Source organism: Onychomys torridus, chromosome 6 (assembly GCF_903995425.1).
Source record: "Onychomys torridus chromosome 6, mOncTor1.1, whole genome shotgun sequence".
Lineage (NCBI taxonomy): Eukaryota > Metazoa > Chordata > Mammalia > Rodentia > Cricetidae > Onychomys > Onychomys torridus.
Window position 1 is genome coordinate 131,926,184 of NC_050448.1, and position 72,089 is coordinate 131,998,272.

Sequence of the window (72,089 nt, forward strand, 5' to 3'; positions counted from 1 at the left end):
GTGTTGGTAGTTAATGGAAAATAAATGAGGAGCATTGAATACAGTCCTAATGCACAGAGAAAGTCAGTGGTACTATTTCTATTATTGTTTAAATTAATTTTTTTATAATTTCACATGTATACACATTGTACTCACATCCTGATGTCACTGCCATCACTCACCTCCTCATCTCACTGAGTCCCTCACATCTCCCTCACTGCAGTCCCTCACATCCTCACCTCACTGCAGTCCCTCACATCTCACCTCACTGCAGTCCCTCACATCTCCCTCACTGCAGTCCCTCACATCTCACCTCACTGCAGTCCCTCACATCTCACCTCACTGCAGTCCCTCACATCTCCCTCACTGCAGTCCCTCATATCTCACCTCACTGCAGTCCCTCACATCTCCCTCACTGAAGTCCCTCACATCCTATCTCACTGAAGTCCCTCACATCTTACCTCACTGCAGTCCCTCACATCCTTGCCTCACTGCACTCCCTCACATCTCACCTCACTGCAGCCTCTCACATCTCATCTCACTGCTGTCTCTTATATCCTCACCTCACTGCAGTCCCTCACATCTCACCTCACTGCAGTCCCTCAATCCTATCTCACTGCAGTCCCTCACTTCTCCCTCACTGCAGTCCCTCACATCTCACCTCACTGCAGTCCCTCACATCCTATCTCACTGTAGCCCCTCACATCTTACCTCATTGCAGTCCCTCACATCTCACCTCAGTGCAGTCCCTCACATTTCACCTCACTGCAGTCCCTCACATCTTATCTCACTGCAGTCCCTCACATCCTATCTCACTGCACTCCCTCACATCTCACCTCATTGCACTCCCTCACATCTCACCTCACTGCAGCCTCTCACATCTCATCTCACTGCTGTCTCTCATATCCTCACTGAACTGCAGTCCTTCACATCTCCCTCACTGCAGTCCCTCACATCTTCACCTCACTGCAGTCCCTCACATCCTATCTCACTGCAGTCCCTCACATCCTATCTCACTGCAGTCCCTCACATCTCCCTCACTGCAGTCCCTCACATCTCACCTCACTGCAGTCCCTCACATCCTTGCCTCACTGCAGTCCCTCACATCTCACCTCACTGCAGCCTCTCACATCTCATCTCACTGCTGTCTCTCTTATCCTCACTGAACTGCAGTCCCTTACAGTACCAGCACACTGCAATTCATCACAGCCTCATCTCAAAGCTGAGACAGACAACACTTGACAGATCTTTACAATGGAGGCAATTATTCCCATCTCAGAGCTGTGACCATCACATATATAGATGGTTTGTCTTCAGGTCATCTGGTGCTACTGTATATGTCAATCAAGCAATGACTGGAGACACTGCACCATGCTGCCTCCTACATAGAGTGTGCAGCTGTCAAACAGCCTTGAGACATTTACTAATGTGGAGATAGATTCCTGACCTCTCAGAAAAGAATTCCAGGTTGAATCTAGTTTAATACCATTGAAACTTATGGAAAAAAGCTCTCCACAGACATTAACAGGCAGTTAACTGCCTGTTAAATACTTAGAGGAAAGATTGGCCTTCTACCTGTGGACAAGATCTTCTCAGGAGTTGTTCATATTTCTCTATAAGAACTATATAAGTGATTTTTTTTCACTTTTCTTTTATTATTAGTATTTTCTTTTATTGAAAATAGTTTGTTTTCTCACATACTATTTCCTTATTACAGTTTCCCTCCTTCTATTCCTCCCATTCCCTACTCACTTCCCCCCATCCAAATTCTTCCCTTTTCTGTCTCTCATTACAAAGCAAACAACCTTCTAAGGGGTAACAATAGAATAAAATAAAATAAAATAAATGGAAACCCATTAGATAATGACAAAATAAACAAATCAAAGGAAAAGAACCCAATAAATTGTAAAAGAAATAAAGACACAGAGACGTAGTTGTTTGCCCACTCAGGAATCCCATTAAAACACAGAACCAGAAGCCATAATATATGCAAAGGACCTGGAGTGTAAAGAGAGAGAGAGAGAGAGAGAGAGAAGGAAAAATTAAAAATTAAAAACATAACATTAAAAAGACAGAACTTTGGTACTGCTTTATGAGATAGGAGGGTACCCTGCACGCTATCAAGAGGGAAACATAACATTAAAAAAGACAGAACCTTGGTACTACTTTATGAGATAGGAGGGTACCCTGCATGCTATCAAGAGAGAAGCATAAACACCAACCCAGCTATAAGCCCTGCAATCTATAATGGTGACCTTTCTGAAAGATATGCTAGAGCAATGGTGCACAAAGTTTGTGGGAGTAACCAACCAATACCTGATTTGACTTCAGGTCCACTCCAAGAGATGGAACTCATACCAAACACTCCTTGGGTGACCAACAGCCTGAGACTAGATAGCCCACAAACCTAGCTCAAACTAAATACTACTGGTCTACTAAGGGACCATATGTTATACTCAGGTCAGTGTTTTGCTCATTGATTATCAGAGAAACTTCTTCCTGTGACAGGTGGGAACAAATACAGAGACCACATCCACACAAAACTCAGAGAGTGATAGACCTTGAAATACTCATCCCTAAGCAGGATGTCTCCACAAACCCCTCCCCTCATGAATCAGGGAACCCTGCAGAAGAAGTGGCAGAAAGACTATAAGAGCCAGAGAAGAAGTAGAACACCAAAGAACAAAGCAGAGTTTGTGTGTATGTGAAAACACAGCAGGACTGATACACACACAAACTCACAGAGACTGAGCCAGAATGCACAGGGCTTGCAAGTGTATGCAACAAATATGGTCCCAGAGCTGAAAGAGAAGCAGATATCTGCCCTATCCCTAACACAGAAGCAATCTCCAATTGACAACCACTTGCAAACGAAAATGAAAATCTAATTTTCATCAAGGGAGTCTCACTGAGGAAACAAGTTACTCTTAAGGGAGGCCACATGCCGAGAAGTAGATGGCCAACAGAACAAACAGTGCCATCTTTGGAGGTTTCTTCTCTCATTTATGTGATTTTATCAACTTGTAATGTTATATTTCAAAAGTATCTTTCCTTCTGGATGAATGAAATCACAAAGTTGTTTTAGATATGCCTTGCTAGCACCAAAGCTGATAAAACAGTCTTAGGTCACCAAGTCTTTAGGTTTACTGAAGTTGATTTTACCGAAAAAAAAATTTTTGCTGTCTTATTTGTAAATAGCCAAAATATTGGAAGTAACCATTAGGGAAGGAATGAGGCCATATAGTGTCAAACCCTAACCATAGCTCGTTGAGTTTTAACAATTTTGTTTGAAATCATCACATATAAAAAGAAATACTGTCTCAGAGTTGGTGATCTTCACAGAACATTTTGTTAACTGTACTGGAATTCCTGACTCTTGGCTGAAGAGATACTTCAACTTGAATCCTGAGTGAAGGTCTCTCTTTCTGTCCCATGTCCACTTGATATTTTTGTGTTTCCATCTTGCTTCATATTTGGATATTAGGATTTCATAGTGGTCATTCAAAAATAAATTAAAAAAAATACACAACATGGGGATTTAACATACTGTTGTTTTTAAGAGGCCAGCTTTTCCTTCATAAATACACTGAAAGGTGGGAAGGATGCCTGAAGCCCTCATACTTTTCCAAGCCTCGAGCACCATAAAGTCACAGAGAACATGGATAGCCTAAGTCTTTAAAGATTTATTTTATTTTTAATTGTGTTTTTTGTGTGTTTGTGGAAGGGTAGATACATGTATATGAAGGCAGAGCCAAACAGAATCAAAAAGAGACATGTGATCTCCTGGAGCTAGAGTTTCAAGTGATTGTTTGCTGCCAAACATGGTTGCTGGGAACTACACTGGGTTCTGCTGGGAAAGCAGTTTGGGCCCTTAACTGATGAGCTTTCTCTACAGCCCTCCTAGTTTTATCATCATTATCATCAACATAATTACTAATATTATTATTGTTGTTGTTGTTATTATTATTAGCTCATGATACTGAATAATTCACTCCATAGCCCATTTGATTTGCAGTTTAATTCACTCTTTTTAAAATGCCCACTGGTTCTGTAATGTGTAAAGATATTATTTGCTGTTTCCTTTTGATAGGTCTAAGGGCTTTATTAAACATTGCCTAAAAATCAACATCTGCTGTTTTCAATACTGAGGTAGTGAAATAAGGGCAAACACCATATCGGGAACAGTGGCAATGGCTTCCTAGGATGGCAGCTCCACATGGCCCCCATTACTCATAAGAGAGCACATTCCAACACATGATTCCCCAGGAACACTGGGCAAAGTAGCAATAAGGAAAGCATCATCAGACATCTTTCATTTTGTTAAGAATGGAGTGATAATGAGGAGGACAAGGAGAAAACAGGGTATGCAAAGAGATGGAATTAGAGTAGCTGGCATCATCTCCACAATAAGGAAGATTACAGGTTAGTCACATGGATAAAGATTTGCTGTCTTTGGATCTTTGTGGGTAAGAATAAGAAAATGTGCCCCAAGACTGCCTGCCATTTAAATTTAGCCCTGCATCACTTTGGGACAGGGAATCTTCTAGTCTGAGATTCCACCTTCCCGAGCATATCTATCCAAGAAAATCAACTTAAGACGACTATTTTATTCCACCACTGAGAGAAGATTGCCAAAGCAGATCTGGTGGCTCACTTTTGTTATACCAGCACTTGAGATGCTGAATCAGAAGGATCATTACAAGTTTGAGGCCAGTCAGGACTACAAAGAGAATTGTAGGCCAGTCTCTGTCTTAGTTTCAGCTGTAGAGTGAGCAATTCACTAAATAAACTAAAAGCAAATCCAACAAACAAATATGATTGTTCCAAAGCTTCCTAAAAATATATGTTGTTGGGCATAAATTTCAGATAAATAGTTATTTCTCACTATATAGTTATCTCCAAAAATTAGCAGATATTACAAGAGAACACCTGAATCATCTTAACATAGCTATAGTAGTTTGAATTTAATTGTCCCCCATAATTTCATAGGGAGTATCACTATTAGGAGGTGTGGCTTTTTTTGGTGTGGGTATGGCCTATTGGAGGAATTGTGTCCTTGTGGGGGTGACCTTTGGGATTTCCCATGCTCAGGATACCACCCAGTGAGTCAATCAATTTCATGTTGCCTACAAGATGTAGCATTCTGAGCTCTTTCCAGTGCCACATCTGCCTGCATGCTACCATGGGCCCTGTCATGATGGTAATGGACTGAAGCTCTGAAACTGTAAGGGAGGCTCCCAATTAAATATTTTCTTTATAGGGATTACCACGGTCATGGAGTCTTTAACATTAATGAAAACCCTAACTAAGACAATGGCACTATTTAAAATGTGTCTATTGCCCATTAGAAACTGAAAGTCTTGCACTCTAGTTGATGAGTGGCAGATAGCATCTCAGGTTCTCAGTTTTAACGTGTATGAAAGAGCAAGTGATGCTTGCTCTGTGCTTGCTGTTTATCTTTGTTCATTGGTGAAGCTCTAATAAAATGCCTTATACTAGGCAATTATAAACAAGCACAGTTCCCATTCCATCCTTACATCTCTGGAGCTTGTAAGGTTAAAAGTCAGGTTTCCAGTAGATTAGATCTCTTGTGATGGCTTGTATTTTGTTTTGTAATGACAATGTGTTATTTAAAAAATATATACAGTGAATAGGTGGTGGTGGCACACACCTTTAATACCAGCACTCGGGAGGCAGAGCCAGGCCGGATCTCTGTGAGTTCAAGGCCGGCCTGGACTACCAAGTGAGTTCCAGGAAAGGCACAAAGCTACACAGAGAAACCCTGTCTCAAAAAACCAAAAAAAAAAAAAGAAAATATTTTGAATGTTTTTATTACAAAGAAGTCAGAAAAGTTTGTGGGTATTTGTCTACTCTGATTGAAACATTACACGGTGTATTTAAACAGTGCCCATTACTTGTCTTAGCTTCATTCCTATTACTGGAATGGAATACCTTCACAAGCCAATTAAAAGAGAAAGGGTTTATTTTAACTCATCATTCCTGGTCAAGGGCCATCATTGCTATGAAGGAAAGAACCTTAAGCAGCTGATTGCATCCATATTTAAGAGTAGAGAAAGAATGAGTGTATACTTGTTTCCTTGTGCTCACCCTCTCTGTTCTTTACCGTCAATGATCTACCCAGAGAACGGTGCTACCCACAAATGGCTGGGTCTTCCCACATGAATTAGTGTAATCAAGACAATGCCCCAAGCTCATAAGACATGGCAACCCGTAACTAAAGTTATCTTCCCAAGTAATTCTAGCATTGATTTTTTTTTTTTTTTTAATAAAAGAGCACCATGAACACTGTATTCACAGACAGGAAACACATGAGAGCAAAAGAGACCCAACATAGGATGTCATCCACATCTCTTTTATAAAACCATTAGTCTCCTTTAAAAAGGTACAATGTTAATAGCTTCATCATTTTCCAAGGCCCCTCTTAAAAGACCATGCCTGGTGATTAGGATCAGAGCAAGGTAGAAATGCACAGAGTGAAGGCAGGGTGTCCGGAGCCTATGATGTCTTTGGGCTTCTGTACAACAGGACTAGGAACATCACATTCCCATCCCTCAATGACTGCTTCTCTCAACTGTCAGCCTCCCGGGCTTCCACAGAAAAATAATTATTTTCAGTCACTCTAATTGAAGGTAATAAATAGCCACATGCTGGATGTTTTAAATAATTTACCATTTTATGTATTTGTTCCAAAACTATATGAAATAGGATCATTAATCCTCGTTTACAGACGTAGAAATGGTGACCACAAAATCCTTTCACTTTTTCCAAAGAAATTCATCTGATGAAGAGAAGCTATTGCTGATGAGGTGAAGGACTGTGTGTTCATTCAGTAACAGCACGTGAGGCCTGGGGTGAACTGTCTTATGTGACTTACTCACTTATTGAAAACAGTGGTCATGGGAGTTGAGTTTCAAAACACTGAGTCAAAGGATTAGGAAACAAGATTTAAGTAGTGAAATATTTTATAACCTCATAATCATGCAACTAGTATATTTTGAAATCAGTATTGACTTTCAAATCTGCCTTAATCTGAGTCTCAACCAGAATTGTGCAATCTTGAATGATTCCTAGTTACAGGAATGCTTAACACTGTGAATTCCTTGTGAATAAGACTCCTTGAGAGTCAAATTTAAATGTGTCCATAGGAATCATACATGGAAAGCCTCAAGTGATTTTCACAATGTAATCTGGTGGACATGCAAAGTACCAAGCCCCTGCCTCTTCAATGTCTCTATTTCTAGTTCTGCTAGGTAATTTGCATAAATCTCTAGATTTGGGGCAATGTGATAGAATTTTTTTCCTCCATTTTTATCTACTGGGGAATCTTACTATTCTGGTATCACATACTGTCAGAAGAGCTCTTTAATTTGTATTCCATATTTTTTCTTTATACCATATTTTATAGTAATCCAATGTCCTACATTTAATTAATTTTTAAAATTTTTCAATGTACTCTTTCCCAAATATAATCAAATAATGTTTAAAAACCCATAAATTATCTTGAAAAATCACTGCTTACATGATACACTACTTGAGACAAAGGCATGTCATATGAAATTAGCTACAAAGATGTTTAACTGAAAATTAAACCTAAGAAGGCAAAACATTCATGAATTTAAGTGTCTGTAGACAGAGGAGATAATAAATATGCACTTCAGTACCTCTAAATAAATGTAGAAAATATAATGAGGTATTTTAACCCATGAATGTCTAAAGACCACTATACTATGTCCTGTGGAATTCTACAACTTGTAGAAAGCATTGCAGACCCCAAGATGATTCTTGGAGATAAATAACCCCAGTATTGCAAATGAATTTCTAAAACAGAAAACATAAACATTATTGTGGTATTATGAAAACTATGGAGGAATTTCGAATTCTGCATAATTGAAAATAAGAAAATGAGAAAGGCTTTGACTGTGCCTTTTATTCTCTTGAAAGGGGTGAATTTTATGAAATTTGATAGAAAGCTTTCAGGTGGCTGCAGATATTGCCCAATGGTAGGATTCTTGCTTAGCGTGTACAAGGCCCTGGCTTCAGTCTCCAGCACAGTTAAAAAAAAAAAAAAAAGTGTCAAGACAATAGCTGTGTAATTAGGAGAAAATACTTCAACTGTCCCCTGCCAAAGTAGTCTTAATGTCATTGAAAGCAGTTAATTTTGTATTTCAAAATTACTGATGAAGAATGTTTGAATGTTGAAAACAAATGCAGAAGATTCAAAAATCAACCCATGAAGAATGGATATCCAGTTGTTCCAGGGTAATCATTTTAAACATTTACTGACTGCCATTTTGACTGAAAATATGAGCAATAACTATGTGTTAAAAACAAAAGTATTTAAAAACACACAATCATGAGCAAATAACCTATCTAGTAAGGTTTCTACAAAGCAGAGTAGAGAAGGAATTTTCCTGTCAGCTGTACCCATTTTAAAACGTGTTACATTCTATTTTGGCCAGTACATTCTCAAGTAAGAAATCAACAAATTCTTCCTTTGAAAGTGGAATAAGAAGGATCTGGAAAGGGTGTCACTCTGAATCATGTGGCTCTGGGTAGAGTTGATGGTTGTGAATAGTCTGGCTGTATACAGACATGACAATTGTTAGTGGTAGATTGACCAGAATCTGCTGGTTGTGCAGGTGATTTATTTCCTCCCGAAACTTATCTTAGATTGTATTCACCGGAATGCTTGTTTTCTTGTTTGTTTTGATTTTGAAACTGCAATTTAATTACAATGCTTCTTCCTCCCCAAACTTCCATATAACCTTTCCTACTTTCCTTAAAATCATGGACTCTTTACTCCTTAATTGTTACTATTGCAGGTATATATCCTAAATATGACCTGTTAAACCCATATATGTTACTTGCATGTATGTTTCATGGCTGATCATTTTGTACTATACAACCATTGCTGAAACCTCCCCTGGGAAGACCACCTGCGGTGGCTATTCTCCTTTGTCAATTTGGCTACATCTGGAATTAATTAAACTGATACAGCTGGGTATGCTTGTGAGGATTATTTTTTCCTTAATTAAATCTTTTGGAATGGGAATATATACCTGTAATCTGGGCCACTGTCTTGTGGCAGCCTATATAAAGGATAGGAGAAAAGAAAGTTTCCATTATCTGCCTGCTTGTTCTCCCTCGTGCTAGCAAGTCCATTCCTTCATTGGCATTAGAGCTTACTTCTTTGAGATTTTGACAAATACTGAAGATCAGCTAAGAAACTGAGCCTCATGGATAACTATCATATTTGTGGACATGCCCTTGGTAGATAGCCATTGTTGAAGTAGTTAAGCTATAAGCTTGGTATAGATACACACATACATGTTCATTTTATAAGTTCTGTACCTCTAGGGAACCCTGACTAACACACCATGTCTCCTGCTCTCAGCTTTACTCAGTTGCCTGTAATTCTTTGTATAGTGTTGAGATCTCAGGGGCTTTTCTCCATCTAGTAGGGTATATTTGTTGGTGTCACCCATCTTTAACTCAGGTTTGGGCAGTCATGTTGGTGAGACTTCATGAATGTAGCTCCTGACATTACTAAGAAACACAGTCTCACAGCAACTCCCTGGTCTTCCGGCTTTTATCATCTTCCCTCTTCGGCAATGTTCCCTGAGCCTCAGGTGCGGGAATGTTTTGTAGATGCGCCCAACTGGGACTGGGCCCCACAACTCTGCATTTTGAGTGGGTGTAGTTTTCTCCATATGTTGAAAAATTTGAAATTAAAAAAAAAAAAAAAAAAAACAACTGTAATCCAAAAACAAACTACTACTACCTCCTGCTTGGCTTCACTCTCATCATACCCTCCAAAAATGAACAGATAGGGAACTAAAATTTTCTTTCAGAGAGGGTGTGTTCACTGTGAACCACTGGTTCCCATCTGAGTTCTCTCTTGTTAAACTGAATCAAGTGAAGCTCCAAGGGCCCAGTCTAAGTCACATAAACAAATGCAGTTGGGAACTTCTCTGGTTTTCTTGAGATTTTCCTCTGTAGAGTCTTGTCATGTCGTCTGCACCTTTATCACATCCTACATAGAATATTACTATTAATCTTACACTTTCCTCGGTTCACCATTGTTGTCCTTTTTCTGGAATTTGCCTATTTTCAGGATAAATTAGAAATATATAATTAAATAACATTTGGGAAATATCAAGCATTCACTAGCTTTCTCTGCTTCCTTGTAGATCATGCAATACAATATCAAGACTAATATGAAACTTCTTTCCTTGCCAACTTGTGTTGCTTGCCAACTAAGGAAATGGCATTTATTGAAACATACAAGAGACAGCTCTGACTTACAAACATTTATTTGTTAATACTATAATGAGTGATACCCACTGGCTTCATTGCTCACTCATGCAGTAAACAGTGGAATGGTGTTTGCTCTCAGAAATGTAAAAACAAATCTAGAGCTAGAAATAAATTATGAATTCCCTGTATCTGCATAAAGGATTTGATCAATAGGTGAGATTAGGAGCTGATGCTTATGTTTCTAGTAGCAGAGAACTATCATTGCATATACAGTTGTTCAGGCATGAACAGTAGAGCAGAAGGTTGAAGATGACCCCATAGGCCTACCCCTTCTGCCCATCAGCTATAGAACCCTCTAGAGCTCCTGTGAAAAATGAAGATGATAACAGCAGTCAATGTACAGGTTTAATTTGAATATTAAATAGGATAAATTCGATAACTTTTGCTATACTTATTATATTAATGTGACCTAAATGCAAGTTGAAATTCTAATGACACATGAAGTGGAGGCTAGAACATAGTTCACAAGGAGGAGATTGTTCTTAACTAAAATCATCAGGACTGTTATCATGAGACTAAAGTGAATGGACAGAAACCAAGAGCATGAGAGATTGTCCAGTGGAACTATTTATGTTTGACACTTACTTAGATATCAAGATATAAATAGTATGGTTACCATATGTGGAATTTATCTCTATATTATCTTCATGAAAATTAGAAATGAGCCCATTCCTGAGAAGTTCACCAAGTCATTCAGACACTTTTGTGGTGTAGGTAGTTCAAGATCAGGCAGAGAGAACACAGCACTGAAATGCCCCCCTATGCTTCCACTTCCAGAATTAAGAGAATGCACGATGTGGTCACATATGTCTGTAGCAAACTGTGGAAGCAAAAGAAGAAGGGGACTATGAAAGAGCACTAATGAGATTGCTGCAGTTCCTACCAGAAATATCTCCAAACCACCCAGAAGACTGAGTTTTAGTTCTCTACATTCTTCCCTAAGTTATGTCTACCAAGCTACCCTCAGTCATGTCCATCCTGTTATTCAAAGTAACAATGGAATAAATGAATAGCAAATTCAGGTTGCATACAAAAAACATAAAATGCACTTTTTAGTGGGGACTACTACTGTCAAGATATATGGTTGTCATCTTGATTTTTGCACAAAAATTCATGAAAATAAAGTTTTCATTCTACAAGAAAATTAAAATTTAAATATGTCCTCAAATCTATCATTTAAAAAGGTAACTATGGTATTTTGCCCTCTGCTGATGTGAAAATACACTGACCAAAAGCTACCTGAGCAGGATGGCATTTGTTTTAGCTTGCACTTGCAGTCCATCACTGAAGGAAGTCAATGCAGGAACTGAAGCAGAGCCCAGCTCAAGAATGCTGCTTAGTCTCTACACGGCCTGCTCAGCCATTTTTTTTTCACTATTCAGGACTACCTTCTACGGATGACATCACTCACGGTGGACTAAGTCCTCCCACATCAATCATTAGTCAAGAAAATGACCCACAGCCTTGCCTACAGGCCAATCTGATGGAGATATTTCATGAACTGAGGTTCCCTTTTCCCTGATTACCTAGTTTTGTCAAGTTGATAAATACCTAACTAGCACAGTAACCCATAGAGGAGTGTTTTAAAAATAAGACTATTGTATATGTACTTATATTTAAACAAGAATAAGATTCTACTTTTTAATTTTATCTTGCATGTATTCATTTGTGTAAATATATGTGTATATTTGTGTGGGAAAGTGAATATGGACATCAGAAGAAAACTGGGCAGAATCAGTTCTCTCCCTCTACCATGAGTCCCTGAGATTGAATTTGCTTTGTAAGGCTCATAGGAAAACTCATTTACATCGTGAACCATCTTGCTAGCCCTCTTACATATTTTTGAATAACTACCAAATTAGAGAAAGCAAACATCAAATTCTAAACAGTTTTGTTTTTTCCCTTTGGTTTTTTGAGACAGGGTTTTTATTTGTAGCCCTGGCTATCCTAGAAATACTTCTGTAGATCAGGCTGGCCTCTACCTCATAGAGATCCACTTGCATCTGCCTCCTCAGTGCTGGAATTAAAAAGGTATGCACCACCACCACTTAGCTAAACTTAGTTTTAAAATAGAGTTTAACATTTAAAAATAAATTCTGACCTAACAAAATTGTATATCATAACTAATAATATATTAATGTTTGGTAGTTACTGTATTTAATATTAAAATAGTGAGTCAATTCAATTAATAAAGAAATAATAATATAAAAGTGGACAGGAAAGTAGTGGTACCCATTAGTAATTATTTCGGGGAGCTCAAAATATTTAACAATCATAGTAAGTTAAAGTTCCTGCTATAGCATGTAATTGTAGTGTCTGTAAACAAATGTTAAGAGGAGAACAAGGCCCTCTAAATTAACAGAGTAAAGCTTATGTGACCCCACAAAGACTGAAGGAGCAAGCACAGGGCCTACAGGGGTCTACACCAGGTCCTCTGCATGTCTATTGTGGCTCAGCGTTTTTTTTTATGGTTTTTTTTTTTTGTTTTCTTGTTGTTGTTGTTGTATAGAACCTAGCATTTTATTTAGATCTTCATTAAACTGTTGAAATTGAGAACCAGACATACATAATAAACCTCCAAAAATAGATCCTGAAAGGCACTTTCTTGCTTAGGGCAAGCAGTCGTGGAATAAGCATGTAAACAAGCTGGCTTCTCTGTACCACACCAGCCAAGTCAGCTTTCTCCATGTTCAGCTGCACCAGCTCTGCCCTCCCTTCTGTTAACACCAGCCAGACCCCCTGTAGGTCTAACCCAAGGTTTTTCTGTAGGACACCTTGGCCTACCTGGGAATGCTGGAAACATGTTAAAGGAATCATGGTGTTGAGGGAAAAAAAATCTGAGGTGATGGCTTCTCTGTGCTTGGCTCAGCATTTTTGTGGGACTCCTGGGTGTGTGAACAAGTAGGTCTCTGATTCTTGTGCCTTCTTTTGGGCTCTTTTCTTGCTGTTGGCTTCCCTTGTCCAAGTCCACTGTAATAGTTTTTGTGTTACCATGTTATATTTTATTTTTGTCATTTATTGATATTTCATAGAAGCCTGTTGTTTTCTAATAAGAGACAGAAATTGGGTGATCTGGATGGAGAGAAACTGGAAGTAGAGGGTGGGGAAGCTATAATAAAGATATGTGATAAGAGAAAATAATCTATTTTCAATAAAATGCAGGGGAGTATGCATGATTCTTGATTCTCATATAGAATCTAAAGGTATATGGAAAAGTTCCAATTGATGATCTGTATTGTGAACTTAGGTCCAATTGCCTAAGGGCCTGCTCCTTTGAGCCAGTGCCTCGCTGTAATATTGATATGCTGTCTCTTGTGCTCTCATCACTCTGGTATTGATGACTAATTAATTGGTAACCATATCCTACACAGGGACCTCATACCTGAGACCTAGGAAAAGTCAATTTACTCTCAAAACAAGTGGAGTTTCACATTACTTTCCAATAGCAGGCAGTATAATTTTGCAGATAAATTAATCTAAAAGACTTAAGCTCTGGCCTCCAGGTATTGCTTGCAAGCACAGTCTGTACAGTGACCCACAGTGAGCTGGTGCGGGGTTCAGAAAAGATCTGGGAGGGGTCATGCAGCTGTCACTGTGCAGCACACCCCATGAGTTTTATTTCTTAATTCTCCTCACTTGCAGGCTGCAGGGATAACTTTGGGGACTTGCCTTGTTTGTATTTATTGACTGTTTTAAAATGAGCTATTGTTGAGAAGACATTACTCTTGTTAGATTTTTATTGTTTGGAGACTTCCAGAACACTTTTAAACCCTGTTTAGAAGAATAAAGCAAGCTGCAATTCTGTGGCCATAAATTCAACCAGACAGGCAGTGTACAGAGAAGGAAAGAGAATCAGCTATAAGATGCAATCTACTTTTAAGCTTCAGGTAGTGTCTAGACAGAAGCTCTTGATGAAAGAGCCATCATTTCTTCCTTTATTCTTCATCTCTACTTCCATCCTTCTTTCTTTCTCGAGTTTTGGGGAGTGGGAAGGGACAAGCTTATTTAGATTTTTTTTATTACTATGAGTAATTTATCTGTAATATTTCATATCTAGGTCAATCCAGTTTTAAGATAGACCCAGCTCTATTCCCTAAATTCATCATGTTCAACCAAACAGACAGGTGTAAAATGCATGGCTTTCAATTGAAGGAGGCAGATGTGATTTCCAACCTCCCAGAGACTAAAGAGACCTTTTGTTTTTAACCCTCTTGAAAGATAAAAGACATAAGTACTTCGTCCTTAACATTTTTTACAATGAATCCTTAGTTATGTTATGCAAAATAATAATTAAAAAAAGAACTGGAAAACTGATACCACAATTTTATTGGTAAGGAACCATCAAGCTATTCAGTCAATGGAGGCTCAGAATCTTCATATTAAAAATTAGAAATTTATATGCTGTTGCATCTTTCATTGAAAGTGAATCAACAAAAATGATTATTTTTGATTACATAAAGTCTCCAGTATAGTGAAAATCAATGACAGTGTTTCCATTAAGAAAACTATAGGTTTCTGAGGGTTTATACAGTTTTCAACTTCTAAGCCATGTGTCCAAATAACTGAAAGTGTCACATCCCTAAGCAATGAGGGTTGAATAAAACACACCTGTAGTAGAAATAGTTCTCATAGTAGACTCCATTCACACCATTTCTGTCATCACTACCAGGCTGTCTGGGTTTCCATGGATGAGGCAGTAATTTTGCAAGATATGGTCATGTCCCATGTATGAAGGTTTTGCTGCTTATACCTATAGAAAGTCGCATTCAGTCACAGTCTTGCACGATATATTTACATGCTTGATATTTTATTTCCTCTTATTAGTTATGAAATATAGATTACTTATATTAAACATAAAATATATATTACCTATAAGTGATCATACTGGATCAAGAGTTGCATATATATCATGTGCATGTGTGTTTGTTAGATACACATATCTATGAAAATGGAAATTAATATTTTGATGAAAAGAGAACAAGTTTTAAATCAACCTTTAACATTCTATCCTATAGTCCAGCATGAAAACTTTTATTTTCTCTCATTTATTTTCATTCTCACCTCTTAATCTCAAAAGCCACTAAATAATCAGTTTGGGGATACCTACATTATTCATAGAAAAAATAGTGTTAGTTGGAAGACAATTCTCTAAACATTTGTTGATCTTACACTTTTTAAGCTGAGAATGGATTCCACCATCCACCCCACAACAATAATGCCCTCACTATTGGTGGAAGTATAAAGACAATAACTTGTGGGGACATTTAGGTGTATTATTTCCTGGGTATTTCCTGAGATAGTAAAGCTCCCAGTGTTTGACTTGCCTCTCAGGCATGTTCTGCAGGTAAGAACAATATCTTATGCTTCAGAGGCAATTTGCTGTAAGTCTTTACTAAGGATGGGAAGATCTCAGAGTCTTTGAGTATGACATAACCACTATGCACAGTCTCTGCCTGGGCCTGTCTATATACCAGCTCCTTCAGAGGACTGAAGGAGTGGGAAGGGTTGGAGTGTGGTTCATGATGGTTGCTGTTGTGGGTCATACACTATCCAAAGTCACTTGTGCTAACTGTCTCTGTGCTGACCAAATACATAGCATGGAACACAAATCTCACAGTTGCACTTGTCCTACTGCTCAGGAAGGGCCCAATGTGGGGCACTAAAAGCACATAGAAACCATGGGAGGTGATGGGCAAAAGTTCAGACACCCTACATAGGCTTACAACATTTTTATGCTTTTCTTTCTTTCTTTCTTTCTTTCTTTCTTTCTTTCTTTCTTTCTTTCTTTCTTTCTTTCTCTCTCTCTCTCTCTCTCTCTCTCTCTCTCTCTCTCTCTCTCTCTCTTTCTTTTGAGATTCTGGTCACAATCTCAATAGTACAAGCTTAGTGGAAGAAATCTTATTCTTCAGATGTGTTATAACAATGAACAAATAAACAGATGAATAAAGATGAATGCACAATCATGTATATCAGAAAGTAGAAGGGTTTTACAGTAAAAAGAGAAACTTGTAACTTAAATAAAAGTCATTGTATTGTTGGAAAAGAAAAATTAGTTTTTAAAATTATATATAAGAAATAAAGAAGGGAGACTGACAGAATGACAGAAATCCAAAGGAAAGCAGAAGAACAAATTTAAAAAGAGCTCAATGTACATCAAACTATTGTGAGCAAAAGTCTGTGTCCTTTGCTGTTTATTATTCAGTACTCACCGTGTTTAGAATGTGGGGCAGGCCAGAAGAACAATTCATTGCACAACACAGACTAATAATGCAGCTGTCTGAATACATGGCCATGAGTTTCATATTAATCAAGAAGAATATAGGACAGGAAGGTTCTAATGAGGGAAACATAAATCTGATTAGGTTTAGGAATCACTTAGAAATCTAATGTCCATTGGAAGGACTACAGAATAAACTATTCTTAGGGAAGTAGGTTGTAACTCTTATGGGGAAAGTGCCAAAGTACTGTCTTGGTAATAGGAAAATGGAAGCCAGGAGAGCAGTGAGGCAGGTACATGACAAATTCTGTCAAATCTGTTGCTTGACACCCAACTCCATATCTTTCTAGTCTTCCTGGGACTGACAACTGTGTTCCAGCACCATGGAAATAATGGAGCAGAAGTAGTCAGGACACAGCCTTGGGGGCCAATGGAAACACAAGAGGAGTCTGACATTCGGAGGTGGATGAGGAGAGAAAGGGTCCCAGGGAGATTTATGTTGTGAGGAGTGAGAAACCTCTACTCTGAGAGTCTAAGGTGTAAAACCTAATATCAATATAAAGGGAAATATCATGGCTCAAGAGTAGAGAAGATCCCTTTTCTGATCTATGGATGACACACAGATGTTGGTGCTGTTTTTACCTTCTTGCAGAGGGCACAGTACTTTACACCTCAAACAAGGACTCTAACAGTAGTTTTCACACAGTAAAAAAAAAAAAAAAAAAATAAGCCATCCAGATACATGGACTACCCAAGAATAATGCATGAGTTTATCTTGGAAAATTTAGCAATTATTCTAACTATTGTCTATTGCATTTTAGTGGCCTCTTTTTCATCCTGTAACTAAATTCTCCAATAGCGCTAGACACAGAGGCACTATTATTTCAATCGTATAGATAAAGGGATGGAGGTTTTGAGAGTGGAGTAACTTGCCAAGGCAAGCTAAACAGGAAGTAGCAAAGCTGGCCTTGGTGTGCATGAGGTCTTCCTGCAGAGTGGGTACATCCTCAGCAAGAAAGGATGCTACCTAAGTGGTAGAAAATAAGTTAATGTGAAAGGAAGTCAGTGGGTACAATGTTAGCATTTTTTATTATGTATAATATTCCAGTTCCTGACCATTTTATTTGTTCAGATATTGCACTGTAGCATGATCTTAGGGAAGGAAATTTCAAGTCTTCAAGAGATAGTAGGGTTGTGTTTCATTCAGGCACACCTCACAGCAGCTTATAAAATTCAGAGTATACTTCATGACCATGTCAAAAATATGTATTCACCATTCTGTGCTCAGTTGGTGAACTGCTTGAATGATATGTATAGCTCACAATAACAACCAGCACACAGTAGTATGTTGAAATAGTTTCTAACTTCACAGGGCTTTTTATAAGTACAAGAAGATAAAAATAAACACATGAAGTCTGAAAAGAATCTTGTGTTAAAGGCAGTCCATAAATCTCATTAAACTGAAAAGTAATTTCAAAGAAAGCCTAACTGAATACCATGTGAACATTATAACTGGTTTGGTCAGCTGTAAAAGGTGATCAGGACATTTGAACTTAAAAACAACAGAGACAAGGTGGGCTGTAATGATGGCTAAGTCCTTCAGGATCTGTGTCCTGTGAACTACTGCTGACGTTCCCCTCTTTTCATTTCCCAAGTACCCAGTACTGGACACTTCTCCAAGCTTTCCAATCTCAATAAACAATGCTAATAACTTTAAAGTAAAAATGTGAGACAAAAATATTCTCAATATATAAATGATTATTTTGAAAAATATTATAATGTAATGTAAATAAAGACTAAATGAATTTTATTCTAAATATGGACCCAACACTACTGGTTAAGTGGGTGTAGTGTTATGTCCTTCAAACATATGATAACTACTCCAGACTTAGCATACACAAGTAAGTAAACAAAGCATATCTCTAGGAGAAGATAGTCCTAAGGCAAACATGTTCAGCCAATTCTCAGCAAATGCATATACTTTAGATATCATAGGTACATTTTCATCTCAGAGCAAATAACGCTAGAGATGATTGTGGGGTGGTATCATTAAGCTGTCTATACCACATGTATATCTACTCCACTCCATTACCCATCAGTGGACTCCTGGATTTTTTCCATGTGTTGGCTCTTGTGACTAAGATAAACATGGACCTGTAGGTGTCTTTTGAACATACTGGTCTTTCCTCTGAAATAATAAACAGGCAGAGAGACTACTGGTGGAGGGTTGGGAACAACACACAGTCAGAAAAGAGAGAAATCTCCAGTATGTTAGTAGAATAATTAAGTTAACATGAACTAACCTTGTATTTTAAAATTAATAGATGAAATACAGCTAGTTGATGAATGTTGTGTATTATTTACAGCTAATTACCCCAATTTCATTATTAGACATTATGTATATGTAGAAAAAACATAATAACTAAGTAAATATATGTATTATTATATGTTAATTGAAAGCATTGCAAACATAAAAATAAAACAAAAAATACATATCACAAAATCAATTAGCCTTATCAAATATTGAATAGAAATAATTCACAAAGGAAAATAGACATAAAGTGACAATCCCAGGGAGGCTCTTGTAACTATAGGATGCCAAGCCAGTGACCTTTCAGCACTGTGAGGAAACTTGAACATTACTGCAAACTCAGCCATCAGAAGGGCCTCCCACTGAGATTACAGAAAGAAGAGATCAATATTTTCTTCCTTGGCCATTCCCAAATAGTACAGAAGTTTAAAGAATACACTACCCCTTGACCTCTACAAAGTTAAAAAAAAAATATCGATGCTTGCTAAAGAATCCCATTTGCTTATAACATCTTATTTATAAAACACACTTTACTCTTTATAAACAATGGATTCTCAAATTTTGTGGGACAATATTGAATCTTTGAAGATAAATCACTTGGCTCATAAAATGTACTTTTTAAAATGGAAGGCAATACACCTTCTATGCTATAAAATCACTATACTGTCACATGCACAAAAGCTTAGAGTGCTACAAGAAAGTATGCATTTCTCAAGTAACAGTCCTGAGGTTCATCTTGGGCTGTTTCTGTGATCCAGAAAACACCAACTGTGAAGTTCATCCTGATGACTACAACAAGGTCCTAGATCTCACCCAACTGAGAAGGTCATCAGTGAGAGCAACAGATTCAGTCTCACTCTCGTTTCAGCTTACTTTGGCCAAAACTATATCCAAGAATTCTGGGGTGTTTGTTTGTTTACCTTTCTTTTCAAAGATCTTGAATGTTTAGCCTTTGTCCCAGTTCCTGAAAGGATGCATGACTGTTCATGCCCTCAGTGATCACACTCACCCCATCACGTGTGTGTGTGTGTGTGTGTGTGTGTGTGTGTGTGTGTGTGTGTCACTAACAGTAGGCAAGCATCTGTGCTTAGGACATTAGATATTCTTCAGTCATTAGTCTTAAATTAATAGTCACTGTCCTGCTTGCCTGGCACACTTGGAACTGATGACAGGAAAGGCTACATAAGACTTCCACTTTCTCCACTCTGTACTCTTTGTCCTATTGGTTTGAATAGGTAAGGATGTGGGGGTCTTGGAGGAGTCAGGGAAAGGGGAAGAGTATGATCAAAATATCATGTACAAAAATGTCAAGGATAGTTTGCCTATATTATATTACTTATCATTTTTGAGAATTCACTTAAATGGACGCAGGATAGGATAGTTCAACATAAAATGACAATCTCTCTCTAGAAAAATAATGTTAAATGACTTCTTTCATTTCTTTGTCCTAGATATGCAATAAATTTTTATCAAATATCAAAAGTTATTAAGGACACTCACTAAATACTTTACTCAGGAGACTTTACAAATATGTTGCTTAAAAATAAAATATAATAAAAATAAACCAGCCATATGGTCATATGTGCATATCTGTGCATATAAAGCAGACACACAAAAACATACACACATGCGCAGACACACAAAAACATACACACATGCACAAGCACACAAACACACACATACGTGCACCTGTCACCAAGTAAGATGATGATAAAGAATAATGGGCTGAATTAACTTATTTATAAAGTCTGTTTCAATGCCAACAATTGTAAAGTCCATGAACCCGTGAAAGGAAAAAGGGATAAAGTTAATTAGGAACAGTTTCCTGGTGAGCTTAGGCTTGGGCAAGAAGAAAGGAAGCAGAAAATCCAACCAGCTGGAAAGGAAAGAGACCACATGCTGGGACACATCAAAATAAAGATTTACACATCACTCCTGACCCCAGCTTCCTCAAGGCAAGGTATGCTAAGGCAGGCCATCCCTGCCTAATGAAATATAAATATTCAATACATCTTTGCTGTTCTAGAAAGTGCCTTCACCACACTTGGGAGTTACTTACTCTTGCTTCCTTGCTTTGCCAGCATTTTATGCACTGCTCTGACTTGTTTCATGCCAGCAGTGAGCATGGCAAGTTCAATGATGACAACACATGCTGTCATTGTGCAGCTCTACACACTCCCCCCTGGGAAACACCGTCACAGCCCTGCTTTCTTCCATGCTATCATAATGAATGCGTGAAGCATCCACAGTGCATCAGCAGCTGAGGACACACACTTGGATTGCTTCTTCCAGGATGTTATTTCAAACTATTAAGAAAGTTTGTGTAGAATTGGCCAGATTTTTTTTTATGATCAGCAGTGGGATGGGGCCTGCCCTTAGCAGGGTCCTTCAGATATGCACTTCATATATATTGAATAACATTGGACAACATTGGTTTGTGATATTCTAAGTGTTTAAATAGCTTATATGACACTGGTAAAATACTGATATAATATGATAACAGTCTAAATGCTAGTTGTCAGTGGATTTAGGTTAGATGATCAAAACAAAGTAAGTTAATTTCACTGTTTAACAGATTATTTTAAATTTATTCAACTCTTACAACTTTGAATTTTTTAAAAATAATTGACCTAGACTTCAATTAATTAGAATCTACAACTAACAGAAATTAATCTGTTAGAAATTTTAAATTTGCAATAAATATAATGGTCCTTTTTTGTTACTGCACATCCCACAATGTAACCAAACTCCCTAGTCTTGCTAAATATGCTGTTGAAATGTCAATGCTAAAAACCGCAAAACTTAAACACATTTGAGTCAAAATGATCAAAAACATTTGATACAAAACTGATCAATATTAAAGATTCCTGTCTCCTATTTGGCCCTTAGAAGATAGTTACAAATTCATAAAAAGTCTTCACATTTGTATAGTCATGTTTCGTGATGACAAGACCAAGAAATTCAGCTATTTATTCAGTGCTTCCACCACAAGCTGTACCTGGGATGAGAGAAGACCTTAGTGCTCTGCTCATAAGATCTGCCTACTCACAGTTCCCTCAGCCTTGTCATTGCCCGCAGGTTTTCTTACTTATCAGTTGAAAGTCATTTGTACTGCTTATTTGCAAAATATGAAATGGTTCCTTATTGAATTTTTGTTTTTTGTGTCCTATAGTTATACACAAAATTAAATCATGGAAGAATTTAATCAAAAAAATAATTTCCTCAGTATAGATTGACAATTACTATAGCCACTATATTCCTTATGACAAAGAAAAGGATGAAAACCAAGTCAAACAGTTAAGCCTCAGCCTCAGTTGAGTTAGTCAGTGTATCAGTCAACCATTGATGAATAAAAAATACTACCAAAATTCTTAAGATTTGCAACAACACAAATTAATTATCCACAACTTCCATGCAAAAATGCTTGAATGGCCATAGCTTGCAGAATCTCACAGAGCTTCAGTCAGGAATCATCCTAACTATGGGCTTTTCAAAGACTCATCAAAGGAAGAAGACATTTGTATGCCTGTGCGATATTTAGCACTGTGGTTCATGGGCACCAGCACTATGTGGTTTCCTTTTTAACAGAAGGTAGGGTAAGTGTCCTTATACAAGGCATTGTAATTTCACAGAATTTAACAAATCACACAATGTAAACCTGTGTTTGTGTCACCCTTAGCATATAAATTGCCCAAAGGACACTGAACCACATGAAAGAGAAGCTTGCTCATTCATGTTTATGGCTAGACTATCTACAATATCAATGAATGCAATTTGCCTAGTTGTCATCAACAGATAAATGGATAATTGAAATGTGTTATTTATACATTGAAATTTATTCAACTATAAAAAATAAAATTATGAAATCTGAAGGAAAATGGGTAGATCTGAAAAAATATCACAATAAACTTGGTAAATAGGCTCAGATAAGCTGGGTAGTGGTGGTGCACGCCATTAATCCCAACACTCAGGAGGCAGAGGCAGGCGGATCTCTGTGAGTTTGAGGCCAGCCTGGTCTACAGAATGAGCTCCAGGACAGGCACCAAAACTGGACAGAGAAACTCTGTCTCAAAAAACAAAAAACAAAACAAAACAAAAGCAAAAACAATAACAACAAGCTCAGATACACAAATTTCACGTGTTCTCTCATGTGAAAACCCCTGTTTTAGATGTTCATGTGTATGTGTGCACATGAGGGGTTGAGTGTTGCTTTAGTCCTCAGAACAAGGAAGGGGACCACAAGAGGGTAAATGGGACACTTGGTATATGACAGAAGAAAGTAGGCTATGTGGTTGGAAAGTTAGGAGGGAGATGTGGTGGGATGAAAGAAAAGGGCATCAAAGAATCAAAAGAAACAGACATCGGAAACACCATAATGAAACCAAATACTCATTATGCCAGTTAAAAATGAGATAATGAATGAACTCAATCTACTCAGATGCTGTGATTCCTAGCATGATTCTGTTCAGCTTGCTCATTTAACTAGAGAAAGCACCAGGTCAGTCTTAGAGATAGGCCGCCTACAGTGCTCAACATACCAAGGCAGGGCTGCAGTGCAAGCAGCCAACCAATCTCCCACCACCTGCTGTTCAGCTGTGGAGCTGGAGAAGTCAGCTTTCCTAATCTGTATCCCTAAACTCCACGGGCACTCCTTCCCGTCATGTGAACTGAACCCCATTATGTATCCTTGCTGCTCTGTCTCAGGTTAACCAGTTTCCATTTCCTAGGTCCTGACTTAGTTTCCAGAATCTAATCACCATTCCACACCCTTAAAATAACACCCTGGGCCTCTCCCTTGTGCTGACTGGACCTGAGGAGATAGATGTAGAGTGCATTTTAGATAATCATATTAGAAATTTGGAGAAGAATCCAATTAAACTTTACAGGCATTCCTCATAACCCAAATTTCTAATTTTCTAACATATTGAGCATATTTAGCTAGCTTTTCTATAGCCAAAGATGTGTTTTGCATGTAGTTCCACTTACATATAAAACACAGGCATAATTCCTAATGAAGCTGTAGGATTAGGGACAATGGGCTCCTCATGAAGATTTTTCTCTGGTCCAATTTTTAACATGACTTAGAAAGCTATTAAATTAGAGTAGATTTCAGATGAAGACTGTTGAGAGAAGGACCAATCCAAGGCTTTGTCAGATGCCCCAGTGAACAGACAAAAGGAACCTAGTTCCATGTTGTTGCCCAGAGGCAAACTTGGCATGTCCAGTCTGGGGCTGCCTCCAGGGCCTTGAAGGAGTTAAGGTCTCAGTTCCTGAGCACTTGGCATTACTCCCAAAAGAATACTGGAGATCTCAGCCTCAAGGCTGCTATATGCTTGGTCTACAATGGTCTTGAGATACCTGTGTTACCTTTGTATAGCATTGTTTGATTAGCCTCCTACTAACTGTATCCCATAGTATGATAATTTCTGTTGACTATTTCCCATTTCTTCTCTAAAAATAGTATATATGATGCTGTACTTCTTAATGAACTTGCTTGGCAAAAAAAAAAAATACAGCTTGTGCAAACCTGATCCCAAACTTTCTCTCTTCTTATTTCTTGATCCCCTGGTCCCCTCCCTCAGGACCCTGTGACTGCCAGTCCAGGTCAGAAGAGAAATCTCTAAAAGAGGTCAGGATTCTTAAGCATGTGTCTTTGTAATTTTAGCCACACAGCCTAGAATATTCAGTGCTATCTGAAGTATCAATGTTGGGCAATGAAACTTTTTGGCATCCATCACAAGACTCTTCATCTCTGTGGCTCAAACACTTAATATTTTGGACAAGTACAGGCTTATAAAGATAACTAATGCTTTGTAAAAGAATTTTCTCATATGCTGAGAGTTCCACATCAGTGAGTACTGTTGGAACCATCAACATACAACATTGTGCATACAAGCATACAAAGCATACAAAGCATGGTATTTTGGTGTATGTGTGTATGTGTGTGTGTGTGCCTATATATTCCAAACATGTGACAAAAATGAAAATCTTTGTGTATTTGCAGAAGCATTGTATATGGATGTGGCTGAAAACATTTATAGGTGAATTCAGTATTTCAATCCATTCATTGATTAAAAGGTTTTGCCATTCCAATTAGAGATTGGAATCATCTAACTAACTGATGATCTGAGTAGAAGTTAAATGGAAAGATTATACTCTTTCAGCCTGGTTGGTTATCTTGGGCCTTTTCTGAACTCAGACTAGAAATTACTTGTTTTCCTTCACTGCTTCTTAAGCCTTTGTGCCATTCCTGCTTCTAGACTGTACATTGTGGGTGTTCCCAGACACAAACCACCATAGACACACAGGTCAATTCCTTATGATCTCACTCATAGATATGGAGAAGGAAACACTAGGAATCTCAAAGCTCCAGAGACAGTAAAAGATCTCAAAGACTGAGAGAGAAAGGTGAGAATTAGAGGAGTGGGGGTCTGTGGAGTAGTGAAATTCTTGCAAGGATTGCTAGGATGGAGGATTATGTCATTGGATATCCATGAAATCCATCCAATGGGTATTGTATTGTCAGGAATGAATTCTGGACATTGGTTGAAAAGGATGTGCTACAAAGGTCTTCTGAGTGAGACAAATCCATCATTCAAAAGCAGGAGGTACATATGGAGGGAGGTTGTGGGGCTAGGTCAGGATCTTATAGAAATATTTTGTGCTTATTTTTCCTTATCATTTCTCAGACTGTGCTGGAAATAATGCTTATTCATTTGGAAGGAAAGTTTGGGTGTGCTTCTGTAATGAGACATATTGAAAGGCCAAGAATAATTTTAGTAAATATCTTAAAATCAATTTAATAACTATGTTCTCGGTATTGGGCTTGAAATAGTTGTTCTGAACTTAGATGTGTATCTAGAGATGAAGAAAATGAATACTCTCAAGGATTTATTGGCAATTGAGATTACTAGCTGTCTTAGTCAGGATTTCTATTGCTGTGAAGAGACACTATGACCATGGCAACACTTATAAAGGGAAGCATTTAATTGTGGTAGCTTTCTTACAGTTCAGAGGCTCAGTCCATTATCATCATGGTGGGACATGCAAGTGTGTAGACAGACATGGTGCTGGAGAAGTAGCTGAGAGTCCTGTATCTTACAGGCAACAAGAAGTGGTCTGTGTCACTAGAAGTAATATGAGCATAGGAGACCTCTAAGCCCACCTCCATAGTGATACACTTCCTTCAACAAGGCCACACCTACTCCAATAAAACCACACCTCCTAATAGTGACACTACTTTGGGGGTCTTTTTCTTTCAAACCACCACGTTCCACTCCCTGGCTCTCCAGAGCCTTGAAGCCATATAATAATGCAAAAATGCTTTCAGTCCAGCTTCAAAAGTCCCCATAGTCTATAAACAGTCTAAAACATTTTTCAGTGTCCAAAGTCTCTTGTGAGAATCATGACAATCTCCTAACTGTAATCCCCCTATAAAAACAAAATAAAAAAGCAGACCACATATTTCCAAAATATAAATATATATATTACCAGACCAAAACATAAGGAAGGGATCATAGTGAGGAAATACTGGACCAAAGCAAGACTGAAAACAAGCTGGGCAACCTCCAATCTCTGCATCTCAATGTCTGATGTATAGTGATATTTTATTTGTATTGAAATGTGATTTTATTTATATGTTAATAAAGTTGCCTTGAGGTCAGAGCAAGCCAGAGCAGAAACTGGGTGGTAGTGTTGCACCCCTTTAATCCCAGCACTTGGGAGGCAGAGCTAGGTAGAACTCCGTGTGTTCAAGGACACAGCCAGCATGGCAGACACATGTCTTTAATCTCAATAGCAACCATAGAAGACCTGGATGTCTGTACAAACAGGCAGTGACGAGGACGTCTTGTGGCTGGGTTTACAACCAATAAGAAAACAGAACAGAAAATCTATAAAAAAGATAGGAGACAGAGAGGTAGCTCTTTTGCGGAGAGGAAGAACAGCAGAAGCAGTGAAGGGTAAGGTTTTCCACTCTTGCTCTGACCTTGTGGTTTTTAACTCTGCAATTCGTTCTGTGTTTCTTATTTAACAAGCCAGTTACATCTACACTGATGTCAAAACACTCTTCAGATCTCAAATTCTTTCAGGTTGGTGATTGCAACACACTTTTTTCTCTTGGGCTGGTCTCACTCCGTGTTAGCAGCTTTCCTCAGCAGGTATCCCATGGCCCTGGCATGTCTAACATCTTGGGGTCTCTAAGGAAATATAGGCTTCAACTTCACAGCTTCACAAAATGACTTCTCTAAGACTCCATTTAGGGACATCCCTGACACATACTTGGCCTCAGCAGCTTTCCTTAGGTGCAGAGATAAATTCCATAACCCACTTCTTCTATTGTTAAAGGATATTTGTACACTGTCTAAAGATAAATCACTGAGATTGGTTTAATTAAAAACTAAACTGCCAAAAGCTAGGCAGGAGGAGGATGCTGGACAGAGAGACTTCTGGACAGAGAGCTCTGAGAGGAAGAAGTATGGATCACCTGCCAGATGCAGAGCAAATAGAATAGGCAATACAGAAATAATGTAATAAAGTCACAAGCCAGACAGAAATGAATTAATTTAAGTTATAAGAGATAGTTAGAAAGAAGCCTAAGCTAAATCTGAACTTTCATAATTAATATAATTCTCTACCTTTTTTGTGAGCTGGTATCTCAAGGGAAAGTCCATCTACATTTTATCTTTATTGTCAGAGTCATGTGGCCAAAGATGCCAAGTCCTGCTGCTTTCTGGAGCTTGAACATGGCCCCCTCATTCAACTACATCTTCATCAATTTTGTGTTCTTCACTCTCTAAGCTTGGCTGTCCTGAAACTTGCTCTGTAGACCAGGCTGTCCTCAAACTCAGAGATCTGCCAGTCTCTGCCTTTTGAGTGATGGGATTAAAGATGTGCCCCACCACACCTGGCTCTAAGCTTTTCTTTAGTTGCCTTTCACAAATTGGAAACTTAGCTGGGTGGGATCTTGCACTGATGTCACCACTCCTTTTATTCAATTTCTTAATCCCTTTATCTCCTTGAACAGAGAATTTAGCTCTATTCTACTTCCTGATGCCCACTTTATCAATCTGTATATGTTGTATTTTTAATTGCTCAACTTGTTCCTTTTCATTATAAATATTCATTAGAGTTAACACTAGTAACCACACAACAGAGTCTATACTAGGATGTTTTCAGGTTTCCTCTGCCAATGAAATTAATCCAAAACATTTCACTTTCATCTCAGGCAGACTTTTTGGACAAGAGCCAAAAAAAAAAAAAAAAAAAAGAAGCCACACTGTTCACCATATATCACAAGAACAATCTCTGGGCAACATACTAGAATTCTTCTTCTCTGAAACCTCTTGATCCTCACAGTTCAAAGCATTCTGAGAACCATTGTATTCTATGTTCCTACTAGTATGACCCACAAAGCAGTTCTTAAAGCATCCCACTGCTTTCCTAACACAAAGTACCAAAGTCCACATTACTCCAAACAAAAACATAGTCAGGCCTATCACCACAATATTGCAGTCCCTTGTATCAACTTCTGTCTTAGTTAGGGTTTCTATTGCTGTGAAGAGACACCATGACCATGGTGTTTTATAAAGGAAAACATTTAAGTGTGGTGGCTTGCTTGCAGTTCAGAGGTTCAGACCATTTTCTTTAGGGTGGGACATGGCAGTGTGCAGGCAAAGATGGTGCTGGAGAAGTAGCTGTGAGTCCTACATCTTGTAGGCAGCAGGAAGTGGCCTTTCTCACTGGGAGTAGCTTGAGCATAGGGGACTTAAAAGCCCACCCCCATAGTGATATACTTCCCCCAACAAGACTGCACCTATTCTAACAAAGCCACACCTCCTAACAGTGCCATTCCCTTTGGGGGCCTTTTTCTTTCGACCTAGCATACCAGCATATGAGAAAAAAATACTTTGTTATATCATTTATAAAATTGGGGGGGGGGAAGGTTAGCTTTAAGTGAGAAACATCAGTTTAAATCTAAAACAGCTCATTCTGTAAAATAAAAGTGTTTTATATATCTGTCTGCTATAAAGTCCTCTACACAATGGCCAACACCAAACTGACCATCATTGTTAGTATCAAGACACCATTCTATGTGAACTGTTCCCCAAGCAGGTGCTTGGCATGACTGTTAGTTTCAACTTTGCCAGATTTCAGTGTCCAGATGCTCTGAGGCACTATTCCCTGGGCTGTGCTAACACTTATGTGTCCTATCATGTCAAACTTAAGAGGACCACTCTCTCAGTCATCTGAGTGGGCCTCAGCACAGCAGCTCCAGGGCCTTAGTGTGGGGAAGACTCAGAAAAGGTTCTGCTGACAAGCCCCTTCCTAACAGCTGCTGGCTTTAAACCACCCAAGGGGCTTGGACTTACCCTGGTCAACTCCTTTCATTGGGCCTCCTATGCATATATAGATATCAAATTAAATGGGGTCTGTTACAATTAATTTGACATTTTAGAAACATATGTCACTGTAATCAGTAACCAACATGTACATATGTATGGTTTTCATTAGAAGCTCAAATTTTAAATCTTTTTGGAGAAGTTTGTTATTAGGATCTAATAACTCTTATTTTATTTTTGGATGGTGAAATTAAGTTGTTTTTCCTGTTTTGTTGACTAGAAAGACTCATATATTCTGAGCTTCACTGACTGTAAGACCAAGTGTCAGTATGATATGCCCCCAAATTAATCACAGTCCATGGGTAGGGCTGATAACCAATGTAATACACTCTGGATATCTCAGAATTGAACTTCTCCCATGCCACATTCTATTGCTCTGTTTAAATCTTTCCTGTGCTAGCAGCCAATGGTGATGATTATTTGGATACCCTTTTTTATTTGTACTTATAAAATGGTGATAATGGTTAATATAATATGTAAAGTCCATTCATTGACTAATTTTGCTAATTTAAAATACATGCATAACAATGACTTGAAAATAATTTTCTGCTTTCTAAAATTTGTGTTCAGTGATATCATTCACCTAATCTGTACTGATTTTCAAAATGGATCTTGAAATAATTATCAAGTAAACATCATTTCCTATGTGCCATCAACAAACTAACATCATATTTCAAACACAAAGGGTGGATTTCAACAATGTTGAAAAGGAATTGTCTACCAATACTTTGCAGTATATAAAAGACACAGCCTTTACAATCTCTGTTTGATTTAGACATTCCAAGAATACGTGCAGATCCAATTATGAGCCTGCAGACTGGGAGCAAGGAAGAACAGTCCTGAGAGACCACATCAGTCCCATCTCACCAAAGCAAAGAGGAGGCTCTTGAGGAGAAGCCAGCAGTTCAGGATCTAAGGTCTGGGGGTATAAGGCATGCATATAATTAGACCAAGCCAGCTAAAAGTAATTATCTATAGATTACCCCAGGCATCCTCTGAGATACAGTCCCTCCAAAAGGACATAGTGTCATTCAATCAGAATTCAGTAATTATAACAGTTCACCAGGAAGACAGAGGAGTATCTTTGTTCTGTGAGTAAATACAGTAGACAGTGAAAACACTACACTGTCAAAGATATTGCAAGTCTCCCATTCCAACAGTAGCCATTTTCTTTCTTTATGAGATTATCTTACTTCAAAACTATAATTCTAAAATTATGCATACTCCCTGGGAAAATTGAAATATATGATGTTTTAAAGATTTCACTTTTATGTGTCTGTCTGTGGGGTGTGTGTGTCTTTGTATGCATGTGCACACACATGCAGGTAAATGCAGAGACCAGAAAGGATGGTTGATTTTCCTGGGTCTGAATTTTCAGGTGGTTGTGCTGACTGACATGGTTGCTGGAAAATGGACACTGTTTACCTGTAATGGAAGCATGTACTCATAAGTACTGAAACCATCTCTCCAGCCTGTGGGTTTTGGTCTACAAATAACTGAAATGAACTCAACATAAATTATGTATGGGTACAGAGCCCATCACATGAAGGAGGAAGAGAGCCATTTACTTACTTGGTAAGGAGTAGTAGATCCTCATATATATGCCAGATATTTAGTCATGAAATTGCAGTAAGAAAGTAATAAGAAACAAGAAAATATGTGGTTACACCTAGGTAAACAAATTGGAATGGTGTCTACTGGTATCATCTTTATTCAGATCACATACGTTACTCATGTCGGTGACATTTTAGGGGTGTAGCTTCTGACATTCTGAGGAGACAAAGTCTCACAGAAAACTCTCTGATCCCCCGACTCTTATAGTTGTTCTGCTCCCTTCCCCTTAGTATTCATTTAGCCTTGAATGTGAGAGTGTTTTATATGTACATCCCTGGTACTGGGTCCAAAACTCTACATTTTGATTGGCCATGGTTTTCTATAGTAGTCTCCTCCTGTTGCAAAGGGAAGTTTCCTTGATGATGGGTGAGGAGCACATATATCTGTGGTATAAGGATAAATATTTAGAATGTAGTTAGGAATTATTCTGGTTTAGTAAAGTATATGTAGGATCTGTGGATGAAGGAAAGTTCACAAGGCCTCAAAGAACTATAGGCAAATAAGAAATGCTAAAATGAGAGAGAAATAATCTTCCTTAGTGAAGAGGATACTGATTAGTTATTCAATATCAAATGGTAAGCACAGAAAATATACATATTAGTAACATATGGAGCAAATAGGTCATATTAGGAACATATATACATATATTAACACATATATAAACAAATATATTGTATATACACAAATATATATTGTATATATTGCACTATATTATACGTACACACTTATATACATATAATACATATATATGTATACATATATGCGCATAACAACAATGAAAAAAGAGGCCATAAATTTGAAACAAAGTGCAGGAAGGGGTATATGGAAGGGTTTGGAGGGAGGTAATAGAGGGGCAAATGATGTAATTACACTATAAACTCAAAAATAAAAGAAATAAAATTTTTAAAGAAAGTGGTATATGACAGTACATAAAAGAAAAGGCAATAATGTGATTCACACAATTATAAAGGTAGGAAGTCCCTTTTGTCAAAATAGGCTATTGTAGAAAAAAAGTTATAATCATCTAGTAGATGGCTCCTAACTGACATAAATTTATTTCTTTCCACTTTGAAGAAAAATGGGGTCAAGTTAAAGGTGCCAGTATGCTCAGTGTCTAGGAAAGTCCTGCTTCCTGATTCATAACTGGTTTCTTACCACTGTTGTTACTGGATACAAGGAGAGAATAGGCTCGCTCAAGCCTCCTTTATACTGTCAATAATCTATCCTCACCAGCCCTCAAAACACCCACCTGTTAGTACCACAACCTTTGAAGTTAGGTATGGACATATGCATTTGGAGGTTCACAGATACTCAGATCTTCACTGAACCAGAACATGCACTTGGAAACCATTTCAGAAGTGTAGCTGAAAATTTTCCTGTGTCCTGTCAGGTCCACAGCTGTTCAGATCCAAGTAAACACACAGAGGCTTATATTAATTGTAACTCCTCAGCCATTAGCTCAGGCATACTACTGACTAGCTCTTACATTTAAACTCAGCCCATTTCTATTAATCTATATGTTGCCATATTTTCCATGGCTTTATTTGTGTTCCATGTAGCTCTCTGGATGGTGGGCTGGCATCTCCTGACTCAGTCTTCCTCTTCCCATAATTCTCCTTTCTGTTTATCCTGCCTATACTTTCTGCCTGGCTACCGGTTAATCAGCATTTTATTAAACCAGTGTACAAAACCAGCATTATCCCACAGATTTCCCCTTTTCTGTTTAAATAAAAAGAAAGGTTTTAACTTTAACATAGTAAAATTACATATAATAGAACAGTTATTAAGCAAGAATTAGTTATACAGAAGTGAAGAGATGAAAATATGATTTGATCTTATATAGAGTTTTGTTGGAGACTTTCTTATCTAACTATATGCCTTGAGTATGTGGTAGCATTTTTTAAAGAGATCACCAAAGTCTAGATGATAATAATAAAAGCAGGACCTGGTCCTGCAAAGATAAGTAAGAAGGAGTCACTGTGAGATACAACCCTCAGTGATGAGCTCAGTGCAACCCAATTTGTCATCAGTGTTCTCTGAGGTGTCACAGTCAGCTCTCCATGGTTGCATGGAACAAGCCTTGCATAGCTGAGTGGTGGAGAGGATTTTTTCAATTTTGGTGGCTGATTGTGCGTCAGGACTCTGTTGTATGTGATCTTGTCTTGATACTTGATGTTAATTACAGCCTGTAGTCCATGCAAATGAAACTGAGATGAAGCATGTGATTTCAATTACAGAGCCGAATCTCACAATTTGAGGCTGTCACTGCAAACAGTGTTCTGTAAAGAATGAATCTCGCCTCAGATTGTTTTTTTTTTTTAACTTTATTTTTTTATTATATTTGTGTTTTAATTTTACACATCAGCCATGGGCTCCCCTGTCCTTCCCCCTCCTGTACCCACCCCCACCTACCCCAACCCCTCCCCTCCATTACCATCTCCTCCAGGGCCAAGACTCCCCTGGGGATTCATTTAAACCTGATGGATTCAATACAGGCAGGTCCAGTCTCCTCTTTCCAAGCTGAGCAGTGTCCCTGTGTAAGCCCATGGTTCCAAACAGCCAACTCATGCACTAAGGACAGGTCCAGGTCCCACAGCCTGGATGCCTCCCAAACAGTTCAAGCTATTCAATTGTCTCACTTATCCAGAGGGCCTGATCCAGCTGGGGGCTCCACAGCTTTTGGTTCATAATTCGTGTGCTTCCATTCATTTGGCTATTTGTCCCTGTGCTTTTCCAATCTTGGTCTCAACAATTCACGCTCTTACAGTCCCTCCTCTTTCTTGACAATTGGACTCCTGGAGCTCCACCTGGGGCCTGGCTGAGGATCTCTGCATCCGCTTCCATCAGTTATTGGATGAGAGTTCCAGCACGACTGTTAGGGTGTTTGGCCATCTGATCACCAGACTAGGCCATATCAGGCTTTCTCTAGACCATTGCCAGCAGTCTACAGAGGATGTATCATTGTGGATTTCTAGGGACCTCTCTAGCACTCTGCCTATTCCTGTTCTCATGTGGTCATCATTTATCATAGTCTGTTATTCCTTGTTCTCCCTTTCTGTTCTTGATCCATCTGGGATCTCCTGCTCCCCTAAGCTTTCCTTCTCTCAAACCTTGCCCTTCATTACTCCCACTGTGGTCCAGGTTGTTCATGTAGATCTCATCCATTTCTTTGTCATTGGGCGATCCCTGTGTCTTTCCTAGGGTTCCATTTTCTAGGTAGCCTCCCTGGAGTTGTGTAGCAGTCTAGTCATCTTTGTTTTACATCTAGTATCCTCCTATGAGTGAGTACACATACTCAGAAGGACAAATGTGGTATGTACTCACTCATAGCAGATTGGGTTTTAAATACTACTTTTTAAAGGCTGATCACAATGAAAAGCATGGAAAGTTGGCATGTTTATTGCTCACACTAGAGTTTCCTGTGCATATTCCATGAAGAAAACACAAAAGGAGAAAAGAGAAAAGGGATAGAGGATGGAGAAGAAAGCAAAGAAGGAGAAGGAAGAAGAGTGTAGCAAAGAAGGAAGAAGGGAAGGAAGGACAAACTGATCAACATGTTGAGTGATACTTATCCCTGATCCCTGTAATAAGATGTTACACACCACAGTATTAGACAAACTGGAAGTTCATATTCAGTTATTAGTTAACTCTAAAAATTGTCCATAAACAATTCCATCTTCTGTAGCCTTGCCCTCCACATAAATTTACCAGTATAAATATGAATGTCACAATATCCCACAGTCAATTGACAATATTCTCTACTAACTGCTTCTGGTGAAACATTGAACATTAAAATAGAAAATGCTTTGTTGACCAATACTGTGCTTGGTGAAAACAGGAGTGGGCTCTGCTAGCACTCACTGGTGTAACTCTCTTTGTCAGTACCACCTGTTAGCTGTGTGTCTTCATATGTGATCTTGCCTGGATCTCAGACAGAAAGGGCTGGCAAACCACCAAAGAACTTCATTAGAGAAGTTTCTGGTATTCACTGTGTGTGTCCCTCTTAAAAATGTAAATTTCCTCAGAACAGAAGCTACACTCTTTTTGGATCATCTTATTACTGGGATGCCTAATGACATTAAAACCACTGCCACTCAGAAGGGTAGATGCAGGTTGAAATACAGATGGCTTATTTAGCATGCCTCTCTACTTAAGTCCACTGAACCCATGCCAATGGACAGAGGGAAGCAGAAAACATAATCTGGTTCATATTTTTTAGATCAGTATCTAGGATAGATTTCTCAAAGTTTCAGGTTCATTGATTATCTATGAGGCAGAAAATAATGACATGAGTCTATCTTAGTTAGACTTTTTATTCTTGGAAGAGATACGATGACCATGGCTACTCTCATAAAGGAAAACATTTCATTGAGGGGCAGCTTAGAGTTTCAGAGGTGCAGTCCATTATCACGGCAGGAGCATGGCTATAGGCAAGCAGCTGTGGTACTGGAGAAATAGCTGAGTCCTGTATTTTGTTAGGGACTGGAAGTGCACTGAGACACTGGACAGTATCGTGAGCATAGGAAACTTCAAAGCCCACCCCCACAGTGACACACTTCCTCCAACAAAGCCACACCTCCTAATAGTGCCAGTCCCTATGAGATTATGTGGGCCGATTACATTCAAACTACATTAGAGTCCAAATAATAGATTTCAAGTGATTTTATTTCAAAGAGGAAAGTTGTTTTGAGGAGAAATGAGACAAAACATGGTCTGAAAGATTAATAGTTCTTATCAAAAGTCTTAATCAAATGGTCAGGAAGGTAACATCACCTTAATTATCACCTTGCTAACCTACAGAGTGTGTAGGAGTCATTATTGCCACTGGTTAAGTGTGTCTTGCAAATAATCAAGATGCTACACAGTGTGATCATAGCCTACAGACTTCCCAGATTCTGATTCTGATTTTTCCTTCTGCTCCTATAAAGTAATATGACCTTTCATCAGTTAAAGTTCCATACTGGTTTGGACTGTATTCATAGGTCCTGCTGTTTTTAAAATCAGAAGCATCAATGAACTGACCACACTAAGTGTGTCTTTTTTTTTTTTTTTTTGGTCTTTTAAATGTATGTATGTATGCATGTATTTATTTATTTATTTATTCGTGGTCATTCACCTCAGCAGAATGCTGAATGCCATTTTTGAAGGAGGGAGGAGGCCTTAAATACAGGCTTACAGCATAATGGGATAACCCCAGAGGGCAGAAGATCGCTACAGATATTTTCGAATCCTGCATGTAAGCTGTTAATGCCCAATATGCAGGATACACAAACAAGGAACTTCCCTTAAGTATTCAGGAGGGCAGAAACCAGCAAGGAATTAGCATAGGGAAGACATCAAGGTCAAGGTCAGCAAGCAAGACAACAGCTACCCAAAATGGGGGCCAGGGCCCTACAGGTCCCCCCTTTTACTAAAATATGAGCTTCTGACTTAGGTTGCTTGAGACATCAGCAGGTCACCTTACCTGTCATGGAGACACCTGCCCAGGCCATACAGGCACTCTGTCTTAGGTTGTTGGGCACCGCCCCCCTCCAACACCACCTCCCCATCCCCCAACCCCTCCCACCCCCGCTGCATTACACGTCTCTGAATACTTATTATCATACAGGCTCAACCGTGTGTGAGCTGCAGAGTTAACTGCTGCCAAAGATGTTAAAGTGGCGTTGGACTTGGAATCTGTGTGTTCAGCACAGAAAAAAACCAACAGAAGTCCTAACCCACCCATAGCCAGTAGGCTAAAGGCAACTACTGAGCCATTCCCTTCCTTAACGATCCTTAATGCAAACTGGAGTCCTTGTAAGATGGTATCCCAAAAAGCAAATTGAACTTGAGTTTATAAATTTATAACTTTCAAATTTATTTTGAATTAAATTTATCTTGCCCAATAGAATGAAAGATTAACTAACTGTGGTAGCTACTTTTGCTGCTAGGGTCTCCACTGTGCTAGCTGTAGTAACCAGTTATGAAATGGCAATCCCAAAGGTGGTGGCGCTCACCTTTAATCCCAACACTTGGGAGGCAGAGGCAGGCAGATCTCTGTGAGTTCGAGGCCAGCCTGGGCTACAGAGTGAGTTCCAGGAAAGGCACAAAGCTACACAGAGAAACCCTGTCTCGGGAAAAAAAAAAAAAAAGCAAAACAAACAAACAAAAAAACTAAGTGTGTCTTAGGGTGCATTTGACAGTTAATGTTCTATCAGTGTCCTTGAATGTCCAGAGTTCTGCAGGCTTAGAGAGTCCTGGTTTGCTTCTCTGTTGCTGTGATAAAACACTGACCAAAACAAAACAAAACAAAACAAAACAAAACAAAAAACAATCAAACAAACAAACAAAAAAAACTTCAGGGAGGAAATGGTTTATTTCAACTTTTACTTCCATGTCACAGACCATCATTATCAGAAGTCAGGGCAGGAATTCAATACAAGAGCCCACAGGTAGAAACTCAAGTAGAGATCATGGAGGAATGATACTTACTGGCTTGCTTCCCATGGATTGTTCAGTTAACTTTCTTGAACCAGGACCATTTGTTCAAAGGTAGCACTACCCACAATAGACAGGACTTTCATGCATCAATCATCCATCAAAAAAAGTGCCACATACCTACTTGTACACCAGTCTGATACACGCAATTTCTCACATTCAGTTCCCTCTTCCCAGGTGACTGTAGTTTGTGCCAAGCTGACAAAAACTAGATAGTATAAGTAACCACAAAATGTCATACTGGTCTACCATATTGATGACATTATACAGATTGGATCAAGTAAGCAGGGATTAGCAAACCAGTCAGCCACATTTCTTCTAAATTCAACATGGTCAGCTTATTCCCAGCAACACCCCACATCTGATACCAGTTTCTCTGTTAGTTACCTGTTTGTTTCTGTAGTAAAATATCATGACTAAGGCAGATTACAGAAACCAGAATTTATTTTGGCTTATGGTTCCAGTAGGAGAGTTCAATGATGGTGGGGAAGGCATGGTAGCTCAAAGGGAGAGTAAGAAGCTGAGAGATAAGATCCTCAAACACAAGCAGAAAGCAGAGACATTGACCTGAAAGTGGACAAGGGTCTATGCTCTCAAAGTTCACCCATAGTAATATACTTCCCAACTTTTAAATTTTAATTAATTAATTAATTCTTCTCTCATATATTACATTCCAACTTCAATTTCCCCTCCCTCCTCTCCTCCCAGCCCTTCCTCCATACTTACCCTCTCCCCTAGATATACTCTTCCTTTTATTACCCTTAAGAAAATAGCAGGCCTGCCAGGGATATCAACCAAACATGGCATAACAAGTTACAGTAAGACTAGGCACAAACCCTCATATCAAGGTTGGACAAGGCAACTCAGAAGGAAGAAAGGGGCCCCTAAAGCAAGTAAAAGGGTCAGAGACAGACCCCTCTCCCACAGAGAATTTGTCATGTGTGGTATTTGAAGGCCCTTTCTAGTCAAGCCTTACCTTAACTCTGTGACTACAGCACACAGTCATGATCACTCTATTGAATTTCAATTCTTAATTTTCTCTCCACTTGGTGGTCATTTGAAATTCTTAGGGCCCAATTTTCTTCTATAGGAAAAGTTTTATTTCAACTTATAGGTTACAGTCCATTACTGAAGACATTCAAGGCAAGGACTGAGGCAGCAATTAGAGGCAGAAAACATCGAGGAACTCTACTTACTCTTTTGATCTCTGACCAATGATCTTTAGCCTTTTCCTGTTTTAAAGAAACTTTTATTGATTCTTTGTGAATTTCACATCATGCATTCCAGTCTCACTTATCTCCCTGTCCCCTGAAATGTAACCTCTGCCCTTGAAACCTCCCCTTCAAAAGAAAACCAAATTTAAAAGAAAAAATCAAAATCAAAACAAAACAAGAGTAAAAACAAAACAGACAAAAGAGGAAGAATCTTGGCATGGACACTGTCACGTGACCTGTTGAAACACAGTTTACCCTTTAGTCTTTCCATCTTTACTTGCAAGAGTTCTTTACCACAAGCCATTGGTCTGGCTTGAGGCCGCCGGTTTCTGCAGCACTATAGATAATGGGCTCTCCCTGGGGCTCCTCCTGGATATTCCCTTGTTGTCCTGTGCCATGGAGATCCTACTGCTGGGATCTGTAGGCTCCTCCCCTTCACATGCTCCAATGCTTCATAGATTTGGTGGATGTTGGGATGGGCCAACTTGTAGCCCTGGTTCTGGGCCTGGGTGGTAGCTGGGTTGGTAGCTCATTGGCTTTCCTTTATCTTCACTACCCAGAGGAGCTCTTCAGCACTGCCTTCATCCAATACAGACTGCAGCAAGGAGTGGGACACTTCTGCTCTAGGGCCTTTAGATCCAGTGCCCCCTCTCTCCTATCGCTAGCTCTACTGTTGTGCCCAAGCAAGAAGTAGCACTGTCTCTCTTGATTGTTAGAGGGGCATACTACGGGTGGTGGCTTCAACTCTTCTCTCATGTCCTCAGTGCTGACTTAGGATCCTCAGAACAGGGTCAGCTCTAATGCAATTCCCAGGCAGGGTGCAGGGCCCTCTCTCCTGTGTGCTGTAGCTGGTGTAAGGCAACGCTAGTTCTTTTACTCTCATGACTTTGGAGGCCAGCTCTCTTGCTTGCCACAAATAGCAAGGGGCCAAGGGGGGACATCTTTCCCTGACCCATGCCACTGCATGGCAGACAGGTGGGGTGGCCTGGGTCTGCTCTGTTGCTCTTACACCCTCAGATATGGCTCACCATTTTCCCTGACCACAGGCCAGCTCTAGTGTGCTTCCTAGGTGAGGTGTACTCATACTGTGAGGGGTTGACCTATCTTTCCCTAATGTGTGAAGCCCATCTCTCCCTTGAAGTGCAGGGCCAGCTTTCCTGCTGTAATGTTCAGTGAGGGGTGCAACTAGCCATCCCAGGGCCAGCACAGCATGGTCCAATGATCCCTGTGCTAACAGCAGCCATGGATATCAACACAGACCCCAGCTGCAGCAGGATGACAGACCTAAACATGGCCTTTGGCACCAGCTCAGGCCCCTCAGATCAACATGGCCCCCTGAGCATTAACGTGCTCCCAGGGAGCTTGTCAGACCCCAGGCATCCACAGAACCCTCGGTGGCAAGTGGAGACATAGACACCACCTTAGACCCTGGCCTCTGCTGGGCCACAGACCCAGATATAGGCCTAGGCAGCAGCCTGTATCCAGAGGTCTACAGGGCTCCAGATGACAGTACTGGCCACCCAGATCAGCATGGTCCCAGGCACAGCACAGTCCTCGGATGCTGGCATGGCCCAAGGTGGCCATACAGATCCCAATCCTGCACATGGCGCTCAGTGACAACAGGAACCATGGACATCAACTCAGACCCTGGCTGCTGTAGGTCCATGGACCCAGACATGACCCTCAGCTGCAGCCCTGGTTCAGGCAATACTATGACACCAGTTGGCAGCCCTGGGCACCCAAATTATCTTGGTATCAGCAGTGGCACAGCCCTTGGACGCCAACATGGTCTCAGGTTGCTGCTCAGACCCAGGACATCCATGTAGGCTCAGGGCCCAATTTTTTTGTCTTCAAATGTAGGGATCTGTAAGACTAAACTATAGAGGTTATTCCTCAATGAAGAAATTTTACTAAAAAATAAAACCAAGAATTTTGTTTTTCCCTATTTCTGCTGAGTCTTCACTTCCCTGTTCTCTTGTCAAGATAAAATCCTTTCACTCTAACTATGAAAAGTTCTGGATTTAAAAACATGGCAAACAGAAGTCAATTATGGACTCAGGCTTTGATAATATGCTTCAAGTTTGTAGAGACCACCAGGGGCTTTTTCTTCTTTACACTGCTCTGTTTGGATGCAGTCTGTAGGAGAAAATTTACTTTCATCCAGTCACACTTACGTTGTCATTCAGGGGAAGTCACACTCACTCTGAGCAACACTGCAGAGTCTTAAAAGTTCCTTAATGACTGCTGCAGGAGAATGAACAGGCTCAGCCACTCCACTGATTTCAGGCAAGCATAAACATCCCAGAGACTGGGAAGAGCTGGTGGGACCTAATGCCTGGCTTGCTTGATATTGTCCTGAGGTAATTGGGGCTTCTTCCTTAGAGGGAGGCCTAGACAGTTTCAACACCCTCTCTTTGAAGTTCCTAAAAGAAGATATAGCCAATTCCTAAGTGTCTACATTACTTTATTTTCCCATTTCTGGGATAAAAATGCCTGATAAAAGGAGGAATTGGTTTATTCTAACTCATAGTTCTAGGTCATAGTCAATCATGGTGGGGAAATCAAGCCAGCATTACATCTATAAATCTGGAAATAGAAATGCGTATTTTTTCTTTTTTTTCTTTTCCTCTAATCCTTACTTCTGTTTATATTTTATAATTCATTAATTTTCCAACTTTCAACATTTGTATCTTGTGACTATTAAACAGCCTCCAAATGAAGACTATTTCTTCCTTGTTTTGGGAGGATTAAGTGGTTATTTCACAAGTTTGTCTTATAACAATATGTATAAATACATGCCATAATCAACCTTATTGTCCTTCCTATTTTAATTTATATTTTATTAACATATGGGCATAACTGTGTCCTGTATTGTCTGAAAGAAAAAACATCATCTAAAGAGTGGCACAGGGGTGTGTAAGTGTGAGCCTTGAGTCTCTCTTCTTCATCCAAAGTAACTGGATTGTTGCTTCCTCCAATAGCTCTCCATCAGGCAAGGGGGACTATGACTTGAGAGATTTCTGCATATGGAGCAAAGTACTGAATGACCCTTCAGGGACCACTTCCTGTCAATTTTTCATTCTCAATGTGCTTTATGTTCACATTGCTGTCCTCAGCTGAGAATAGAATCCCGGTTTCATTCAAGTGTAAAGGATCTTAGCTTTCCTGTTTTAATGAGGATGTGTTCCAGGGTCTGCCTGCCATATCACTAGCCACTGTGGAGTGGAATATCATTCAGAACCTCCTAACACAATGATTATTTAATCAGAAATAGGAAACAGGTTTGCTTTACATTTGAAATCTGACATTTAACTTATGATTTTGTCAATAGACACTAAAGGCCACAGATGAGAGGCTATGATGAATCAGCTCTCAGTTGGCCTCAGATCTGTTGTGTGTTTGTTATCTTTAATTGCTAAGTGCTGCTCATCACAATAATGTCAACATTCAAAAGAAAGCAGAGAAGTCCATTTTTGAAGAAACACCCATATAGTCACAGAAAGTTGTGAACACAAGGCTACCCATTTACTTACAGTTGCTGCAGGACTGTTCCAGTCACAGGGACCCCTTTAGTTCATTATCACTTTGTCTTTTCAATAAGTATTTACTATGTACTTTGGCAGCACAATGTGCCACCCTCAAGAGAAGGCACAAGAGTAGATTATATAGGTTTTGCTCTAGAATATTAAGACTTACTGTAAAAGTTTGACACTTAAATACATTGCAAGGAACTAGCAATGACTTGAACCACTCAAGGAGACTTGCAGAGTTACTATTGTCAGGAGCTGAGATCTATCTCTTTCCTTATCTGTACACATCTTAGATTATATTGTAATTAACAGCATAAAACCCAAAGACAAAGATTTTCAGGCACTTATGTTGAAAAGAGTCCTTAGTACCTAGAGAAGAAAGAGAAAGTGAGGCAAGGCATAGAGGCATGAAGGTCAATACTGATGTTTCAATGAGCAGCTTGCTGCCATGGTGACATGGGTTTGTCCCACTGGATGTTCTGGGAAGCAACCCAGAGCATCTTCACAATTCTCTCATATAGTGCCTGAGGGGAATAGCTTGGCTTTCTAAGCATCAAACTTTCTCTAATGTAAGCTGGAGAATATAAAAAGCTGCATCAATTCCCAGGTGTACTTAAACCATCACTGACCATGAACCAAGCACCCTTGCATGGCCACAGCACAGCCATGGGTAGTGAATAGATTCAGACAGTAGGCTACAGACACATCTGGGACTACTTGTCGTTTGCAGCTCTGGCTCACCTCCCCTTCTGCTGTGGCTCAGAGCATAAATTCAAACACATGTGAACACTTAGTAACACCATGTCTAAGAAATGTAATATGTTCCCTCCTTTCCTGCAATAAATGAATTTCCTCTAATCCCTACTTCTGTTCATATTTTACTTGTTATTACATGGATAAAATATTATAGCAGTTTCCTAATGGTTTCTCTGCCTCTAGTCCACTAACACTCTGATCAATCATACATATTGGTATGAGATTAACATCTTTTGTCTTATTTATTAAATACTGCCAGCATTTCCTTCATGTACGGAAAGCATGCTGAATTTCCCAGTGCCCACACACATTGCATTCTATACTGTATGTCTACTTACATTGAGTTTAGTATTCACAACCATCTTGTGGATATAAGAATTATTTCCCTGTTTGTGGGGAAAAATCTGAAGAGTTTGTATTTTCTTCATTGAATTTAAATGAAATCTTTATACACTATTTTATGGCCAATGTAATTTGAGCCGGAGTGTGCAAACTTGCATTGTAACTCCACTGTCCCACTGAGACCAGAGTCCATTTCCCCAATGAAGTAGAAGAAATCTTTCAGAGATAATGCTATAACACAGAAGTGCTTCAGTGGCAGATGACCTAAGTGTGATCTGACATTTACTATATATTAATCCAGAAGATAAATAAAGTCAGAGTTTTCTATTTGAAACACCCAAAACTCCTCACAGAAATACATAAAGGAAGACTTTCTGTCTCAGACTGTATTGTTTCTCAATGTCATAGTAGCATTCTTGTCTCAGGAAGAGGTAAACTCCATTAATTTGCCAATGAGAAGAAATAAATTTGCCAGCTTCTGTTGCTTGTATCTGACCACATTCAGCATGACATACAAGCCGGGATTGGGGAGAAATAACTTGGGAATTAAAAAAAAAAAAATTGAAGGCAGGATGATATGTAACCTATTATCTCAACACTAGGGAGGTAAAACAGAAGGATTTGAATTTGAAGCCATCTTGGGGTACATAATGGTATATGTCAAAAACTAAAATAAAATTTTATTGCCTTGATAAGCATTACGATCTAAATTATATCTCTCAAACTTAAAGCTGGTAAAAGCTTGCAAGATATAGTTATGCATACTTGATTGTTTGCCCAGTGGTCTACTGACATGCTGGAAAGTGTTAGACCTACAAGTAAGAATTTTAAGGGGCAAAAGACTAGTTTAAGCTGCCCATAGTCTAACAAATGAAAATCAGAACAAAATAAAAAATACGTGCACTCCACTGCTATGGAGGAAAGAACCAGATTACCACGGCACACATTAGAGACACTACCACAATTGGCTTAGAACCTGGAAAGACATTTTGAGAAGGTATCAATAGATTTTTTTAGCATAATGACACTTGCATTAAGATTCCAGGACACAACTTATCTCTAGAAATGAGAAAGAAAAGAGCCCGTAAGATGGTTGTTTTTAGTTCATTCATGTTCTTCTTATCACTTACATGTAAAAGTGGAATGAGGTGCATTCAAGTGCTTCTCTTTCCTAAAATCCTCATGCTATAAAATTCATGTGCTGCTAAACTGTAATTTCCAAAGGGATGTGATGTATGTTTGGGAAGTCATTTAGGTTGTCTATGAGAAGGGAAGTCTCATCAATAGAAATTGACACTGGGATATCCTACCAGTAGTCTTTCCACCACCTAGAACACAATGAAGAGGCACATTGGAAGGCAGACTAGAAGCCAACCTGTGACCACAGTCACCTTCTTCACAGCTATCAGAAATAAATTTCAGCTTCTTTTTAGGAGCCCTGAGAAGTCTGGCACTTTGTTATAGAAACACAAGTTAAATTGCATTAATGGAAGTCTACAGGTAAGGTATGTACACTCATTGCTTAAACTTTAACATATAAATGGATGCATATGTGAATATTGATGGGTGATGGTGCTCTGCATGCTGTACATGTGTTGTTCCCATTATCTGACAATTAAAATACTGATTGGCTAGTAGCCAGGCAGGAAGTATAGGCAGGTTAAACAGACAAGGAGAATTCTGGGAAGAGGAAGCATGAGTCAGGAGACGCCAACCAGCCACTCAAGGAGCAACATGTAATGAGACGTAGGTAAAGCCATGGGAAATGTGGAAAAACATAGATGAATAGAAATGGGTTAATTTAAGATATAAGAGTTAGTTAGCAGGAAGCCTGCAATGGCCATACCTTAAAAATAATATAAGCCTCTGTGTGTTTACATGAGAAACAGGAGAACGATGCAAGCAACTTTTGGGAGTCTTGCAAGAGTAGACAGAATACTGAGATCATTTTTATTTTATTTTCTAATTTTGAAACTATAATATAGTTACATAATTTTTGTTCCCTTTCCTCCTTTTAAAACCTCCCATATACATATCATCTCTTCCTCTTTCTTTCAAATTCATGGTCTCTTTTTTTCTTCTCATTAATTGTATACACACACATGTATGTATGTATGTATATACGTGTGTGTGTGTGTGTTTGTGTGTGTGTGTGTTACTTGTGTGTATATCTTCAGTGATGGTTATTTGGTATTGAATAACCAATTGGTACAATCTTCCCTGGGGGAAACTATTTCTCCCACTGAAATATGAGCATTCTCAGTTGCCTATAGTTCTTTGTGTAGTGTTGAGGTCTTCTGTATAAAGAACAGTTCTTAGAATGCTGTTAAGGATTAGGCTGGTTTAGTAAAGTATTGATTATAGACTCTCTTCCAAGATCCATGACTTCACAGTCCATGAGTAATTGGTAAGTTTCTAGTATCAAGCAGGGATTTTTTTCCTCTTGAGTGGGGATTATTGAGATGAATTTGATTTGGGAACATTACAGTGAACTCCCTAATAGTTATTATGTGTTTTTTTTTATTAAGGAAAATTTTTCATTCATTTTACACACCAATCAAAGATTCCCCTCTTCCCTCCTCCCACCCCCTCAGGCTCCCCTTCACAACCCACCCCCCATTCCCACCCACAAGAAGTGAAGGCCTCTCATGGGGAGGCATGTGTGCCTCAAGGCTACACAAGGTATCCCATCATAGGTAGTGGGCTCCAAAAAGCCCACTCATGCACCAGGGATGGATTCTGATCCTACTGCCAGGGGCTCTCCAAGCATATCAAGCTACACAACTGTATATGTGTTTAAGAAAAAATAAACATCATAATATATGCAAACCACAAATTAGAGAATTAAGATAAACCAGGGCTGGAAAACTCTGACACTAAATGGCATAACTTAAAAGTCAAAACAAAAGTAAAAAGAATTAATAGATGGTTGGACAGATGGCTGGATGGATAGATGGGTGGATGGATGGATGATTGGACAGATGAAGGCAGGGAGAATTAGAGGACACACCTACAGGGTAAAATACTGTCACTCATCCTCCACATATAGACAAAAGCCTCCTTAAGAGGTTTAAAGGAATTTAGAACAAAACAAAAATGAATAAAAAAGAATAATCACTAAGTTGCAGGTTAAATAAACTGAAAATATTTTTAAAGTTTAGAAATTTTTATCTTGTTAGATTTATAGTCTGATATATATAAACATTTAAATACATTTTTTCTTGAGCTAGGATTTTTTCTTTTTACATTATAGAAGGAATTCAAATATATTTACTCCCCACCCACAATGAAAATTAATTCTTGCCAGCAGAAATGTCATAGTGAAAACCCATTGTCATTCTCCTGCCTCAGGATCATGTCTATGGATCACATTCCCTTGGTAGGTTTTTAATTCAATCTCAAAAGGTTGCTGCCTTTGAGTTAGTCAGTGCTGGCTTACTATTTTAATTTCTGTCTCTTTGGGGTGCATACTCTGTAGCTATTCTTCCCAAACATTCCTTATGAATACTGCCATGTTGGAAGCTATGGTGGAGAACTGTCCAAATGTGCATTACGAAATACCTCACAGCCCAATAAAGACACAATAAAAATGGTGAGAGATGATAATGCACAGGATGGCAGCGTGCATTTTTCACTAACAGGGTATCTGTCACAGGATTTCACAATCTGTTGTGAAATGGGATATGAAAAGAAATACAGTCCACAGTGGAAACATGGCCTATGGTGAGTTTTTCTCAGTCTTTGAATTAAAGGAGAATGTGAAGGGCTAGCTACTCCTCTCCTCCTCTCTTCCTAAGGAAATATTGAGGAATAGATTGTATTCTCCACCTCTGTTCTACTGAAGAGGCACAAGAAATAAATACTCTCAACAAATATTTCAGAGAGAGGGTTTTTTTTGTTTGTTTGTTTGTTGTTGTTTTAATACAGAAGGCAGGACACAAGTATAAATGGGAAGCAGATAGTTTAGTTCTGCTAATCTGGAGGGTATTTGGAGGTGATTTCTGAATTGGTTCTGAGTAAAACCAAGAACCATAGTCCACAAAGTTTCTTGAGAAGTACTTTTCAGAGGAAGACAGTGTGTGATCACTTTGATTGGCCTCACAATGCTATCATGAAAAGATACAAAAAAAAAATTATTGCCACCTTAGCAAGAATGAGGCTCATCACATGGTCTAGGCATCAGTTATAGATTCCTGCCTAAGAAGAAAATGTGTATCCCCAAGTAAATGACTGAGCCAATGGTTGGGCTGCACTTAGAACATCTTACTAAAACAAAATCAGAGAAGCTAGAAAACATTATTACAGGTGTACACAAAAGATAAAAATATGAAGAGCAGTACCCTGGCAAAAGCCTGATAATCTAAGAATGAACAAAAATAATTATCATGAAAATTGAAAATATCCAAGTTTTTCAAATTCATAACTTTTGGGGAGGTACTAAAGCAAACTTAAATTCTTGCATGATTCTAGGCAGTAAATAAGTCTTTATTTTGAAGGTTGTAAATCAAGTGAGAGAAGCAAAGCCTCATAAATATAAGCCATGCACATGTAGCCAAAGCAGAGTTAACACTAGAGAAACAGAAAGAAATGGGTCAGGGCGTAGGCAGGAGCCGGATCAGGCAATGCCATGTAAGATCCTAGGCAGGCTGCATCGATTCTAACACAGGACAGTCAGGGAGTGCTTTGAGCTGGTTAATGATATGATTAGTGAAAAAGCAGAAGTGTGAGCTGTGGTAATTGTTACTGATAATAATTAAAATCAGACAACATGAAGGAGAGTTTGTTAGCTGAAGAAGGAGATTGGTATTGATCTCTTGAGAAGAGCACAAATATTGTTGCTGTCACTGCAAAATCGAATTTGATAAGTAAATATTGCATGAGGCTGTTATACTGAATGTCTATTTATGACTTTGTGTTAGACATGTTAAACATCATAAATCAGAATGTTGTATGATTTATTCAATAGCTAAGAACCAGGTGCTGAATATTATACTATTTAGAACTAATTAAGACTAGGTGCATCCAGGTGAATCTAAGAGAGATACAAGCTAAGAGATTTGAAAAGAAGGGAGTGAGTGTGGCTCTGAATTAGGAATTCTGCCTGGGTAAGAGGGAGGGAAGGACACAGGTAAAAACTCCACACCAATACTTGATGTGATTCTAGAAATGTTGATGGTAGAATATCTGAATACATGAACCAAAATAAAGGAGCTTGGAAACTACAGATCACAACACTGAAAGCCTAGAATTGACTGGTGTGACTATTTTTATTAGAAGTAGGTGAGCATGTTAACATCAGAGTGGAACACAGGAAGGAAACATGGATGTTAAGTATCTCAGAAGCCAGAAGGGTAGAGAAAGGCCAGGACAGCCATGTATTTATTACATTTTTGTGGACACTAAAACAACCAAAGATGCTTTAGCACATGTGTGGTGGGCCGGGTGAATTTACCACAGATGGCTACAGGCATCCAGAAGTTGAGCGATACTTGTAGATATAAGGAGATTAAAACATAAAAGAAGGATTTCATGAACTAATTAGAAGATGTTTTAAGGGAAAATTAGAAGATTTATTACTAAAAAGTATATGAGAATCTCACTATGTCTTGGAAAAAAGTGTCAACTGAGGTTTTTCAAAGGATCTTGGTTTTTGAGCTAGTACCAACAAAGTGTGTACAAGTTAACAGCTTTACTAGACATAGAGTCAACTACAAATATTCCATATCACTTTATATGTGAGAAATAACCTTCAACCACTGAAGAATAATACTGGAAAATATATATATAAATCATTCTAGTTTATTGAGATTGATTTATAGAATTAGATTCTACAAGATAACTTAGTCACAGTAGTGGAATCAGTCACAGAAGTAAAGTATGCTACCTTCTAAGTATTATGAATATTTAAATGAGCTTCCTCTCTTACTAGGTAAATTTATATTTTTGCATGGTTCTAAGCAAATAAGTCCTTATTTCCAAGGTTATGAATCAAGTAAGCTTCTCTTACCAAATTTGATTTAAATTAATTGTGGAAGTACATTCCATGTTAGCCTCTGGCCTTCTGTGTGCATACACACACACACACACACACACACACACACACACACATACACACACATTCTCATGTATATACACAAATGCTCCTCAACTTTTCAAATGAGAAATGTTTTTTTAAGAAAGATGTTTTCCCAATACTGGGATTAGAGTGGACGTATTTCTGGAGAGTTCTCATCTGTTTATCACAACCAGACATGTAGCAGGAATCTTAAAGAGCCTTATTAATAAAATCAAACCTGGAGCCAGGTATTGGGGTGAATGCTGGAAGATCAGAGAAGCAGAATAAGCCACAGCTTCCTTACCTCGCCAATTCCTCAGATGATCCTGTTTCCTCAGATTGGATGCCTCTCAGCTAAACTACTGCTCAAAAGCCTGAATGCTTAACCAGCCAAATGTTTCTAGTTTCTGGTCTTCACACTTTATATATCTTCTGCTTTCTGACATCACTCTCTGGGATTAAAGACATGAGTCACCATGCCTGGCTGTTTCCAGTGTGGCCTTGAACTCACAGAGATCCAGAGGGATTTCTGCTTCTGGAATGCTAGGATTAAAGGCATGAGTGGCACCATTTTCTAGCCTCTGTATCTAGTGGCTGTTCTGTTCTTTGACCCCAGATAAGTTTATTAGGGTGCACAATATTTTGGGGAACACAATACCACCACACAGACAGCTGTTTCTGGTCTAGACTTACCCTACTGCTGTAATGGGAACTGAGCTTTGCTGTGCTGTTTATCAACATGGGATAACATTTTATTATAATTTACTTGTACGTTTATATTTAAACAATTTTCATATGAAGTAGATAGTTATTTTCATCTTTCACATGCAATCTGGTAATAGTAACATTTTAATTGGGATGTTTTGAAGCTTTATTTTAAACAGGATGATTTGAATTTGACTAGGTTTAAGTCACTATATAGTAGTAAAATCTACATATAATTTTCTGTTTTCCTTCTTTCTTCTCAGCTGTCTATTTCTTCACTTAATTTTGGCTTTTTTTGGTTTTTGTTGTTGTTTTTTGTTTTTGTTTTTGTTTTGTTTTGTTTTTGATTAGTTGAAACTCACCTGTCCTCTGAGTGACAGTGTCAGGATATGAAGAATTCCTGTCTCACTTTACATCACAGTACCTTTGTTTGCAAATACATTCCCCTGCTTAAGCTGTGGAAATACAATATATTTCCTTACAGTTACTTCTCTGCCTTGGAGATCTATGAATTACATTTCTATATGTGTTTTAAAATGACTTTTTCCAGGGATTTCCTATGCTGTGTTTTCTCAGCTCTTGAAGAACTGCCTTTACATTTATCACCATGCAGTCTGCCTGTTTGCGACAGTTGTCTTACTTTTCTGGGGTCACAAACATTTTTATTTCTTTATTTTACATTTCATTTTTTATGTGAGATATTCCCCTCAACTTAAAATTCTGGTTATATTTTCCTCGATACATTAAAGCTTTCACATCCTCACCCCAACCTCTCTGTTTTCTTTTTTTTTTTTTTTTTTTTTTTTTTTTGCTTCTGGTGGTACATGAGCTGAAAACCTGACCTTGACTTTTCCTTCATCTGTGATGGATCAATCTGATGTGGGTCTGTGTGAAACTTTTTCTTGATCTCCAGTTTTGAAAAGCATGATGTGTCTCACTATTTTTTTGTTTCTTTCTATGTGTGCTTGGGATTGACTCTGTGCATATAGGCTTATAATTGTCCTCAAAGTTGAAAATAATGTTTTATATCATATTAATCTATACTCTTTATTGTATGTTGACTTTTATATAGTTACCATTCCATGCTAGCTTTTCCTTAATGTGAATATTCTTCAGCTCACATATTGAAATGCTTGTCTAAATAGTGCTACTTAATATATTTTATTTTTTGCTTAATGTTACAATTTTACTGGCTTCAAAAACAAACAAACAGACAGATTACATTCACTGATCCTAGTCTCCATATCAGTTCTTGTTTAGTCATCCGTTTGGCTTCTTACCTAATGATTTCAATGCACAGCAGATACTGAATTTTACCTTCTATTGGGCTGGACATTCTTACATTGCTATGAACATGTTAGAGCTTATTTCTGAAATTCACTTAGGTCACTTGGAGGAGTTTGATCTCTTCACATACTGCATTTACATTTTATTCAGTAAGGACAGAATCATGTTAAGACTAAGTCATTATTTCCTGTTTCTCAGTAAAGCTCATCCTGATTTTGATTGGCATGCAAGTTTGTTCAGTCTTGCTATTGGGCAGTGGCACTTCTCTGGGACCCAGCCAAGATCAAGCACTATTTTATTTGTTAAGTCTCTTTTTCCACTTCATTTCTTCACACACATGTATCAACCCACAGTATCAGTTGAACACCTAAGATGGACCCCACAAACATATAGCATGTTTATTCTGTTCAGCTAGATCCCTTTCTTACACCATCATGCAAATCCTAGCAACCTTGGATGCACTGAAATCTCAGCTTTGACATCTATACTCAGAATGTTGTACTCTGCCCAGATCCTTTACCCCTGCCTTGGGGTCTGAAAAGTGCACTAATGTTTCTCCCCTCTCAGGGATTATAATCACCTGCCCCCTGATCTCTAGCAGCTCCAGACCTACAATCCATGCTCTGAGAAACATGACATTGAGGTCATCCGGGAGATTATCAGCTTTGTCCCAGTTATTGTCTTATGTTCAGAAACAGAAATGGCATTATCTGGTTTTGCTTTTGTGATAAACCATCTCAAGTTGAATGCAGATAAACATTTAGAACTCTGATGTTTTACTTGGAGCTAAAGGGCAACTACAAACAGGATGGAAGCCTGACATTGTTGCTTCCATTTCTCACAAAAGTCTTTTACTTAGGTAGAAAGCACAGGAATAAGTCACTGACTTGACCCTTCAGTCACCTTGGATTCTAGGACACACAATCCCTGTCAGGACAGGAGCCACCCATACCTCAGCAGATGAGGGTAACTATCCATGGGGGCAAGGCTGCACCAGAAGAAGAAGCAATCATTTTGTGAAAACCAAATGATTCCTGGAAATGCTGATATCTTCAGACCTCCTTGCAGATCAGAAGTTATAAATGGCCAAGTAGATGGCATATTGACTCAGTGGTGCAATTTCCTTCATCTTACCTTAGGATGTTGTTCATACTTTGATCTTATTTGTATTAGGAAAATGCCTTCAAATTCTTTAATTTTAAGTTGTTATTCATTTTACATACCAACCACAGATCTCCCTCTCATCCTTCCTCCCACTCCCCTATCCCTGCCATCCCCCACCCCTCATCCCTTCCTCCAAAAGGGTAAGTTCCCTTGTGGGGGGACAGCTAAGCCTGGAGCATTCAGTTGAGGCAGGACCCTGCCCCTTTCCCTTGCATCAAGGGTGAGCAAGGTGTCTGAACATAGGTAATGGGATCCAGAAAGGCAGCACATGCACCAGGGATAGATCCTGATCACACTGGCAGGGGCCCCTTAAACAGACCCAGATACACAACTGTCTCACTTATGCAAAGGGCCTAGTACAGTCCCATGCAGGTTCCACAGCTGTTGGGCTAAAGTTCATGAGTTCCCACTAGTTTGGTTGGGTTGTCTCTGTAGGTTTCCTCGTCATGGTCTTGATGCCCTTTGCTTATAGAATCCTTCTTTCCTCTCTTCCACTGGACCCCAGGAACTGGGCCTGGTGCTTGGTTTTGGATCTCGGCATCTGCTTCCATCAGCTACCGGATGAAGGCTCTATGATGACAGTTAGGGTGTTCACTGATCTGATTAGGGTAATGCTAGAGAAATTCCCAGGAATCCATAAGGACGACCCCAGAATAGACCACTAGCAATAGTGGAGAGGTTGCCTGAGCTGGCCTCCCAAGTCTCCCACCTCACAGTTTTGATCAATGCTTTTTACTTGAACACTGTTGTATCATGCTACTCTCTATCTGTATCACATTTTTTGTTATTAACTGAATACCATGCATTTTACCAAAGTCATGAAATCCATTCAACATTCTTACTTATGCTAGTTAGTCTCTTATAAAAAGAATCAGAAATATTCTCGGAATAATTTGGATTCTACACAGCCAGAGTCATGAGACTAAATTTTATATGGAAAATCCAGGCCAACATAAATCTTCAGAAGCCCTCACATAGAAATAATTTACTAAAATGTTTCCTATCAACTATTTTGTATCTTCTCACTGCTCAGATCAACCATATCACCCAGTCACACTATTTTTCAATACTTTTATAATATTTATAGAATATTTAAAAATAAGCACTGACTGTTTTGTCAGTGTTTTCACATGAACTGCCTTTTTAAAAAAATTATAATTAACTTAATTTCACATATCTGCCATGGATTACTCTGTCCTCCCTCCTCTCATCCCCTAGACCTCCCCCCCAATTCATCCCCCATACTCACCTCCTCCAAGACCTCCTCCAACATCTTCCCTGGGGTGTCAGCCCAGCCTGGTAGACTCAGCCTAGGCAGGTCCAGTCCCCTCCTCCCTACACCATGGCTGAGAAAAGTGTCCTAGCATAGGCTTTAGGCTCTAAAAAAGCCAGCCCATGCATCAAGGACAGGTCCTGGCTCCACTGCCTGAGGGCCTCCCAAACAGTTCAAGCTAATCAACTGTCTCACTTATCCAGAGGGCCTGATCCAGTTCCATGAGGGCTCCTCAGCCATTGGTTCACAGTTCATGCATTTCCACTAGTTTGGCTATTGTCCCTGTGCTTTTTCCAACTGTGGTCTCAATATTTCCTGCTCATACAACCCCTCCTCTCTCTTGCCAATTGGACTCCCAGAACTCCACCTGGGGCTTGGCTGTGGATCCCTGCATCTGCTTCAATCAAACACTGGATGAGAGTTCTATCATGACAGCCAGGGTGTTCGGCCATCCGATCACCAGAGCAGGTCAGCTCAGGCACTATCTCAACCATTGCCAGTAGTTTACAGTGGAGGTATCTTTTTGGATTTCTGGGGACCTCTCTAGCACTCTGCTTCTTCCTATTCCCCTGGGGTCTTCATTCATCATGGTATCTCCCTCCCTGTTTTCCCACTCTGCTCCTGATCCAGCTGGGACCACCCACTCCCCTAAGCTCTCTTTCCCCCGACATTTGCCCTCCATTACCCCACCCCAAGTTTGCTCATGTAGATCTCATCCATTTCTCTGAGGTTGGGTGATCCCTGTGTCTTTCTTAGAGTCCACTTTACTAGGTAGCCTCCCTGGAGTTGTGAGTTGCAGTCTAGTCATCCTTTGCTTTACATTTAGTATCCACTTATGAGTGAGTACATACTATGTTTGTCCTTCTGAGTCTGGGTTACCTCACTCAAGATGATTTTTTTTTTATAGTTCTATTCATTTACCTTTAAACCTCATGATGTCATTGTTTTTCTCTGCTGAGTAGTACTCCATTGTGTATATGTACCATGTTTTGTTTATCTGTTCTTCTGTTGAAGGACATCTAGGTTGTTTCCAGGTTCTTGCTATTACAAATATTGCTGCTATGAACATAGTTAAGCATGTGTCCTTATGGTATGATTGAGCATTCCTTGGGTATATGCCCAAGAGTGGTACAGCTGGGACTTCAGGGAGGTTGATTCCCAATTTTCTAAGAAACTGCCATATTGATTTCCAAAGTGGCTGTACAAGTTTGCATTCCCACTAACACTGGAGGAGTGTTCCCCTTGTTCCACATCCTCTCAAACATAGGCTGATTTCAGTGTTTTTGATCTTAGCCACTCTGACAGGTGTAAGGTGGTATCTCGGAGTTGTTTTGATTTGTATTTCCCTAATGACTAAGGATGTTGAGCAATTCCTTAAATGTCTTTTAGCCATTTGAGATTCTTCTGTTGAGAATTCTCTGTTTAGTTCTATAGTCCATTTTTAATTGGACTGTTGGGTATTTTGATGTCTAATTTCTTGAGTTCTTTATATATTCTAGATATCAGCCCTCTGTCAGAGGTGGGGTTGGTGAAGATTTTTTCCCATTCTGTAGGTTGTCATTTTGTCTTATTGACCATGTTCTTTGCCCTACAAAAGCTTCTCAGTTTCAAGAGGTCCCATTGATTAATTGTTTCTCTCAGTGTCTGTTATATTTAGGAAGTGTTTTCCAGTGCCAATGTGTTCAAGACTACTTCCTACTTTCTCTTCTATCAGGTTCAGAGTAACTGGATTTACGTTGAGGTCTTTGATCCACTTGGACTTAAGTTTTGCGCATGGTGACAGATATGGATCTATTTGCAGTCTTCTACATGTTGACATCCAGTTATGCCAGCACCATTTGTTGAAGATGCTTTCGTTTTTCCATTGTATAGTTTTGGATTCTTTGTCGAAAATCATATGTTCATAGGTGTGCAGATTAAAGTCAGGGTCTTCAGTTCAGCTCCATTGGTCCACATGTCAGTTTTGTTTTGTTTTGTTTTTTTTCACATGTCAGTTTTTATGCCAGTACCAAACTGTTTTTATTACTGTAGCTCTATAGTAGAGCTTGAAGTCAGGGATCAGTATGCTTCCAGAGTTTGCTTTATTGTACAGGATTCTTTTTGCTATCCTGAGTTTTTTGTTTTTCTTGTTCAGATGCGGTGTATGCTAACACTCACCCTCAACATTGTTTACATTAATTCTATATCACCACTGCTTCTGTTTCTAATGCATATACTCCTCAATGCTCAGTTCTGTTGCTACATTTGTGACAGTGAGTTCTAAGCACAGACTCTAAACATAACTGTAGCTTGGTTTTTACCTCACAGGATTCGCAGATCCTTGACTTTCTCCTTACTCTATTAGGTTCACAGAATGCTGGTGTTCCTTATGATATATCCTCCCCAGTGCCTTTCAGCTCTTCACATTCCGAGCTTTAATTACTGTGTTCTCATAGTAGTCATAAAACTACCAACACACACACACACACACACACACACACACACACACACACACACGCATACATGGATGCAACACATGCACACTGACTTTTTTAACCACAAGGACTGTCTCATACTTGTTAGGTAAAAGTTTTACTGCAGAGATGTGTTGTCAGCACATATAATAACCTTAATAATGATAATACCCAGTCTTAAGTCACCATTGAGCATCATCTTCTCCTAGTTCCCATAGTCAAATGAACTGTGTGCTTATCCTGCACAGTCAGTATGATTCCTGAAGCAAGTGGAATCATCTCCATATGGTGTCTCTGTGGGTATTGATTACTTCTTCATTCCCATGGTGAATACTATGACCAAAAACAATGTATAAAAGAAATAATTTATTTTGGCTCTTGGTTCCTGAGGCCTGAGTTTGTAATGACTAGAAAGGCTTGGTGTGCTTGAAGAACAGTTATCTGACTGATCATATCTTCACCCACAGCAAGAAGCAGGAGGGGTTGTAAACCCAGCAAGCTACACACTGTGATGTCTATCATTTATCAAAGCTTTATCTCCTAAAGGTATCATAGGCTCCACAAACAGCACTACCATCAGAGATTAAGTATTCAAAAATACTATCCTATGGGAGGATGTTTCTCATTCAAATCACATCTAGGTATACTAACACATGCTAAAATGTCCAGAATCAGACACACAATAAATTCTCACCCAGGATAAACTACTAGTAATGGTGATATCTGCAGAAGGATTTGAGTGATCAGATTCTTGGTCTGCTAGGGGTAGGGCACTATGAAAGATGCTGTGGATCCTAGAAGGAATAGATCTACAAGCGGTCTTTGGTTCACCTAGGTATGCTGTCAGAAAGAGTTTTTCTTGAAAATGTTTCCCTTGAAGGCTTGATAAGAACAAGCCTGGCTACACCCAACTGTTTCTGAGTCATGGCTCCATATGTGAGTGAGAGCTCCAGCATGCACTCTGTCCACTGCTATCATGAGGTAATAGACTCAACCAAGGAATGGCCTTTGGCACAGAAATGGTAACATGCCATTCGGACACTAAGTTGTAATGTTAAACTAAACAAACCTTTTAAAATAAGCAGTTTCTCTGTCAGGTATTTCATTACAGCCTCTAGAACTCATTATTACAGTTACTGTAGCTGTTATCCCCTTGCCATTGCCAAAGCCTGGTCAATGCCACAACTCTGATTCATGACATGATCTCCTTTGCATCATCTGCTACAGTATTGATGATTTAATCTAACTTTTCACTGTTGCCCTTTTCCTCATTATCATCTACATAGCAGCAAGAATGGTATTTTTAAAATGTGAATTTTCAGGGTATTTTTGATAACCCACTAAGTCCATCCCATCCCATCCATATCAGAAACCTACTAGTGACTGTACTCTCAAAGAATGCTTCACCCTTTTACATCAGCTATCAACTACTTATAGTAAATCACCAATGGATTGGACATAGAGCTAACACCCCCCCCCCCATCCCAGTTTCTGCTAGAAAATGGACTGACTTTATCATGTATGAATCTTCTTTGGGTAACCATAGGTTTTGTGAATTTCTGGGGATAATAGCCATGTCCAAACGATGGCACTTTACATCTCCCAAACCCATCCTCTAGCTCTTACATACTTGTTACCTCTTCTTCCTCAGTGTCTTTGAGACTTTTTGAACAGGGGGTTGATACAGATGTCCTGTTGGGGCCAATCAGTCAAGTCTCTTACTCTCAGCACTTTGACTAGTTATGTATCTGTTCATCAGAAAGAAGTTTCTCTGCTACAGGCAAAGAATGACTGAGGTCTATGAGCAAAAGCATAAATATTTAAAAGGCAATTTTACAACATGACCAATAGTCAAAACACAAATGGTAGAACCTATTCTTCCTCAAACAGAGATTTTGACAAAGATTATATAGTACACAGGAAAAAATAGAGGGTGGCTAATATCATGTTTCACTGTATACATGTAAAAGATTATCAAAAATTAAAAGAAACACAATTAAAATAAATGAAGACAGAAATGCTAATTGCAATATCATCATTCCATTGATTGAAAATTCCCAATGATGTTTCTTTGCACTTGAATTGGGATTGTAAACTTACTTGACATGTTTTATATTCCTGGATATAGCCAAGTCCTTGTCCACACACCTGCACATTTAAGTATGTACCTTGTTCTGCCTTCAGTCCTGTAGCTCATCACTCTTTCTTGAATACACATCTAATCTACAGTTGCTTGTTTTCATTATAGTTGTTTCCTCTCAGCATTCAAGATAAAGCTGGATCCTTGGAAAATTCTTCCATTACTATTCAATCTGAAAAAAAAAATCTCCCATAATCATTCTCAAAATATCATTTTTGTCCTTTGCTGTCTATACCATGTTACTACTTAAACACATACTCTAGCACATGAAGGCAATGCCCTTGGAAGAACACATAGGCTTCACCATTGCAAAAAGTACAAGGCATGAATATCTGTGAATAAATAAATGAACAATTTCACTGAAGGATTACATTTTGGCTAACTGATCAAAAACTAGAGACTACATTTTTTAAATGTTTTAAACAAAAAAATTTATGTTTTAAACAAAATTTTGTTAGTAGACATTTACTAAATGCCAACCTTGTATCATGCAAAATGCACACAGTAATTCATCTCTACGATAAACATGCAAAATAAACACAATTTTATCCATTTCATATATAGAAAAATGTGAAACTAAGGTTTATACCAAATAACATGCCAAATTCACAAATATGTAAAAGGACACTAGATCCATATGATTCCATACCTGCTTATTTGTTATTGTTATTGCAGATTAGACATTTTGCTTTTAAAATTGCTAATTTCTCTAGCAAGAAGAGGGGGTTCCACAGAGAATCAATGCTGTACCAATGTCATGCAATTGACAAATAACCCACATGGTGTCTAGACTTCCAAATCAACATCTGTTTATCTCTTTTCTTGGAAACATGAATATCAGTTAGAACAATAATCTTAATATCTCATTTTGCACAGACAGGAGGTCTACAAACAGTTTACATTATTGTTAAAAGTTTCTTACCTTTCTTGCCAAGATGGTGCTCTTCAGTGCTGAAGGTTTTAAAAGGCATGTTACTAGCCTTTGAAATTTGATATGTTTAAAGTACAAATATAATAGTATCTAAGCATGATGTAGGATGTATGTGTTCAAATTAATGATTACTCCTTGGTCCCTCAGTCTTTTTTTAAATTAAACTTTTTTATCATAAAGCAAATATAGTATTAAATAGAAATTTTTAGATATGCAGGCTTTTCTTCATTTTTGGACTAGTCAGGAGGAAAGAGAGAAGCAAGATTAAATTATTACTGAAGCATAGCCAACTAGGTTTTACATGCTATCAATATTAGATCTGTCTCCCTTGTACATTTGCATCACTCCGAATGTTTATTACTGTGTCAATTATAACTGCTGTATCCTAGGTCTTATCCTGTATGTTTGAGGACACCCAGTAGCAACAATGAGGAAAGTGTCAAAAGTTATAATTCCAAGAAATATGAAACTTATTAAGAAATGATTTGTGCTAAACATTGTTACAATCTCACTTTTCTCATCCCATTTTAATTAATCTTCACAGTAAGCTAATACTAAAACATCTTTGTTGTCCATTTCAGTGATGAGAGAAGAGTACATTGTAGACTGGAACTAATCTGCATGTCATCTCAGTTTATGACAGAGCCCGTTCCATGAAGGGAACTTTTAAAAGCTATAGGAATGTGCTTAAGAAATTTCTTGACAGCTAAGGATCATTGATCTCCACCCACAGGAAGTATATGTAAACAGAATAAGAGAAACTATGAGAAGCTTCCCCCCTCCCCAAGACGTTAGCCACTAGTATGTAAACTTGGAATTCAAATAAAATCATGCCACATTACTTAAGATGCACAGAGAGCATCACTAAAAAGGTTTGAAGAATGGATCTTATTAAAAAGAAGGACAAGAGCTTCTGTTAAAATAGGTTGATTCAGCATGAGTGCAGCAGGTGTTACATGAAGGTGGTTGGTCAAATGCTCCCTCACTCGAAGGCCTTTAGCAAAGCACCATCATTTCCCCCCTGAGATCCTGGCCTTGCTGTCATTCAGTTTTTCTATCTGTGAAGTGACATTTATCTGGAAAAAATAAATCTTACATTATAGGGTTGATTTGAGAATTGGGTAATTTGAGTCTACTATCATTTAAGCACAAATTACACAGTCATTTTATGGTTGTAAGAATTGGGGTTTGAAGGAAACATAAAACACAAACCCCAGAGGAAGTCAAGGAAACCATGCAGGGGAAATAAGGATTTCTTCTATGAGAGCTCAAAATTAATGCTGAGTGCAATTGTTTGCAATAGATTAGAAACACGTGGGCATTTTATGATGCAAAACAAATGGATTGCTCTATTTATGCTGCTGTTATCAAGACCCTGGTTGAAGACAGAGCACACACTGCTCACACCAGAATGCTTCCATGAAGAGTTGGTGACCATGAATTATGCTGGAACAGCAGAAATAGCAGTGAGTATCACTGATCCTGATCTGAAACCATGAGGGCAAAACAAGAAAAAAATAAAATAAAATAATGTTTGGTGAGTACAAAGAAAAGGACTGAGTTTGATGTGTATGAGGAAAAATGATTGATAATTATAAACATTTAAGTGTAAATATGAAATAAAAAACTTCTCTACAAGTTTGTATGTCTGGCTAGGGGGTCATTTAAATGTCACATAGATGACAAGAGCCAGGAAAAGAGAAACAAGGTAAGCTTTTCTCTTAGAGTCTGCTCCTTTCATTTCAACTAGAAGTGTTCATGCTCAAAGTGTAAAGTGACTGTTTTGTACTTGGTAGTCTGCAGCAAAAGGAGAGAGGAGAGCAATGTTCACCAGAAACACATTCCAGATGGAGGAGGGGGTACTTTGCCCTGAGTCTTCATTTATGAAACTTATCTAAAAACTATATCATTTTCCAGAATGCAGGAAAGCCATAGAGTTAAAAGCAAGGGTTTGCTGCAATGACTAACATTCATTTCCCTTTGTACCACAATGTAGGATACAACTGTAATTCCTTCAACAGCATCATGACACAAGATGCTGCTCTACCAGATAAATGAAAAGCCAATCCATAGCTTGCTTCATAAGATATTCATGAGCATTAATCCACTTTCATTTATTAAATAAAACAAAAAGCGCAGGTAAATTCTAAAATTAATGTTATAACATTTGAGCTGTGTCATTACACATGGAGGAAAAGTACCTTAGCATTCAGTCTTAATAGACTGATATGCTGAGGGGTCTAAGAACTTATGGTTCCTCAAATATTCAGTTTTCCACATAAAATAATGAAGAGAAATTCTTATTGATAAACTGGGGTAAGAATTGCAAATTTCAGTTTTCCTAATTATCAATTAAAAGTTTCTGCTATAAAAAGCAGAAAGCTGAACTTAAGTGGCTTCAGGAAAATTTATCTTCCTAAACTGTCCTAAGTAAACTGTAAATATGGGCGTGTTTTGGAATTTACTACTGGCTTTGAATAACTGAAACACCATCATTTGTAAATGCTTCCAAGTTGTCCAGGGTCATGCCACACTCACCATTTAAAAAAGAGAAGGAAAGGGAATGAGAAATTTTTATTTGTTTGTAGGAAATTTTTACAATATTTAACCTTCTTCTCCTAGACTTGTGTCATGTCCTAGAGTAATTGTGACAGCACAAAGAACAGAATGTGCTGATTGGCTTTTCTCAAGTCACATGACCCATCTGTTTTGGTCAGAAATGAGACCGGCTTCATTCCAAATACTAGTAGAGGTTAGAGCCAAGCAGAATCAAAGAACATTAATAAATGCAATGGACATACATGCTGGCCTTCTACATTATTAAATGTCAGCTGCAATATAAACAATTCAGAAATATCCCTGGTGTGCACCACAGACACAAAGGCTCCCTGAACAGTAATTCTTACAATATGAAAAATCTATTCCCACAATATAAACATAAATACTGTATCTTTGTATGAATAAATAATTAACTGAAGTTCAGAATAATGTCTTCACCATTGTTAAATGTATAATAACACATTGAATCAGTCTGTGTACAGGTCTATGTGTATGGTTTTTCTAGCACTCACATCAGTGTTTAAACAGTAAATGCAATAGTGATCCATATCCATTCTCTATTACACCTTGGAGCTTAATCTAACCCTTGTTCTATTCTTCATGATAATTATTGGAAAAGTCAATGCAAGCTATTTGGTTTTTAAATTCTTGTTAATTAAATTCTATTTCATTGGTCACTGGCCTACTCAGTATACTATATACTGGTCATTCATGTGGGTTTTACAGACAGGAAAAGCTGACAATTATTTTGCCATTCTACAAATAATACTAAAATTTCAAAATAAGCAATATTGCTCAATTGCAACAATTCCCAAGACTTTAGCCTGTAAAAGGAGTTTTTAGATACACATTATTCAGAAGGTAAGAGGGTAGACTGTGTGAATCTGTATCTTCATTCACCGAGAGGTAGATATTAAATCTATTTTCGCAAGCCTCCATGAATTAGAACCCTTACCTTCTTTTTTTTTTTAAAGATTTATTTATTTATTATGTATATAGCATTCTGCCTGCATGTGTCCCAGCAGGCCAGAAGAGTGTGCCAGATCTCATTACAGATGGTTGTGAGCCACCATGTGGTTGCTGGGAATTGAACTCAGGACCTCTGGAAGAGCAGTCAGTGCTCTTAACCGCTGAGCCATCTCTCCAGCCCCCTTACCTTCTTCTATGGAATATTCTCACCACAGAGCCACAGCTGCTGTGGAAGAGTCTGCATAATATACCTTACTTGGAAGTTATTTCTAATCATGATGAAAACTACCTGCCCATCCTCCCCCTCATTAAGTTAGGGAAGTCAAATTTATGATGGTGGGAGCAAAGAATCACCTCACACTCTGAGTAATTATGTTGGGTGGGAGGGTGCACAAGGGAACACTTTAATTAATGGGCTATCTAGCCACCATTGCTTCTCTAATCTTCTCAAGACTTACATGAGTGGTTTTGTAAAATTCTCCACTGCTATGATGTGATGTAAATGTTCTCTGCTGGTTCTAACCTTGGTTAGCCCTGATTTCTGCAGAGCAGAAGGAAAAAGTCCATAACTTCCATCAGGATCAGAAACTTGCTAATTGTTCCTAGTGCATCAAAAATTGCAGGTATGCAGTTTTCTTTGATGCTGCTTACAAAAAGGAGATATTTTAAAAAGGAAAAAGTATTTGTCAACAATCTGGAAGAAGAACAATGTTGATTTTTACATGGTAGAAATCCCCCCATAGTAAAATATTACTGACTTGTACTTATTAGAAATTTTGAACCTCATTCCTATTGAGGAATATCATGCCTATAATCTCAAAACTTGGGAGGCTGAGACAAGATTATTAGGCCAACCTGTAGGCTAGACAGTGGTTTAGGCTGAAATTCATTCTCAACAAAATACCACACACACTTACACACACACACACACACACACACACACACACACACACACACCACTTATAAAGAGTGGAGGAAAAAAGAGGGGAGAAAGAGAAATAGAGTTCAATAAATTTGGAATCTTGATTACTAGCTGGTGGCAGGGTTCTGTGGAATATATGTATAACTATGTAAAGATGTGTTATATTGGTTCATGCTGCATTTGTTTAATTATGTAAAGATGTGTTGCATTTGCTTCATCTTGCCTGCCCAAGGCACCTGATTGGTCTAATAAAAAGCTGGACAGCCAATAGCTAGGCAGGAGAGGCATAGGTGGGGCTGGCAGGCAGAGAAAATAAATAGGAGAAATCTAGGCAAAGGAGGAGAGGAGAGAACAAGGAAGAAACAGAGAGAGATCAGCCAGCCAGGCAGCTACCAGCCAGCCAGACAGAGTAAGATATAAAGAAGGAAAGAAAGGTAAAAAGCCCCAAGGCAAAACATAGATGAAGAGAAATAAGTTAAATTATAACAGCTAGCAAGATTATAGTGTGTTTAAAAATGTATGTAGGCTTAAGACAGAAAGGAAAATGGCTATAGACAGTCATAGAAAAAAAAGTAAATAGTTTATAAATAATGAAGTAAAATTTTTAAAGAATGTGTAAAATGATATAATGGAAAAAAGCCACATAAGGATGGAAAATACACAGGGAGTCTGTATCCTGTTTGCTGCCTCGTTGACTTTGAATTTTTTGATTGCTAATGAGAGACATGTGATTGTAACAGGGACTGCTGAAATAAAACATCAGAGATACTTTAGGAATTTCTTAACTTTAAAATGGAAGTCAGAAAATGTATTGCTCTGGGTAAGAGGTTATGCTTTTATTTCCACAGGAAAAGAAAGGCTGTGGATTCATTCAAGATTGACAGAGGTCAGATTTGATTGAGGAAAACACCCTGAAAATTCTGGTTACAGACATAATGTAATAATCCTAGAAAAAACTATAAGACAGGTGATGTAATAATTTATCTGCTCAAACAAACAACAATAACAAAAAAATCATCTTGGGCTGGCTTGTGTACAATGCACAATCTATACTTGTGTTAATGCAGATATTGTACATACCTTTTGTAAGTTTGTGTGTTTTCACTGCAAGGTGACCAGACACCAATAAAAAAGTGGTGGCCCATGTGATTCAGACTCCCAGAGTGCCTCTTTGCAGTTTCCTCAGAGTTCTGCATCCAGAACAGATTCAAGGCTACTGGATGAGATGGTCCAGTTCCCAGACTATTTTAGCCAGGACTTCAGATAAGCTTTGCACTTTTCCATTGTACAGAGACTGGGCAACAAATGTTACAACTAGTTTCTCCAGGATTTGACCATTATCTCAATTTTCTTAGGTTCCCTAAAGATATTGTCACCCACAGACAACAGAAAGCAGCCTAGAGAACACAACATCCACATTTCCAAGAGGGGGTGGGTTATTTTTAGTCATTCAGTGGATTATGTGTGTTTATCATCATTTAGGGGGGGTATAGGAATATAGGATAAAGAGGTAATTTATTCACCTCAAATATTTAACTTTGGTATGGATTTTGGTATATTGATACAAACTTAGTTATTTTGGTTATACTGTATGTATGTTTTTATTCTTGTTTTGGGTATTGTGCTTATGCATCTCATTTAAAAATGTAATGTATAATTAAGAAATACAGGGTGGTAGCTAGTCATCTACAATGATGAAACTTGTGGTCACATTAAATTTGTTTTCAAGGTTAAACAGATATACTTGGGTAGTTGTTTTCATAACTACAAAGGAAAATAAATCATTATTAGAAAAGAAGCGAAATGTAGTGATATATTATTTGTGCTGAAATGTGATATTTTATTGGTATGTAATAAATAAAGTTTGCCTGGAGATCAGAGGTCATAGCCAGCCATAAACAGAAGTCAGGCATGGTAGCACAAACCCTTAATCTGATCACTTTTTAGGCAGAGTCTCTGTGTGTTCAACAACACAACCAAGTGTGGTGATACGCGCCTTCAATCTCAGTACCAACCATAGATACCTGGAGGTCTGTATAGACAGGCAGTGATGAGGGAGTCATGTAGTTGGGTTTAGTGCCAATGAGAAGGCAGAACAGGAAGGCAATAAAGGCATAGGTCAAACAGAAGAGGCTCCCCTGAGAAACTACAGCAACATGGTGAGCTAAGGTTAGTTGGCAGCTATTGCTCTGATCTCTACAGCTTGCACCCCTGTATTTGGCTCTGTGTTTCTTATTTAATAAGACTATTTTTAGAAATTAGTCTATAATCTTACACTTAAACTCAGCCCATTTCTGTTAATTTATAAATCGCCATGTGTTCCATGACTTTATCTGTGTGCTATTATATGCTACTCCCTTGGCAGCTTGCTGGCATCTCCTGACTCAGCCTTCCTCTCCCCACAATTCTCTTGTCTGCTTTTCCTGCCTATACTTCACTTCCTGCTTGGCTGCTGGCCAGTCAGTATTTTATTTATCAACCAATCAGAGCAACACATTCACAGCATACAGAGCGGTATCACCCATCAAGGTAGACTTAACATCATTTTATCACAGCAACAGAAGTAGAAACTGAGTAGTTCATATCAAATTCCAGGTTCCAGTACATCACTGAGGGGAAGTCACAGGAGCAGGAGCCCAAAGCGTTAATGAGCAGAGAGTACACAATGGATATATGCATGCTCTTCAGCTTCTTTCCTTTTCACTCAGTCCTGAACTAAGCCCATGAAACTATCCCACCCAAATGGTAATTCTTCATACTTCAATTAACCTTAATTAACCCAGTTAAGAAAATATTTCACAGTTATGACCAAAGACCCATATCCCAGGTGAAGGCAGAGTTTGGCTGAATTAAAAATTAACCTTAACTATCTCGCAAACACTTAAATGGAAAACTGACATTTTCATGTAGAGGATGCACAAAGAAGAAGATATGAGGGGGCAAGGTCTCCTTGAGGGTCTGGGATACCAAACTGGCTGTTCAAAACAAAGGAAAGTTATAGGAGATGGAGCCTAGCTGTTGATGAATCAGGCCTGAGTGGTAGCAATCAGATGAATGATGAAGTGTTGATCTTTGGGAAACATTATTGAGTCCCCCAGAGACGTGGCTCACCCAGATAGATATGAGAAGGTGTGGCATCTGGACACTGGTTTTGATAAATGCACTGAGGCTACAAGAACTTGTTTAAGAGTATACACAGGCATCCTAGATCTAGATGAGAAGTGATAATTTCAGACTAGGGTGAGGAAACAGTTGAAAAAAATAGGATCATTCTTGGCTGAATTTTGAAAACCAAAACCTTTAAGTTTGCAGAGAAAGGATGAGGAATCATTGACAGTTTCATAAGTTTTGCCAAAAAGGCAAAAATCATATTTTTTCCTTTAACCAACACCTTTAAACACAACTGTGAAATGAATGAGAATAAGTAGCATATGCTGCTGCTGCTGCTGCTGCTGCTGCCACCTGCATGATGTGGGGACAAGCAGTCAGTTTCTGAATCAATAAGCACTTTGATTACACTGTTGCTGAGAAACAATGTCTAAAAACATATTCCAGTACAATTTCTATGTAATCGGTTCCTCCTGACCCATCAAGTGTGACAGTGTATTATTATATATTGACAGAAAACATCAATATGGATGATGTTAGACAGTGCAAAGAAAGCATTTTGGTGTGCTGATTTTGTCTTCATAATAGCAGCATTGATCTGTGTTTCAGCTAACTGGGCCATAGCAGCTCAGAGCTAATTGCTGGCATCTACATGGGCATGAGCCGTAATATGGTGAATGTCAGATGGGATCTGAATTCACAGAAATGTCTCTGTAGCCTAATGATTTTTGTCAATTGTAAATTCATTATTAATCTGCTTTGTCCTTCTTTGTTTGGGGCTGTGAAAATGTTGGTAAGCCATAGTTCACTCAACCTTTCGGTAGCATCAGTGTGGTATCAGGCGCCAAGCTCTGGTTTGTTGGCTTTTTCTCCTGCCTGGTATGTAAACTCTTTTGGTGCTCAATAGCTCAGGGAATCACTGCTGTTAGCTGTTTCAAACATTTACTCAAATGATTTCTTTCCTTAGGAAGCGTCTTTCCTCAGCCCCTGTATCTGTTCCATACACACCTTCACCTTTGTCCCCAAGGAGTGAGATTTTTCTTCTCCTGCTCTAAATCAGAGCAACATGAAGGAGCAAATGAAGGACTTTAGAAATTGATTTCAATCAATTAGTTATTAAACAGAGGATGCTGAGAAGAGCCTTGGGTTAGTTATATGTGTCACTAAGTTAATAATATCTCTCAGAGACTTCCTGTGACCCAGCTTTAATCAGGGTTAAGCCTGCTGCTGGACTAGGCAGATCTTGGTTTCACTGTATCCTTATAGAACTAAGGTTGGTGGACCAAAGATCATCCCCCTTTTGTCCCTAACAACCCTCTGTGTCTTAGGTGTATCACCCACCTCTAGCTCTGTTTTCTCTTCACTGGGCTCTTTGGAATTTCCTTTACCTCTCTAGTTATTTTTCAACCTCCAGCTACTTCCACCCATGAGTGTTCCTTGGTTAAAAAATCACAGTTCTTGTTGGAGTTGAGCACAATTTCTTTTCCTCCCTTGAGACTCCACTGCAATGCTCTTATGGATCATCTTTAACAAGCATCATGACTTTTTCTGTTACTAAGCATTTGGCTCACTGACAACAAGCAGCTGACTTGGTATCAGATGTGTGACTTCCAGTTGAGGAGTCACATCCATATTTCTGCCACTGGTTTTGTCAGAGTGTGGGTCACATTGCATGAGAGCTGGACTCTGTTCTTCAGAGTAGACAGAAGGCATGGTTATGGATCTCCACACAGTACTTGATGATATGATTGATCTCTTTAGCCTGGAATTTATTCATAAGAAATCCAAACTGGTTGCAAATTGACATAACACCTTAAATGCTACACAGATGATTATATTTTTTAAAACTTTTATTACAATTTTTATCAGGTCAGTCATTTTCCATAGATAAAATTTGTGATCAAAGCCATTCATTCTCTAGGTAAGGATTTGGGCATTTTCTCTCCTTCAAGGTATGTGAATTTTGGTTTGTATTTTGGTTCCTTATAGTACATGCTAAAGTAGGAAGTCCATACAAGTCTATAAGAATGAACGGACCACATAAAACTCCAGCTTCGCTGATGTGGCTTGCTGAAGTTATACAAAATTAAATAGCTTCCTAGTTCATACACCTCAGTGTGACAAGCAGAAAATTGGACACCTGGCAGCTACAAGTGTTTGAGTTTTATGTTTTCAGATACATGGCCAAGATTGCTTTGTGACTGCCAAATTGTTACCCTAATGTAAAAAAACAGAGAAACACATTATATTTTTACCACCTAGAAAATCACATTCAATCTTTGCTTTAAAAACATCTTCATTACTAGAGGGGGAGGAACATTTCTTTCTCTTACAATAATGATTTCCACCCATTTTATAAGGCTGAGATTTGAAAAGAATATTTGATAATTCTGCTAAACTCTAGAACGGTCCCTGGGCTTTGAAATGTTAATTTCATTGCTGGAAGCCTTTTAGGGCAACATGTGCATGAGCAGGGAAGGGGGGATTACTTACTGCTGTGTTGTGAATAAGTGAAAGTCAAGCATGCACCCTGTTTTCACTTCTCTCTTGTTTACAGCAGGGCTTTCTGGGGCTCTGTCCTCAGTTCTTAGATTTAACAGAGGATAGAAGAAACAAAGTTTTAAAACATTTAGAGTGGTAGGTTAACACTGTATAAATCAGACACAACTCCAAATGAAACATAGTAGACAGAGTGCAGTCAAGCCAAACAAAATCTAAGAAGGAATCAGGTAACTTATTTGTTTGCCACAGGTAGTGATATACAATTTAATGAAGGAACATCCAAACACGAAGAAAAAGAAAACTGGATCTGAGCTAAATCTTACTTTTGGAGACAGATGGTGCTCCTGAAATTCTGTGTGTAATGATTTATAAAAGTTTTTTTTTTTTTTTTAACTGTTGCTGTCATTGTTCTTTGGGTGTTTCATTTTACTTTATCATCTTTGTGGTGGTATTGTGTTCCCCGAAATATAGTGTGTTCCCTGAAATAACTTTATATGGGGTCAGAGAACAGGACAGCCACACTATTAAACATGAGGTTAGGCAGTGATAGCACACGCCTTTAATCCTAGCATTCCAGAGACAGAAATCCCTGTGGATCTCTGTGAGTTCAAGGCCACATTAGAAACAGCCAGGCATGGTGACACATGCCTTTAATTCCAGAAATGCAGCCTTTAATCCCAGGGATTGATGGCAGAAGTAGGAAGATATATAAGGCGTGAAGACCAGAAACTAGAAGCATTTTGGCTGGTTAAGCATTTGGCTGGTTCAGCATTTGGCTGGTAAAGCATTCAGGCTGGTTCAGCATTTGGCTGGTTAAGCATTCAGGCTTTTGAGCAACACAGTACAACTGAGAGCCATTGGAATAAGGACACAGAAGCAGTCTGAGGAAACAAGACCAGCTGAGGAACTGGCAAGGTGAGGAAGCTGTGGCTTGTTCTGTCTCTCTGATCTTCCAGCATTCACCCCAATAACTGGCCTCAGGCTTTATTTTATTAATAAGTCCTTTTAAGATCCTGCTACACATCTTGGTTTATTTCTGTCCATTTTCTTTCTGTAACTCAATCAACTGTGATGGCGATTGCTAATAGGTAGAAAAACCCATTTGGAAATGTGACCTGGGTGTTTAGAAAGGTTCTCAACTTTACACAAGCAATTAATCATCACCCATCTCTTCCTGCTCTATAGAAAGTTCACCAATGTATTTATTCAGAATGTTGTGGCAAAATACATTTACAAATCTGTTTGCAAAAGTTTCATTTCCTCATGGTTATAGGCATTTCTAAGATCCAAGGGATGCAGAGTAGATGTCTAGTAAGGCCTGTGTCCTGGTCTGAAGTGCACAGTGGAGGAGGCATGCAGTTGAGGACTGTTGGGTTTTATAGTCTTTACTGGGGCTGCAGAGGCCATTTACCTCATCCCAACACACAAAAAGTATAGGGTAGCATTACAAACGGAACCTCTGTGCTGAAAACTGCATTACCTCCCTTAGACAAGCAATGAAAACCAGGGACTTAGACACAGGCCATTTGGGGCTACTACACTAAAGAGAGAAATGACACAGGAAGGTAATCTGTCAATATTTCCCTCCTCAGGCTGGACCTTTGCTGTTCAGAAGATATCCTGGCTTGGGAATGTGAACAACTCCTATGGAATAGAAAAGTGGACTGAGGTGAGTCACTTCCTGAAGATGCACAGGGAGGAACACTGGAACAATAAGTCCTGGATGAAAACATCAAATATCAATGAAGAAATTAATTGACTATTTAAATACAAACAAGCTAAAAGATGAATACAGACAAACTAACCAAATCCACAACAACAAAATTACAAGGCACATCTCACATCCAGCATTTCAGTACAAAATATACCAGAAAGGATTGTGTTCAGGTCAAATTAGCAAGCTGTTCACCACAACCTAAGAAAACTATTTTTCTCTAGCCATTAAATAGTTAAACTAAGAAAAAAATGAATTTCTCAATTTTAGAGCAGCCTTTCACGGAGAAACTTGATGTTGAATATGTTGCTAAAGTTTTCCTGGTAGGAAAAATAAAGAGAAGATATAGATATGATGTAGATAAAAGGTTGAGAGATTCTTTTGTCCCATTTCAGAAGAGTCCTCTAATATAGGACAGAGAAAAAACAATATTTTTATTAAAGGAAGGTTGATTATAAATGCAATCTCTTTCTAAAGAAGAAAGGGGGATAGTTTAGATATGATAGGATAAAAGGATAGATTGTTGAACCTACTTTTAAAGAACAACTTGTTTAAAATGTTTTACATTGGTATAGATTTTAGTTTTTTGATACAAATTTAGAGTTGATTTTGTATATATATATATATATACATATATATATGTATATATATATATATGTATGTATATATACTCTTCTTTAAGGTATTATGTTTATGTAACTCACTTAGATTGTAATGGACAATTAAAAATACAGATTAATAATTAGTCTTCTATGATAGTAAAACTTATAGCCAAGTTGGTTAAGTTTTCTAGGTATACATAGATATATTTCAGTAAAGCAGGTAATCTTCAAACACTTCAAAGGCCTACAGAATATGGAATTTAAAATGTTTTAAAAATTTAGACTTTCTGGACAGTGAGACATGTCTGCTCCTGGCAGTACCGATTTACTTCAGAGAGGAGGATGGGCATTGAAGACACTTCATATGGAGTTTATCTTCACCTTGGCAAAAATAGCCATTTGGGCTAGAAACTGTTCTTGCCTGGACTGTTTGACAAAATGTATCAACTGGACATGCAGGACCCATAGGAAGGTGACCACTGAACTTTGTTTGACAAAATGGTCCTTCAGGTTCCTGCTTCGCAGAG